We start from the raw sequence: 72089 nt of genomic DNA on the forward strand, positions 1-72089 counted from the left end.
TCTATTTGTTATATGCACACCCAAAACTTTTTGAGGAGAGGGGAATAAATGATGTGGAGAGTTCAAATTTAAGTGCAGGCTATTATAACTGAAAATACATCTGTCGGTTTTGGCTGCTTTGTGGCCAAAATTGTATCAAGCATGCGTATATACATATGCAGATGTGTACTAGTTAATACGAAAACTAAGCCCAGTGTGAACAAGTCATTAATACAGATCTCCACATACCAACATGCTATACTATATACAAGCTGGGTGTTCATAAAATGACAGTGCATAGTTGTTACAAGCCACAAACGATGTTAATCTCAAATGTCAAGAATTTTGTAGCTATCATATACATAGTGAATATCTGAAAACAAAGCTATGGAGATTATCACATCTTCATTGACATCTGTTCTGCTTTCTTTATCCTAGATAAGAAGAGCTATACCTCAAAATCAAACTTGTTTTGGGTCCATTTCCATTAGGGTCTATTAATGTAAAAACTATGTCTTTATATATGTGTACAATATATATGCATATATTCAGTTCCTGACAAGGAATAATTATTACATGTAGTTACAAGTACATGACCTCTGAATAACTAAACATAAAAACGATGCGAGCTGTTGTAGAATACTTGTCTTTCAATCAATGGAATAATTAACGTGTGACTTCAAACCCCACGTTGGGCATTGAATTTGTCGATTCCATAACTCTCATTGTTCGTGGATCGTTGGTGACAATTATTAAGCGGTCGACGACGCTCGTGCGTCCGTTTGCGAAGTCTGACGTTCGTTAAAGACCATTTAGTGGCACGTCGTGTTCGCCAATAACCAGTGGCACACTGTTAACCTTCGCCACGGCTAAATATACTATCTCCTTTTACCGACAAATGGAAAATGGATCATCCGGATCACCACCGTGCAAAGTTCAATGGACTAGGCCTTTTGTGTCTGGTGTCATTGCTAACCTTGTGCGCAGAGTTTCATCAAAATCCGTACATAACTTTCTTAACATCTGATAATGCTGAAGAATCGTTGCAGGACTCGCCCGAAATCCAGCGATAAACGCATGTCGGGCGATATATATATAGCGTTCAACGCTGCATTTCGGGCGAGCCGCTGTGAGTATGGTTGCCGGCAGTATAAGTGAAATATTTTTGAATACGGCGTAAAACACCAATCAACTATATAGATAAATAAATCATATTTGTTTCAAACATCTGTGTTGGTAGCACTGACTATATGCTTATACACTGAATTATATAGGTGTTCGTTTCAGTATGACTTAATGCTAGTATATGTCAATGGTGATAACGTAAAGTGTGTATGGAACCGACCCGGAGCCTGTCTGTCTGCAGGTAATGCAATAAACAGCGACAATATCTTGAGTTTCTAGTCTTTATTCTTTATTCATGTTAGCCATTTAAACAGCTTAAATACCGTTGCCCCTTACATAATAGAGACATACGCAATGCAGTGCTCGAGACTTTGGCTTTGCACCAAACCTCTAATACCATTTATCCTGTATTATTTCGTAAAGATTGACGCCGTTGTAAATTATCCAAAACCAGAATCTGCAGCACTGACCTTTGCAGTATACGACATTTAAAAAACATCTATGCCGCCTTGCTGCTTAATCTTTATATCCCCATCTTCGATTCTTCCGTCGCCTTCAACTTCGACCATTATCGTCATTTGATACAGGTGCTGTGGAGTGTCTACGCGGGAAGTGAAGTGTCGACCAGGAGTCAGTACTTCTGTAACCGTTGAAGGGGGGTAATTTAATCAGACTATCGGATGTCAGCATTGCGTGCTAAAACTATCCCTATACCAGCTTACCTGTCTCATTAGACTGCCAGTCTGAGCACTTTGTCGTGTCATACAATAAAACACTCCACCAAAAATATCGCCGACTATAATCGGTACAGGAAAACACTTATTCCAGCTCCACGTTTATTAACATAGGATCGTTCGTATAATTGGCCGACTTATGAACGATTTAATGGGGTCAGTGGGGTGGAAATGCTGCAGTCAATTCCACTCTGAAGGTGTCTGCCCAAATCTATCACCAATTTCACGTATTTTGTCACGGCGATGGATATTTCCTCAAGGATCGTAATTAGTGTCATAGTTAGTATATCTTGGTACTCGCGCGCAAATTAAGCGTATGTACTACACCGTAACGCCATCTTATATGAGCACTGACACTGCCACTTATCCTTTCCCACTACCTTAACTTTGCAGAAATCTAGCTGCCCACAGGTCAATAACACTCAATGTTTTAGTCATTTTTTTTTAATTTGATTGTTATTTAACGCCACGCTAAAATTTTTTTGCACTTATACGATGGCTGTTAGTTTTATGGGTGGAGGAAATCGGAGAGCCTGAAGTAAACCACCGGACAAGATACTGGCTAATTTTACCGATGTGTGACGTAAGATGAGTTCACCAAGAACTCATGAAGATTGAGAGTACGGCAATCCACAAATCCCTTGCCGCAGGCCGGATTTGAATCAACACCTGGTAAACTTTCCCACATGCAAGTGATACACAGATATGTATACTATATTGGTGGCGGTGTTCTGCAGTTAGCGTAAGATTGTGCAAACGCTCACAGTCCTTGTCTGTTGAAAGACAAGCGCCTCTATAGCCACTACATTACGACTCAACCACCCCTAGTTATTATCGTACCGGTACGCACTGTGATAGTTATATACATATTAATCGGGGCCCAGATGAAATACCCCCCCCCCACCACCACCCCCCCCCCCACCCCAATAATAATTGGCATGTGATTTTTTGTTCACATGTATTAATTTTAATAAATTTTCATTTTTGAGCATAGCCTAATTAGCATGGAAGTGATATGAATCGAAAATATGTGTTAATTTTTCATTTTTTATATCTAACGGTATTGGATCTGCAAGGCCGCGACATTGTTGAGGGCTAAGAAATAGTGTTTGCTAGAGATGTAAAAAGATATCCCTAAACACACACTCAGAGGAATAAACAAACAGAAACAACAGATGCTTTTAAAGGTCGTTTTAACGGACTAATAACACCAGTATGTATGTATGTACATGTAGTCTACGTGTTCTCAACTTAAGCTAAGCCTGTGATCAACCTCTATTTCTCTACGACTATGACTTGCAGAGTTTTTTCACATTTGCTTTCGATAGATTATCTAGATAGACTATATCAGCAAATTATTAAACAGTGCTGGAAGAAAATATACATGTATATCACTTGAATTCTTAGTGTTCATGCAACTACAAATGTCTCGATCGGCATGATGGCCTGTGAGAAGGCCTAGATTCCAGAAGTCCCGTTAAATATATAATGATGTACATGCAGTTTTGTTTGGCTAACTTCAAGTAGTAGGACATGCCATGAATATTTTCTACCATGGCGGCTCTGTTTATCACATATCCGTAGTCTACTACGTACAGCACAGGTACTTTAATCCTGATACTGAATCCAAGTTGATATGGCAGTTCATTTTCTGGGGCGAGTAAACCACGTGGGTTTGTTTACGGAAGCTCAGTGCACGCATTGCTGGTATCGCAGATTGAGCCTGGCTGGTATCTGATTGGTTCAAAATGAGCGAAGCCAACCCCAAAATGGCGGTCTTTAGTAAACCTCTAACGTTATCAAATAGTTGCTATGAAATTGGGCATACATGGACTCCGCACTGCACGACAGCAGCCAAGAGTGTTGCTGTGTCTTGCTACTATCAGGCGTTCAAAATATACGTCCTCGCTTTATGTGGTGAGTGGTAGCAATCGTGCATAACTTAGCGATGTAATCATGTTGCTGTTGTTGTTGCAAATGCTATCGCCGTATCGGTTGAATGCTGTACAGTGCAGCTGCACTGTTTACGAAGACATCACCTATCACCCCACTTACAAGATGATAGAAACAACAAGAAAGTAGTTTCAATGGACTTTTAATTTGCTGGCACACAATATGTTAACATCACACAATAATATGTAAGCTTACCCCAGAACAAAACTTCTACCCTCACACAGGCTCAGTCACTGTCAGACAACTGGGTACAGGGGTACGGGACGTTTTTAGTTCGGGACATTTTTACTTCAGGACATTTCACTCCAGCATATTTTCACCCCTGGCTATGTTCTCCCCCTTGCCTCCAATTTCCCCTCCTTGTCCGATTCTCCTGAACGGTCTCAATAGAAGCTCTTCAAGAATTAGCTCCAAAAAGACTCCAACTCCTTTTCTTATGCTGGCCAGGTGTCATAGTCTCGTCGCTTACAGTGTTAATTGCGTACTCAACAGATGTCCAATCCGATTGTCTTTGTTATCAAAGTCTCGTGCAAATGAAAGGACACCGAGCTAAAGGCCTGCTTTCTGCACTCACAACAGCACCACTATATGTCCCAACTTGCTTTAGAATAGATTTATTATAGCGATTTAGGCTCCCACAGCACACTTTTTTTTTTTTTCTCGGCCATTTTTGCCATCTTCCCCACTTCCTCTACTATGAAGTGGGACGTAGCCCGCTCAAGATGGCGGCAGTGGCTTTGCAAATGGCTGGTTGGTCAGATGTGCGCATAAAAGTGGTAAGTACTACACAGCGCTGAGGGTCATTCTGTCTGAGAGGGTCTTTAAAAGTCATGGAATTGTATCAAGTATTGTGGTGCATGGACACTGTTATGGCTGCATTATTAATAGTTTATTTACAAATACAAGTTTTGGAATAAGAGACAAAACTTACTAGAGTACAAAATACTGCTTGAAAGAATGTGAAGGTGCAATAGCAACTTTTGCCAAAAAAATCTTTGAGGTACTTAAGACTTCTAAAACCCATAAAAGGTTGCATAAAGAGAGGCTATCAGGAACCTTTACACATAAAAGTTGACTAACATCTGTTAGGAACACCTGCAATGACACTGGTGTACCGCTTCGGTGCAGTAATTGTTACAAACATCTGTCTGGAAGTTGGGGACATCTGGAAACAAACCCGGATCTAGGTAAAGACTTAAAAAGGCACTTGTTGTTCCCTCCCTAAACGCTCAGAATTGAGAGCTTAGGGCAAAGAAACATGGCTGGTTGGCCAGGTGTCAGTATAATGTGAATGGGTGAGGTGTCATGTGTGGTGTCTTTGACATGGACTCGCCCTACCAAAAGATGACACAGTATATATTTGCACACACCTAATGGCTTGTCCGTCATTTTACTGAAAAATTGTTAAGTATGACATAAAACCCAAACAGGATAAGCAGGATTAATGTTGGTTAAGTTGTGAAGATGTCTGGTGTACCCTTATTCCTTACATAGCAGTAGTTCATCATGGTGTGTTGATTGAATTCATTTTGTTTTATTCGTCACTAGCTGTAACAGTTCATTGATCTGAAATTGAAAAAATCAGTTGTTCTGGATCTGTGTATGTTGCTGTGTACAAGTATTTGAGTGTCAAGCCTAACACCTTGCTAAGTGCTTTTTACTTATATATCCGTGATGTCTCATTCCTTATAATCATGCATATTTTATAGGTCGCTGCCCTTCTTCGAAGGAAAGGATTAAAATACTGGAAGAACAAACTTTTATATGAAATTCTTCAGTCTACGCTTTTCCTCGGGACCAATGGCTGTCTCTTCATCTCATTCTTTTGTGTTTGGAGTATGTTTTTTAAAATTATTTTCTTAAGCTTTCTTTAAGCTGCTGCCAAGGAATGTTATAAATTTAAAAGCTCTGAATCGTCCTGCTGATAAAACTGCATTTCATTTTTGTCCTTCATTATTGAAGTAGTTTTTGAACATACAGTACATTAAATCTCTTGAATCCAGGCAAAAATGGCTTGATATTTTCTGTTTTAGTTATCCTGTTTCCTAAACCTTTTTGCCTATGAAGGAGCAAATGTCAGCACCATTTATGCACATTTTAATTCGATTTTTGGAGACAAAACTACACTGGTTGGGCTGTTCAATTTCAGGTCTTGACAAAAAGTATAAGTTTATTATTCTACACAGAATGTCCTCAGGATATGCATAAACAAACATCTTGCAAACAAACGAAAGGGTTAAAGAATTACAGCATGAGGTTTTTATTTATATTTATTTATGGATTTATTCTTAGGAGTCATCGGCCATCCAAGTAATGCTTTTAAAAATTCATTTCCCTTGTCTGTGTATATTATTTACCAATGCTTGCAAAGCTTTTTACTTTGTCATTTGAAAATACAAGTATGTCCTATGACTTTCGCTATTGCACACTATTGGTAGCATATTTAGTGGTACACCAATGCACATATTCACATTGCTTGTTACAGTTTTATCTGGTAGACTTTTTGATAACTGTTAAGCCAAGTTCTGCATGTACTTACATGTACATAGTTACGTTCAAGTATCATAGGCATTGGGGGTACAATACTGCTATAAGAGACTTGATTTACGAAAAAAAAAAAAGGCGACATTTTGAATTGCGTACACGCTCTACTACAGACTGTAATGCTTACAGATGTCTACAGGACCTGTATGCTGCGATGTTGCTGACTATGTGCATGTAACGATGTATGAGTTTTGTAAGACAAATGACTTGTAAGTTCTAACCCTTAATCTCTTTGATGTAAAACCTAACTGAAGTAGGTAATGAAATCTGAAACCTGGCTTCAGATGATAAAAGGTAGAAATGATTGTAAATGTGCAATCAGTTCATAAGAAAGAATTGCCATGAAGGTTCATTTGAAGGAGTGCAAAATGTGAAGGTAATCCACTGATGCAAAAGTAGTTATTTGCACATTTCTGTAACCCGGTTCAAGAAATTACTGGGTGTACATGTAAGTAATGTTAATGGCATTAACTCACATTGTATTTATCTGAATTGTATGTGGAATTCTATTCTCAACGTGGGAGTTAACTCGAGTATACAACAAATAGGTCACAATGAAAATATGTCCTGAATGTTGTAAAAAGTGCAATTTACCATCAAACAGTGTTATAAATGCCTTGGTTTGCCAGATTGGCTAAATTTTGTACATCCTTCTTTTGAAATTGTAATAAAGAACAGTGTTTGCATCTCTGCTACAAAGATGTGTACATGTGTAACCATTTTTGTGACACTATATCAGAACCCATCCACCTCCCCCTCCTCCCGCCCACACCCCATCCACCAAAACAACAGCGTTTTTCAAGAATCTCCTCTATTTCTATCAAAAGAAGTACGAAGGCAAGTTATGTTACATCTGAGAAGACTACACACTAAGCTTCACCTGGTTATTAGTACATATATGCTCAGGCTGTCCATGAATGGATCATCCCATGTTCATAATAACCACTGCGGATGCCAGAAATGCCGGTAAAGTATATCCTCAGTAAGCAGTCTTTGTAGATGAAAATAATTTTTACATGTCTGTGGTTGACAGCCTTGGCCCGTCGTAAGAAGTAGTCTCCATGGTAAATGCGTTTGATGTGCCGTTGCAACAGCTTTGTAAGACGGATGCTAAAAGTGAAACAAGTATGCGGTGACAGTACCTAAATTATGAACTCTTTCTTAATGCTATACTCCATGTGCTTATCAAGTAACATGATGCATTCAAGTGCCTGAAAGTCAACAAAACAGCAGGAACTCTGAATATTTCAGTCACCATTTTTGCGGGGTAATCTTCATACCAGTTTAAATATGTAGCAATGGTAATGTTCTTCTTCTTATCAAGATATAAACTTCCAGTAAAAGTTGACTTCAGTATTCAGAGTTTTTCCTCTTTGTTTGATCTGTAGTGATATTTCCTTTTCGGGTGATAAAGCTGTCCATCTCTCTTCTTGTCCTTGATAGTGTTTTTAATTTCAGGAGATTGACAGGATTTTTCTTTTTCTACAATGCCCTTGTATGTGGCATTCCAGCTTGTGCATTAGGTGTTCAGATTGAAAGGAAATCAAGGTATCAGTATATATAGTGCTGTAACTGTTCATTATCAGAGGTACATGGTGTTTTGGGTTTTATATATAACCACTGACCAAGTAACAACACTCTGGGACTAAACACACTGACTGGTGGCTTTTACCTGTAAGCATTTTTCAGATGTCAAAGTCTCCTTGATTCTGATTCATCAATTCACCTTATATGTCACTTAACAGTACTTTGTGAAATTTGATTACTTAAGAATTGGCATCAGAAGTGTCATATTAAGGCCTTTATGTGCCTCAGAAATTGCATTTTTACATACCGAACTTATGAATGGATTCAACAGAGGTTATGAGGGATTGAATAACTGCTCTTATGGTTTTTGTTAAAAGCTCATGAAATTGAGATGGCAAAGTGGTCCATGATAAATGCACCCCTATATATACACACAAATGCATTTTCTGCTAAATATTCTCAAATTTGAGAAGTTGATGACAGTCAGTATGGTTTGTCCCTATGCTCATCTGCTTGCTTACTGTCCTGTCTTTTTAACCTACTCCACAGATAAACCCAGGGGATTCTGAACACTGCTTTGAGCTGCTTACTTTCCTGAGCATTTCTGAATGATTTCCTGAGCATTTTGTGCATCTTTCCTACCTTGGCTTGTAGGTTATTGTGCCAATACCTGCTTACAGTACAAATGATCATATTTTCATTTTTAGTAGTGAAACCACCATACTCTTTATTTGCCTTGTATGTTCTCTGATTTATGACTCCTTAACCTTTCTCCTGTTTTTCCTAGGAAGTTAATTGGGAAACTGTACATGCTCAATTTGGCCTATCTGCCGGCTCTTTGTGCCTCATATGTGGCTATTCTCCTTGAGAGGAAATCCAGGTAGGCCACTGGCTGTTCCCTCAAAGTTTACCATCGTTCAGCTTTATTTCTGCTGTAAACTTTTCAGTATTACATTATATGTGTTTTACTTCCACCCTGGCCGAATGTGGGAAGGTCTGGCAGCAACCTACGGATGGTCGTGGGTTTCCCCCTGGCTCTGCCCGGTTTCCTCCCACCATAATGCTGGCCACCGTCGTATAAATGAAATATTCTTGAGTACGGCGTACAACACCAATCAGATAAATAAATAAATAAATATATGTGTTTTACCCACCCATCAGGTGTAGTCACTTGCGTAGTGTTCATGTATTGATAACCTCTAGAAACATCTTCTTTCATTTGACTTGTAAAGATCATAAATGTTGCCACAGTTAACAGTGATGTTGATAGGCTTTCATTCAAGGGAGTCCCCTCGACCCACTTAAATGGCCACATGTGGGTCCCGGGGAAATTCAGTGGGTCCCGAATAAAGCTTATTGTTTTTTTTTCTGTGGACAAACTGTAGAGCTAGATTCATGTTTTATGTTAATAATTATTTGGATAGATGATGATTAAAACTAGACCCACAAGATCTCTTATGCATCTGAGAAATGCACTTCCAGTAGCAAAATGGTGACCCCTCAGGGTCAAATCTAGAAATGAAATTAAGATGCTGTTCAAAAGCATAGAGACTGAATAAATGTTCTAATTGCTACTAGTTATTACCTATTAGATAATGATGATTGACCACTGCATGGGAAGTACAGAAAGTAAAAGTCACAGGCGCCTGCAAGATATTAACAGATGACTCTACAAACGTTGATAGGCTCACTTTTAAGTGACCAGTATACGATTTTTGCTGTTCAGAATATTTTGAGTAATCAATTTCTTAGATTATGGGTTACAAATAATGCACATAAAATTGCTTAGAGCAGGTTTATATATGAGTTATCACATTCAACAAAAATATGCATGAATTTGTGAGGGTCCCCTGGACGCATCGATAGTGTACTGCGTCCTTTGGGATTGTATCATGTCCGTCACAGGACATGTACCTGGCAACATCACTGAGTTGGGTGTAAATATTTGTGTGACCAACATTCTCATCTTCTGTAATAGTATTGTTTGTCTAGAATAATTTCCATTTGTTTGATGCCTTTAGTTTCTAACTTTGTTAGTGTGGACACAAAGGGAATACATGTATATTGTAACCAGCTTTTAAGATCATCAAAATATTCCTGTAACTAACCAGTTAAGTGTCAATAAAAGAAATTCTCATGTAGATATGATATGCTCCTTTAAATGGACTTGAAATAAGGTGGGAGAAGTCCAATTTTATTAGTTTTTAGAAGCATGCATTAATCTAACTAACATGCAAACGTCAAAAGTATTTATAAATTGGCCTTAGATTTCTTCATATGTAACATTTGTATAGCTACAAGTATCTGTCTTTTGTAGCCATTTTGGTATGCTGTGCAGGGATTTGAATGATGACTCTGAATGTGTGATTGTGTGATTTGGCTTGTATTGTGGAGAGTTTGGTGCTGCTTTACTTGCCTTTGATTGACAATTAACAGGACACATATTATCGTCTCTTGGATTAGAAATGACCTTGCTAAAGTGAGAGTTTATAATTATTAGCATTGCAGTCGTGTGTTTATGAATGTTAACATAGGTGGGAAACTACATGTTACTGATTAAAAGAAAGGAGATCAAAATTCAGTTTGATCATTTCGTGTTGTAGTCTTACAGACTAAAAGTTAGGAATACATGAACTCAGAGTCAAATGCAAGGACATTTTGATACCCTCTACAGGTGCCCAAATTAGAGCAAGCCCTAAAAAGGCCCAAATTATGGAAATACATGTAATGCCTAATAAATTTAACTTGTATGTTTGAAAAAAAGTCCTTTTATTCATGTGCACTACGAAGACGTACAAGTAATTTTGCCTCTAAAAGTTTGCCTTTAAAGGCTTTAAGTTCAGGTTTTGTAATATGTGAAAACGTTTTAGCCCAAATTAGGCTACTAACAGGGTGCTCAAATTAAAAAGCTGCATTTGACCCTGCTGAACGGTACTTCAGATATACTTAAGCGTGGACTTTTGTGGACGGTTTAGTTTGTTCTTTTGGGACGTCATATGATAAGTTTTAGACGTTTCAGTGGATAGTGGTGAAGTGAATTTTTGAAATGCATGCAAATGTACCTCTTGGGCAGTGAAGTTTAAAGGTTTGTGAAAAATAGAAAGTCTGCTTGAACAAGTAGCGTTATTCTTTTTGGAATATTTATTTCCCTTCTTTTTTAGAGAGACCTGTTGTGTTGGTTACGCCACTTTATGCGTGGATGACTTTATTGCTTGTTTACTATGTGGGTTTAGTGGTAACGGGAGAATGGCTGCGGATTTGTCCCATGAGCTGGTGGATTGAATTGTTCCTGTAATTTATGTTTTGTTATCAGTTAATGGTTGATCAAAATATACACATGTATGCTATTATGTTTGCTCTGTTCGAAGTGAATTATACATGAATATTTGAGGTGGTGGGTTTGCCCCGGGCTATACCATAATGCTGGCGGTCGTAGGATGAGTGAAATATTATTGAGTATGGCATAAAACAACAGTCAAATAAATAAATAAATGAATATTTGAAGAATTCTTGTAAGTGTGTCCATTGGTGGCCGAGGAAACTAAGGACTTCTGTTATTGACGAATTACTGAGGTTGCTGGTTCAAATCCAGCTCCTGCTAGTTTGGTTGTAGTTTAAACTCAGGGAGTTTTGAGGTACCAGCTGTACACTACTGTAATTTTCTCTGTCTACAAACTTGAAAACCATCGTACATTTTCACATGAGTGAAAAATTCTCCAGCTCAGCGTTTAACACTCCAAATTTAAGACATCCTCTGTAACTTATTTCATTTAAGGACTTTGTATAACTCTCATTTTATTATAAGTAATAACATTTACTTACATGTACATATTATATATATCAGCCAAGCTCATACTTGTACCATTGGCATTGCATTATAAGTAACCTAATCATTAACCATTTACCAGTGTATGTGTCTGTCCATTGTTTGTATTGTGCTTTCGTTTACTTGTTTAACTATGTTTGCCTGTTGCTTTTGTTTATTAACCAGAATGTGTAAATCTCACACATCATTTTTTACACTTCTAACAAATGCTGACATTAATGGAAAAGTTTGTAGATGGTTCATTTTACACAATGTTACGTGCATGTGTGTTTTCTGGCCTCACATTTTCTTGTGATAGTTACATTATGGTAAAATCCCTCAAGTTATTTAAATATTGCTCACTTGTTAAATACGCTACCACTACATTGTACTTGATCATGATGTTCACAGATTAATTTGGTTATGAAATAAACTTTCCTAAATGTACTGCGTGGCATATGTCTGCATATAATATGAATGTAAAACTGAATGTATGAATGAAATTTTAAATTCTTTGTCTTTGTGCATGGATCACTTGAAATGTTGTTTGTTTTGTGTTTCAGAAGGGGCATATTGGCTGCATACACTTCAAATGTGGTAAGTTATACTCTCTTAAATTTTATATTGTATATAAAATCCATGCTACATGCACGAAGTTGGTTCTAGGGTGCCATTTGAATTTGCATACAAATATATTTCAGTATCATTATTATTGAGCCCCAGTTACATATAATCAAGATGAATTACAGATGACCACTGTAAAATTTTTGATCAGCTTGCCCCATTGGCCTTGATGATGAACACCAGACTCACCAGGAAAGTTGGTCCAAATTTTTTGTGGTGTCCATACAGTGCTACCATGGTGAAACTGCCGATGGCAAAGCTGATGATGAATAAATAGCTGATGGTTGTTCTGAGGTACACTGTTGTAGGCTGAATAGTACATCTGGGAAACGTGTTGATGTTAACACAGGGCTCACATTGTTGCTAAAGACAGTAAGGGTTCATCGCAGGTGGGGATCTAGGGCCACCATATACTGATGCTCTACTATTACTGGGACAAACGGCCACCCTCTTCTGAAAACACTCCCAGTTCACCCAGGATTGCCTTGGTATCACGGCCGGTATGCCCAGGCTGTGAACCGATCGATGTTCTTGGATCATCATGAACTGAACTTTGGGGGTGGTCGCGAACATCTTCCATGGCTCTTGCCCTGGCGTCATTGGAGCTAACCTTAAAGTGGATTAATTTGCCATGAGTGTACATGTGACCAGCAAGGTATGAGTTGCACACATTGCCAAGCGAAACCATACCCATTTTCTCAGATTTCTGTGGAGGTTTGCCAAAGGGTTGGAGCCCAGAAACTCAAAACAAAAGACTACTGACATGCCAGCATGTCAGAAATTAAGACGACTAAAGTATGTGACACTTCCAGAAGAACTTTCTTTTAATGCTAAAATATTACGATTTCAAAGCGAAACTTTCATTATGTCACATGGACTGCTAATGTCCAGTATAACAGATTTTCTTTCGGCAAAAAGTCTGTATTTATAGTAATTCAAAAATTTAAAGATGTTCTATGCACAACAGTGAAAGTATCTGCTTCCTCTTACATTTTTATGCATTAATAAATCAACTCATTCTGTAAAATTTGACACTGAAGAAAGTAGTGAGATGTGAAAGGTTAGTCAAATGGGTGGTAATGAATCAGTGTGTTTTGGAGATTTTTGTTCTTCACAAAAGCAATGCCCAGGCTATAAGCTATTATTTAGTAATGTTTCTTTTGTTTATACCTTTATGTGGAAACCTCACTACCAACTTGGCTATGACACAGAAGTAGAAACTGGTGGTTCAACTGCTGATTATTTAATGTGCCCTTTTTTTTTGCATATTTAAAGGCATCTTATTGTCTAGTAGAATACAAACAGATCCAGTAAAAATATACAGCTACTAGCCGTTCTGCCTAGTAACTTTGGGGGGGGGGGGGGGAATCAAACCCTGGTGTGTGGGTCCACCTGGGTATGTATCTGTACGTCCCTCAGGCAAGAAAATTCTATGGTACATGCACTGTCAGTCTAATAGTGCATGTTCATGGAAATCTACCATTTGTATCCTTTTGCCTTTGAAGTTTATCCCGATCACCTGTTTTATTGAAATTCCCCACATTCTTTGATCATACCTGTATGCCAACATGGATTATCTTCATCAGGATCAGTGTAATCACAGTGTGTTACTCGCCTAGGTGACTCATTCTCTTTGATCACAGCTTATCTGGCTAAGATTTTCTCTTTTGGTTCAGAAGCCAGGATATAGATGATCAGAGATCAGTAGCTCTGATGTGGAGTGAAATATCCAGGTGTTCTCAACTCAGGTGCATCTACACTGTACAGGTGTATGCAAATTAGTTTCCTTGAGATTTGAACTGCTTATGTGTTTATAAATACGGACAAATTCACCTCTGTATGTCTGTGATATGTCTGTTCATATTCATAATTGTTCAGTGTTGTTTGAGGTGTAATGGGTGTTCAACATTTTCATCTAAAAAGTGGAATAGTCAGTTTAAGAACGAGCTAGAAATTACAAGCCATAAATAACTTATTAAAAATACAAAATGAGTTTTTACAAGTATCAAGAAGAAACGACGAAAGCTGTATGACTAGCTTTTACAAATCCATCACAGTGTATGTATTCACAGCTTGATAACACAAATATTTTATTTTAACAAAAGTTACTTTACATAAATATTATCAGATTTAGCGAAGTTTTGTATGGTTTGCAGTTTCCATTGGTTGACCTTACGGGACTCAGACTTGTTGCCAGTGTTAGGGATGACTCATTGTGTTGTTCATGCACTCGAAAACCACAAAGGGTTAGAGGTTATGATTTACTGTGATCACTTCCCAGGTGTTCAAGGTGTATCCAATCATGCTCTCATAAATTTAATTTTTTTTGTCTGTGATATGACTTGGAATTTTAATAGCAATTTGTCAACAACACACTGAGGGTATCGTTCTTCTTTTTTTGTATGCTGCATGTTACTTTCTTTTTTAAGTACATCGTTATGACCTAAAATCATTTTCTTTCTATTGAAAAAAAAAAAGAGGGAAGATAAAGTTGGCAAAAAACAATTTTTTTCTTGCAGTAGGCTACCTGTGTAGAGTTTTAAAAAGGGAGGAAATGTTTTTGAAAAGCATCAGTACAGATGACATCAGTTCAGTGAACTGTGTCGGCGTATCACCCCAAGGGCCACTGTTTAATAAGACTGTGTGTAGGGGGGGGTCGGCTAATCTCTGCAGATGTTGTATTCAGGGTACTGATTACGCTGACTGTAGAACCTGTATATCAGCACATCGCTAAACCAGACACTGGTATTATGCTAATTTCCTGCAACCCATGTGATGGGCCCCTGAGTAGCCCCTGAGGCATATATCTTCATCTTAACCCTGTTTTCAAATTGTAATTCAGTTAAAACAAAGACGTGGAGAAATTGCTGCAAGGCCCTGTGTATTAATACTCAGTTTTGACATTGGGATTTACTGATGCGAAAGTGATGAGATATTTTCCTTGACTTTGATGGCCAAAAAACATGAAGTTTGCTGTTTAATTTCAGATCTAGGGCAGAAGTTATTAAACTTTATGTGTTTTTGTAGACCAGATGTACGTTTTAGTCTGACAAATATATGGGTCGAATTCATTTAACTGTGAAGTAACTTTTAAAGAGAAGTTCATAGGGGGCTCACACCCTATAAACAGAGCTTGAAATTAAGACTGCATGGTCCACTTGTCTGAGGCCAGTGGAATTTTGGTTGTGCCAGTATGAATTGAACAAGCATTAGTCTGACATTAGAACAATTTGTTCCTTTTTTCTTTTATTTGACTGAAGGACCAGCTTGTGTTTGAAGATTGAGGTAAATCTTAAAAGACAAAGGTCTGTTGTACTTTAACTTCGAATTTGTACTTATAGCTTAATGCCGAGTCAAATAGCTTAATGTGGAAGGGATATGGAATCTTCAGTCTTCAAATGTGTCATACCCGGTAACATGAAAGATTGCATCTCTAGTGATAAGTGTTCATTCTTTCCTTGTATTTTGCATCTACATGTGTAGCCAAAAGTCCCAGGCTGTTTCATCAACCACAAGCAAGGCTGGAATATGTAAAATAGCAAAAAAAAATAGATAAGAAGTCAGCACATACTTTGTTTTCAGACGTTTTGAAAAATTGACCACAGAAATTATACCACAAACTAAAGATTATCCCAGTCATAACTGTGAAATTACCCAAATTTTTTCCATTTTCCTCATATTGTTAACGCATAAGGTTGACCTGGTATGTTTAGGGGTCTGTACTATCCAAGCAAGATACCTCTTAAATTCATCCACATTATTATTATTATTATTCTGAGTCAGCTCATAAAATTGAAATATCTCGAAAACCGGCAAAGGTAGACAACCCAAACTTTGGAATTGTAGTAACAAACATGTGAGGCAACTTTTCACGGTTTGTGCTGTTTGGCCAGTCACGTGATTTAGCGGCCATTTTGAATTTTATTGATAAGCTTAAAAAGTCCTCTTCTTCAGAAAGGTTGAAGCTATCAACACAATTCCATCTTGTTTGATTGGTCAGTTCAGTCGTCATGATTGAAGCGGACACACTACACCTACAAAGAGGACTCACCCAGTGTATGTTTTTCCCTAGTATCTGCAGTGTTTGATATTATAAGCGATTGTCGGAAAATCCTTCTAGCGTGTTCCCGGCTTAAGACAGCATTTGGGGGAAGTGATGGTTTGGGGAAACAAAATGGTCTGAGAGCAGAAGTGTCAGTCAAGAGTTTTATTGACTCAGTGAGGTTTTGTGTATTTTTGCCTGGTTTATACCTGGATAGCTTGTTGCAGAGGTTGTCAGAGCATATGCACATTGTTTATTGTACACAGTGGGTGCACCAAGTTAACCAAGTACTTTCTGTACTATCTAGGTGATATAGGTGAGAAGCTGAAACTTCTAGAAATTATAAAATTGACAATTTCCTCCAAGTTTAAGCATTAAGCTGCTCATATCTTGTTTAGCCTAATATTGCTTTGTAGCCCGGTTTCCTCCTTCCGTAATGCTGGCTGCTGTCATATAAGTAAAATATTCTTGAGCATGGCGTAAAACACCAATCAAATAAATAAATAAATAAATATGGCTTTGTAAACTAGAATCTTGTACTTTTGTGTGAAGTTCATTTTATTACCCAGTACAAATATACACATAATTTTTAGAGCTTTTCTTGGCAGGAGTGAAACAGTGTTACACGATAAAGAGAGACAATTTGTTGTGCACATAGAGGGCTCTGCTGCTGATGACACATGCCAGCTGCCCTCCAGTAGATGGTCAGATTACTACTTAGTGACATAAGCAATGTTAAACCGGATATTGTCAAGAATTAATATTCAAAAGACAATTTAAAACAAAGATGGTAATAATGATGCATTTTATCGGCCTTTTGTTAGTCACATTTTCCGTCTGGCATCGAAGATACGTTGCAATAAAGGAACATGTCAGATGAACGATTAAGAATTACTGTCGTCTTGTTCTGACAGGATTGGCAAGTTTGAGAGTGATTGATGACTAGCTTAATTTCTTTCGTACACGCCAACTTATCTGATGGCAGCAAAGATGACATTGGCTAGAGTAATATTCTTGTTAATATTTCTAAACTGGTCTGACAAGTTTTTGTATCTGTTTAATTACAACTTGATGACAGTTGGTATGGATTTATTGTTTCAGAGTTTTTGTTCCTCTTTTGAGATATCTTAGCTAACGACCAGATTTGGATGTAATCTCTTATTTTTAATCTTTAATCCTTCAAGGTGTGCAGATAATTAAACACCATCAGATTTATGACATCCTGGCGGCATTCACATATGCGCATGTTGTATTAGCTGCTTGTCACCTCTCAGATTTATTTAATGGAATTACATTATTTGTTTAAGTACCTTTGCAACGAACAATGGATGTTTTACATAATCATGTCATATACATGTAAATCCCTTGTAAATGAGGTGTCCATTTCAAAAATTATCAGAGACACCTGTAAGTGACGCACCTTTTTAAATGAATTTTTGCATTTTAAAACGAGACCATCTCCAGTGACACATACAGGTACATGTATGTTGATGAATATGTAACAGAATATGGTTTATTAGGTGTCATTCAAGTGGCAATATTTTTTCCTTCTCCTTTTCTTTTTTTTGCAGCTTATGATGGAGATTGTTGGCTGGCAAAAGTTTTTGGCTTGATATTTAAAAATCTGTTGAAAATTCAGCCTAATCTATTACAAACTGAAGCATTGCTGATGAGTTACGATTTACCTCAAAGTAAAATGGCTGAATTTATTATGTCATAATCATTTATCCTAATTTATGTACATGGGAATAAAAAGCTCCTGGTACACTTAATTTTGAAGATTTCTAACCATTGATTTAACTAAACGTTTGGATTTGTCTTCAATTTGTAGCTCAGTGCAATAGTTCTCTTTGAGATAGCATGTTCCAAGTTTCCTTGGGAAAAGTGGATCACTGTCCTTTAAATTCAGCATTTCAGCAGATTTGAGTACTTTAAGAGACCCTTATGTGTATTAGGTAAAGAGAGTCCTTGGCTCAAGCCTAGAACCATGCGCCTGACAGTCCAACCATATGAATGCTATCCCCTGACTACCTGTTTAAGTCTTTGAACGACCCCACCCTGACAGGGGGCCTGAGAGGTGTAATGAACACCTCATTGGTATTGTCCCCGGGGCTCTGTGGTCAGACCCCGACATAGCAAAGTCAGTTTACCCAGGGCTCAGCCGTTGAGCTCTTGGGTATCGGGGGATGCACAAGCATGTTATGTCAACAGTCTTGTGGATTACTTACTGACACTAGACTTACCCCTGGTGCGACGCCTTCAGGAGAGCGTCCAGAAAGCCCAGCGTGTACAGAGGCCATGTTGACAAGCAGAGGCGCTCGCGTTGCTGACTTAGTCTGTGGAAACTGGGATCAGGCTGGATTAAGGATAATTTGTCAGAAAATGCGCGGATGTGGCCATTCATAAATCAGCTCCCTCTAGGTGTGCCCTAGCCTGTAGTAGTGGCGCGGATTCGTGAGCAAGGTGTTTGGTTAACTGTAGGACAACGTGTACCTCATTAAGAACCAGCACCTGTGAAGTGAATTTCAATCTGATGAAATCTCTAGTCATGGTCAGTGATGTTCATGCATCCGTTGCTATTATTTTAGCGTAGCTTCATTTGCGGGGTAACAGGGTCTCCGTGGCTCAGGTGGTTAGCACGCTAGCGCAGCGTAATGACACAGGAGTCTCTCACCAATGTGGCCGTTGTGAGTTCAAGTCTAGCTCATGCTGGCTTTGTCTCCAGCCGTAAGTGGGAAGGTCTGCCAGCAACTTGCGGATGGTCGTTGGTTTCCCCCGGGCTCTGCGCGGTTTCCACCCACCAAAATGCTGGCCACTGTCGTATAAGTGAAATATTCTTGAGTATGGTGTAAAACACCAATCAAATAAATAAATTGCAGGGTAACTGTTGTTCCATGTGGTTTGGTAGTTTCAAGTTAGGTCCCCAGATTTCAGTCTGTTATTTGGTTCTGATTGTTTCTTTGACAACACATTCTCTAAGGAGAGCAGAAGATGTCACCACCGTACAGGAACATAGGTTTGGCTTAACAACAACAATCATCTAAAAAAATGCCTTATTTTAAATTTGCTCTCACCTATGTTCAAGTGAACACTCACCGGAAGTTTGTACATTACATATAATTCATCTGAAGTGTTAATCAGAGAAATTGACTCAGATTCACATGAATGTGATGTACCTTAAATGATTCCTTAAGCAGTTCCATACATATCAGTCATACTGGAATGTGAACATTTGTCTATAGACCATAACTCTTTAACTTGTCCACAACATTGCAGGATTCCATTGAAAGCAGTTTCCCCAAGGATTTAAGTGTTTTAGGAACTATTCTTTTTCTTCATAAAGGCTTAAGGCAACATGATTTGTCTCAATTTAATAGTCTCAGTGTTTCATCTGTAGTGAACATTTAAACAGCTACCATTTTTCAGTCTTCCCAGGTAAAATGACATCACTTTATTAAAGATGGGATTTGTTTTTTTGAGGAAAGAATAATGATTCTTTCTTGGGATTTGAGGAGTCCTTCAGATTTGAGAAGTTCCTTCAGTATTGTACAGTTTCTGGGCAGCTATTAAAGTGATCTATAAGAAGTAATGGATTTGTTACAATAAATTGGTTAAAATTGTTACCCTGTAGGACATCTTGAATCTGAAGCTGCTAGATCAGAATGAAAGTCACTGTCTGTGAATATTTTACGACACATCATATGTGTCGTAAAGAAAGTATATTGTCAAGATGTTCTCTGATTGGATAACATTGTTTGATTGACAGTTAAAATCTGGTCCCATGTCAATGTGTCAACCACAGAGGTTAATCTCTGAGACAGATTAAAAATGCATTTTACTTACCCAGTGACACAGACACAATTATTTTTATGCTTTTGTTAAATGTTGTAAATCTAGATACTTGTATCTGTGCTTGCAGTCATGAAATGAAAAGAAAGTAACAGTGCATAAATATCACACTCCATGTACAGTAAAGAAATATGAAAATATAATGCACATATGTATTTTAGTACTCATCTTCATGTAGTTCAAATCTCAGTCACAGAGGCACTCAAGCTCAAGTTTAAGTAGTCCAACAAAGAACTTCTTCCTGTTCTTTTTATAATTTATATTGTTTATTAGACAGGCATGCTTACACTGCTTATTTTCTAGCTGGTAGTGCATTTCGGTAAAATTTAAGAGTACCTTCACTGGTAACCATAGATCAGTACAGTAACACATAGGGTCATAATGGTGAGGATTTATTATTTTATGTCCCGCTCTTAACCTCTGCATTTATAGGCTACAATGAGGGTACTGTTAACTTTGTAGTGTTTTATGACAATCTATTTATTAGGGCAGGATTATAAATAATACATTTTCTGGACACTTTAATAGTATCAAAACAAACTCAAGATGAGGTACGTTTGAGAAAGGCCATAGGATTGACTTTCGTGTGACAAATCAGATTGTAAGATGTCAGATGACAGTTTTCGGTTTTTTCCGGGATCAGGTTGTGGGTGGGGGCTGTTTGTTGACCTACAAATCAAATCCAGCTACACATGCAAGATTTTATCTATTAAAGGTTAAACTGTGCAATATATGGCAGTGGAATGATTTGTTCCAATAGCATCATGTGGTAGCAAATTTTATAACTTGGTCTTGGATGTCTATCAGGTATGAATGGCACCTAAAAATCACATCCCATTTGTCAGACAAATTCATCAACTTACTAGTAAGCACACAGAAAATTTGTTTTTCAAGATGTACATGTAAATTTAACGTGCTGGAGTAAGACAATTATGCTGACATAATTTGGATATCCTTAAGGCAGACATAAAGGTGAAGGGATACATTGTCGGACTCGTGTTTGAAATCATATGGAACTGAATCAAAGGTTCTTAAAGTATTAGCATGATGTGATAAAAGTATAATTCAGCTTATAAAACCTATATTTACATGTATGGTTTTATGTCAGGAAGTTGTCAGGTGTCGGGAGAAGTGCAGTTAGTTTTTTGCCCGTTGCACCCATAATCATGACTCACTTTCAAGGGTGAAATAATCTTGAGTAGACTTCAAAACACAAATTAGATAAAAAAAAAAGAAGTAAATACATAAATAAACTGACTGTAAATCACCAATAATTTCATGGAATATTTCGCCAACTAATATTGCCCAGCTGTACCAACTGCAAAGTCTTACTTAGTAGATTCAAAACTTCATGGAGTATGAGGGATTTTCTGTATTTGGTAAGTAAGATACTTCTAACTGTATCTGCTACAGGTGAGTAGTGGACTAATATTAGACGTCCGATCAGTTGTAATGGTTAGCCTCATAGTACTGTTACACTCAAGCATTGGCCAGTTAAGATTCCTACACTATACACTATTGCACTACAGGCTGTATACCCACAATGAATGATCTTTTATAGTTGTAGGATTGCAGGAGTAACAACAGCTGCTCTCATTTTAGGGTCTCTAGGACACCAGCTAGAGGATAAGCATGTAGTGAAATGGCCCAAACTGCTTCTGCTCCTGGGTGTAAATTTATGTGACCTCCATGTTGGGGCACATTTTTCATGGCTCCCCACTCTACCACTTGACATTCCTGGGCCTGGGGTGCTGGGCTGAGCTGCAGGGTTCAAGCCCCTGACCTGTAGTAGGGGGAGTCAGGCTGGCCTCAGCTTTTGCTGTTTAGCTCTGCCAGTCAGACCATTTGTCATTGAGCTCTGGGAGCCAACATGCTTAGCTCTTACCCCCTCTCTCTGCCCAGCCCCTGTGTTGATGGTAGGACTGTTATTTCTCAATCTGCTCTAAACAATTTACATCTCTTGGTTCAGTTCGCCTCCTGTTGTCAGGCTACTGATGGAGAGGTTCTCCACCCCACCCCCCCCCTTTCTCTCCACCCCCCTAGGGAATTTGGGGAAATGGCTGCTTCACTGCCCCTCTAGAGAAAAAACAGAAGTCTGCAGAAAAAAAAAATTAAGAAAAGAAAGTCCATTGTCTTGAACAGTCTATCCTTTGTTTTCTGCTTGAAAAGTCCTTCAAGCCAGAATGACCTTGGAGCAATGGTATTATTTAGTAATTAATCAGTAGTGTTGTTTATCAAATATTAATAGCAAATCCTGACATGTTGTCAGAGTTATATTGTATTGTTCATGATGTACAGAGGTATTGAATTATGTCACTGTGTGGGGTGGATCATGCTATGCCAATAGATTCCTGTTGTTCCCCTACCCCCAAGCTACAACATCAACTCTGGAAAAAAGCGGTGCTGTCTCCACTTTTTGCCTTCTGACATTTTTGCATCAGACATTAATGCAGCGGATATATATATTTTGACCTAAAGTAAATTGACAGGTAGTTATGTTGTGACACATTGTATTCATTATTTCAAGAGGAAACTCAAAGTGGCCTCAATGCACATGCCTAAAGGATACATGAAAAGGAATTATAAAACGAAGAGTATTGTTTTAAGGAACATGAAGTAAGGTATACCAAACACAAAACAGGAAAAATTTCATTATCTGAGGCATATTTTCTTAATTTGTCTTTAATAATACCCGCTTCATTTTATGCATTTTTTTCCGGCAGTGGTTTGCAAATATTCGCAAATGACGTCATATTGAACATATATCGGGTCCAGCTGAATGCCCCCAATTTGGGCTGTCCCTCCATTCTGCTTGGTTTTGATAGGAATTAGTGTATGACTTTATAAGATTTTTGGGTTTGTTGATTCTCTTAAGAACAATTGCTTGTGTGGTGATTCAGAAAATGGTTATATATTGTGGATTGTAAGTATACCACTGTCTTTCACAGATGGCCAGACAGATAGATAACTTCACAGAAACAAACATCCAGTTATTATGTCAAGCCAGAGCCAGTTGTAGCAACACAGCTCGACCTTTCACCTGTTCTACCATAAGCTTCTCAGTCAGCACTGCATTATGACATAGGCATGGTGATGAAAATCTTAACAAATTCCTGCCCTTTGATCTCGCGTCAGTGGTGAGAGTTGCTGGGATGGCTGTAAATACTGTTGTAGGGCTGAATTCTTGCTGCCAGAGTTGATCAATAAACTGGAAGTTGAGTTACAAATGATTCAGAACACCTTAAAGCAAAAAAGTGCAGAGGCCATTTCCTACAGAGGGAAATCTGGTGCAAAGTCAAACTGTGTGAATTGTTTGTAATGGAATGTGGACCAAGAAACACATGTAGATGTTTTAAGGGTGGGTGGGTGAGTGAGTGAGTGAGTGAGTTTGGGTGAAACCCCTGTAATGTTAGCAGATAAATAGGATAGTTGACCATGCATTCTCTCTTTCGTCATTCTCTTTTGTTTATGTATGTATATATAAATGTAAAACCAGGTATTATTTAGTCTGCATTCTCAACATTTGATGGCAGTGATTGGGTCACTTGCTATGGATGAATCCTGAAAGTGGACTAACATCAGGATTTAATGGCCATGACTGGGTGGTGATTGGGTCGTGTTGTGACTCAATTATGAATGTGGACTAATGTCACGATTTAGTGGTAGTGATTGGGTCATGTGTTGTGACTGAACCATGAATGTGGACTGATGTCACAATTTAATGGTAGTGATTGGGTCATGTGGTGTGACTGAATCATGAGTGTGGACTGATGTCACAATATAATGGTGGTGATTGGGTAATGTGTTGTGACTGACTCATGAATGTGGACTGATGTCACAATTTAATGGTAGTGATTGGGTAATGTGTTGTGACTGAATCATGAATGTGGACTGATGTCACAATTTAATGGTAGTGATTGGGTAATGTGTTGTGACTGACTCATGAATGTGGACTGATGTCACGATTTAATGGTGATGATTGGGTCATGTGTTGTAACTGAATCATGAATGTGGACTGATGTCACGATTTAATGGTGATGATTGGGTCATGTGTTGTAACTGAATCATGAATGTGGACTGATGTCACGATTTAATGGTAGTGATTGGGTCATGTGGTGTGACTGAATCATGAATGTGGACTGATGTCACAATTTAATGGTGGTGATTGGGTCACGTGTTGTGACTGAATCATGAGTGTGGACTGATGTCACGATTTAATGGTAGGGATTGGGTCACGTGTTGTGACTGAATCATGAATGTGGACTGATGTCACGATTTAATGGTTGTGATTGGTTCACGTGTTGTGACTGAATCATGAGTGTGGACTGATGTCACGATTTAATGGTAGGGATTGGGTCACGTGTTGTGACTGAATCATGAATGTGGACTGATGTCACGATTTAATGGTAGTGATTGGGTTGTGTTGTGACTGAATCATGAATGTGGACTGATGTCACAATTTAATGGTGGTGATTGGTTCACGTGTTGTGACTGAATCATGAGTGTGGACTGATGTCATGATTTAATGGTAGTGATTGGGTCACATGTTGTGACTGAATCATGAATGTGGACTGATGTCACAATTTAATGGTAGTGATTGGGTCATGTGTTGTGACTGAATCATGAATGTGGACTGATGTCACGATTTAATGGTTGTGATTGGTTCACGTGTTGTGACTGAATCATGAGTGTGGACTGATGTCACGATTTAATGGTAGGGATTGGGTCACGTGTTGTGACTGAATCATGAATGTGGACTGATGTCACAATTTAATGGTGGTGATTGGGTCACATGTTGTGACTGAATCATGAATGTGGACTGATGTCACAATTTAATGGTAGTGATTGGGTCACGTGTTGTGACTGAATCATGAATGGGGACTGATGTCACGATTTGGTTGGTAGTATCATGATTTGAATGATGGTAATAAATGGGTCGCTTGAAATACCTGGATCATGAAGAAAGCATAAGGCCATGATTTAATGGAAATAATTCTTTTTTAAAATTATTTAATCATAAAGTTACTGCGCTCTTGAATACATGTAGTTTGGTAGTTGTGCGTAATTCTTGTTTTCTGTATTTGGGACCATTGCCAATTAAAATTCCTATTGCCATGATGACAAGGGTTTGAAATGGAAAGTTTTAAAGAGGTAGTGAAGACTATTTGTGGAATGACCCAATAGCTAGCAATCTTCCAGCCTTTTGACTGGCTTTGCAAACATTCTTGTTGACCTCAGTAAATGGCCTTGTATGGTGAAGTGCTCATCAAGTAGACCTCTGATTGAGGTTTCATTTTCTGTATTTCTTCCGGTGCTTTTTTTTTTTTTGGTTGACATGTAGGAGTCAAAGGTTTGACAGGTGTCTCCTAGTATAACACCCTCTTCTGTTGACACTAAAACCTCCCAAACACTTTCTGTCTGCGACTGACTTTTTACATCCCTCCAATATTTCCCTTCATTCTTCCCTATTGTTTACTCAAGTCTGTCTCCAAACCCTTTGATAAATGTGAAATGCTCCATGTTCCATATATATATCCATGGTCTGGGGCCTTCCTTATGAATTACCCTGGCGGTGTCCTATTCAATATTATACCTTAGTCTTCAGCTCGGTCCACACCCCTGATAATTTTTTTATTTGCTTGTCTTTCAGGCCTTGGAGACTGTATATCGTATGCTGGTGTCCCGTGGCCTTTTTCGACCAATCAAACATGGGGAGGTAAGTGGACTGTTTGGCACTCCATCAATCAGCTGCGGCACTTGTCGACTACAACATAATTTTTAAATTAGACCTTCCCCTGTGCCCTGCCCGATAAACATCCTGTAATACTAATGAGTAGCAGAGCCCAGGGGAAACCTTGGCAGAGGCAGGTCACATGGCTGTTTATACATCCCTCTCCAAACACATATGTTTATCAGCTACATATATAGATCTGGTGGTAAATGGCAGTCCCACAGGCAAAGTTTGGGCAACATCTCATCACCCTATTCAGTGTGTTAGTGGTCGCAACCCCTTCAGACGCCAACCTGTGGCTCGCCATTCCTGTCCCATCAGTTCATTTCCAGGATCTGTACTATGTATCCCTATACGATCAACAGAAAGTTTGGTTCTGGAAACAAGCTGGTTTATATCCAAAATACTTTCTCATCAAGGTATTCTGCAAGTTGGCTTGGTTTCCTGGTTTCCTCCACCGCATCATACATCGTAGAACTGAAGTATTCTAGAGCACAGCTTAAGACCAATCAAATAAATATATTGTAATTCTGGTGATCTGTCTTAATTTGGATAGGTAGAAATTAACTGTTCATCCAACTAGTTTTAGAACCTAAACAAGTGCAATTTTATTAGGCATTTCAACAAGTTTTTAATAATTGTTTATTAGGCATTTCAACAAATTTTTAATAATCTTCTTGTCTGAATTGCGAACATTAAACATTCCTTTCTAGAAATATGACAAGGAAGCTTTTTTTAAATTTTAGTTGAATGTGTAGTGTATTAGTGGTCATCTCAGATACTGATTGTGTAGCAGAACTAATAAGGTGAGCAGTACATGCAGATACAGCCGATACTGCAGATGTAACATCATCATTTTGGGCTGGATTATTTCCCTTGGCAGAAGTGATTTCCATGCCGTTCCATTTATGAAACGGATTGAGATTGATTGAGATTTTACAAGACATTCTTGTGTGGATTTATTTTTCTTTATTTATTCATTTATTTTTTTTGATTTGTATAGTAAGATTTTCTATCTGCAGTATTTTTTTTTTCTTGTTTTGTGTTAAGATTTTCTAACTGGAATAATCTTTAGATTACTAGTATGTTTGCACAGGTGCATGCAGGTTTTCATAGGTGTCAAAATGTTACATTCATTGAGGTTTTTAGATGTCTAACTACCCTAGACCAAAATTAAGATATTGTTTGCTTGATGTCAGAAGCCCTTTATAACAAAAGGGGGTAGGTTTTTGTTTTGTTTTTTTGCAGAAGGGAAGACAGTCGTAGAATCCTGTTCAAATGATCACAATTAAACTTTCTCAACATTGATCATGTATTCTTAGATCTGGACAATAAAACTAACAAGTAAATATTAGTTAAGCATTTTTATGAGGACAAATGAAGTCAACTATTTGTGTTAGCATTTGGAGGTCCTGTACAGAGAGAGCTAGCATGTGAAAATATAACCAAAATTCTGCCCAGGTGATACTTTTGATGGAGTGCAGTGGAACCTTATGACGTAGTAAAATAAAATTTATACTGAGAAATCTGTTCCCATTTTACGTGTGGAATGGGATTAACACAAAATATAATAGGGGCTCTGTTGGGGATTCTTTGATAACGTATAGGTTTAAAACAAAAATCGTCCGCTTTGATCATGAACTTCTCCTTTTAGGTATAGGCCTGTGTTCACGTTTCGTCAGTGTTTGTCAACATTTAATGCCAGTTATAACCAGAGCCACAATTCTCACCAATTCGCTTTTGCGATAAGAGGTGGGTTTTTTGGCCAAAAGAATTGGATTACAGAGAATTCCATATTTTGCCATCATAAGACGCTGACAGCGGCAATGTTTACAAGATTTCCTTGAACATGTTACAATGATTATGTCACAAAATGAGTAATGAATTTGAAATCTCGACTCTCTATGCAAACACAATGACACTGGTCATCTTTTCAGTAAGGTAATGATAAAAATGGCAACACTATTTTATGGGTATCCATGTGGATATGGGTGAAAACGCTTCACAGGTGGGCCTATTTCGATCTGTTTTATCAAATATAGTATATCCATCGAAGTGCTATAAGGCCGGCTTTGCTCAACAGTCGGAGACAAAATTATATATCTCGAAAGAACACCTGTCACCTGTAAACAGAGTGACATTTCAAATGATCGATGACAAAAAAAAACAAGTTATTAATTGAAATAAAATAAAGAAAATTGGCATCTGTAAAAACACAAAAAAGAATTTCGGTCGGGGTCTTCTTGAAGAGTCGGTTGTGTAACATCGAACATATAATATTTTTATTTAGGCCCCATAGAATTAATATGACAAAGTAATATTAATTTCTATGTCCCACCACATTAAACTTATGAATTATCAGCTGCCCGGGCAGCTCAGTTCTTAGAGTTTCTATGTCCCACCACATTAAACTTATGAATTATCAGCTGCCCGGGCAGCTCAGTTCTTAGAGTTTCTATGTCCCACCACATTAAACTTATGAATTATCAGCTGCCCGGGCAGCTCAGTTCTTAGAGTTTCTGCTTGGGAGCAGTGAGATCCAGGTTCAATCCAGTCAACTATTTATGTGAGTGACGTAATACATAAACAAAGAATATCAAATGTAATTTAATGTATAATATTTTAGTTAACACTATGTCAACAATCAAACAGTATTATTAAAAACAGTACATATACATGACAATTCTCTGTGTGAATTTTTCCTTCAAATGGGATAAAACCTGATACTTTTAAAACGGAGAAAACATGTAGTTTGTAAAATGTGAGAGCCTATCTGTACACAGATTGTGGATATATGTAACAGAGAAGTAAAATTGGCCGTAGGTAGATAGTTGTCGTCAGACGATGAAGTTAATGTATGGGGTTAGGGTTACGTAGAAGAAAGCAGTAGCTGATCTAGGACCTGCGGCCGAGATTGTCATGGGATGACTGTTCCATAGGCAGGAGTGCTTGGCGGGAACAGATAGACCTGATGCAGATATTCTGCACGCGACATATTTCACAAATTTCATACACAGAATAACTTAGCGTATATTATCAAGTAGCCATTAATAATAAGTATACACATGCTGTTATCAGGCATCATTGTACACTCATCCTGACTGGGCACTGCTTTTACTTCAGTTTACATGTGAAACTTGCCGAGTTGCCAAGGTCGGTGGTTCATCTCCTTCTACACTGGTTTCTGCCAACCATAATACTGACTCCCATTATATAAATGAACATTTCTTGAGTATGGCATTAAACAAGGATTGAAATAAGGTCAAATCATTTTACACATACATGTTCATGTACTAGTCTTCAGTCATGAGGACACAAGTTCAAATCCAGCTCCTGTTACATGTTTTCATATACGACAGGGAAACTTTATTTTGAATCTCTCTAGTTTTTCTGACCACAGGTACATGTATATACAAAAGTGAAGCAACCTTTAGGGTGTAATAAAACATGGATCAAGTAAGTACATACATTTGCCAAGTTAGTTGGACAAGTTACAGTAAAAAAAAAACATTTGGTGCATCCCAACACATTTGACCTTACTGGCACTTACTTCAATCTTCAGTGGACATGAACTCTAGTACTTCATTTGAATTTTCTCATTTCCCATTTTTCATTTGTCACTAACATAAAATAAACGTAAATTGTTAACACTAGGAGCTGGAGGCCTGTCAAGAGTGCGGTTGTGGCCAGTTACAAGTGAGTGATAGCCAGTCTCTGTTATATACCACTTGACAATTAATACTCACTGACAGGGGGAAGTCACAGGTTTAGTGCCGGTGAAATTGATGGGAAGAAAACGTGATGAGGGACCTATTAATAATACTTTAGCAGGACAGTCCGCTACTGAGCCAACTATCAATCTTCTATTTACCAGCCAAATCTCGGCAATTTTGAGATTTTTTCTCCCCGCCATTGCTAATAAGAAAAGAAAGATGTTTCATAGGCTTTGCAATCAGGTCTTTACATTGGGACTGGAGAATAATCAGCTACACTTGGGACTCATAGAACAAGACCAGTGTCATTTTCCCCTCATGTCTCACTCCATACAAACTAGCCTTCTTTTTTACTGTTTGAAATCAGGCTAGTTCAACTGTTCAATAAGACCTTTGACAGATAGTTCCACTATAGATCTATTCCCCTTTACAGTATTGTATGGAGCAATTTGAAATCTGTCTATAAATCATGTAGTAGACGTTTAACAGGTGGGCATGGTAGAGAGGGTTAGAATGGGTGGTTGAGAGAGAGAGAAAAGGGTGTTCTCTCTGCAGGTGTAGAGATGTAGGGGGACTAGGGTGGTGGTGGGGGGGGGACTGTCTCTGATACAGATCTTCTGGGCAAACAGTGTGGCACAATGCAGGTTCAGGGGGATCAGTTTGGTTAGGGTAATAGACTGGAGCGCAGGACAAACAGTGTGAAACCAGTTCAGACTGTCATACACCAGATGCCAGATACAAACTTATACTAAAGGCTTAATGGTAGGTAAATGAAATGGAAGCCAGAGCAAATAGCAACTGAGTCAAGAGATCAACATTTAGGAATATTGTGAATTTGTTCTGCCTATTGTGGGGAGGACAGGACATAAATTGAGATGGTCTGGGAACAATTATTGACTTGACAAGGCCCATCCTATGAGTGGGGCTTTGCCTTCCACACTCACCTATCAGTCTCAGTCAATAACCGCCTATCCCCTCCACCACTGCTCACCATTGGAAATTGGACAATAGTGGTTACAATGTACACTTACTGTAAAAAAAGGCTGTCGGAACATGTTGTCGTAGGATTGTTTGCTACAAAACAACATATCTTGAAGGCTTGCTTGAAATATTTTTCAGAGACTATTGAATTCACCTTGAAATAAAATTGTAGAGTAAATATTTAATTCAGAGTTTCAACTTTCAATTCTGTAGTTAATCATTCCTGCTATTTATATTTAATTTTCCCATGTATGACACATTTACATCAGTGTTGTAAATGGTTACCTGTGATAAATAACATCACAAATCAAATGTCAAAAGCAAACAAAACATTTATATGATTACCTGCAAAATAAAGCTTTTGTTTATTGTGGAAGAATGAGAAAAGAAAATATCAGCAATGAGACCTCTTAAAACTATATCAGGAACTGCCATGACTTTATACTTGTTTTCCAGTGGCCTGTATGAACCACTGTAGATGTCAATCTTCAACCTAAACAAGTCCTGTCATTTAGTGTTGGATTTCATAAGCCCGAAGAAAAATTACAAGAGTTTCTTTCAAAATAAAACTTAAAATTTATAGAAAATCTTGATGTCATATCACTGAAATGCTTTTTCAAAACTGTTTGAATCATGTATTGCAAGTGTGCCTTCTTGTCGCTAGGCAAGTTTATAGAGTTGTGATCTTTGTGGTGCTACCTTACTGAAACATCATGGAGAAGACACCAACGATAACATCCCATCCAGAAGCGACAGCTGACTAATCAGTTTAAATTAAAATTTGTTTAGTGAGATACAGTTTGTCTTGAGAAAGGGTTTAAACCAAGCTTTCTTGGTGAAGGTTTTTCATACCTACTCCAATGCCATGGACAGCATAGCAGTCTCTATGAATGAATTTTGAGCTTTTGATCATTTCTACTTAATGAACTCATAAGTATCTTCAGTTTTTTGGACATTTTTATTTGGATGAAAGTCTTGTGTTCCTGGTGTGAAATTTGAGGCATCTCAATCGTTTTTTCTTTTGTCTTTGCTGGTGTTATACCCAGCAAGAGAGAAGGCATCTCCTCTTGGCAGGGGATGATGTTGTTGTTCACACCAGTGGTGAGATGGGCTATTGTCTTGCCTTGATGAAATCTGGTGGTAGTTTGGAGGGGAATGTTGCCCCTGGGGTGAAGGCACCCAGGCTGTTTGTAGGGCAATCATCCCCAGGCCTTGTTTACATAAGCTGTATTGTTTGTAGAAGTGTTCCACACTTCTCTCTACAGTGTCTCAAGAGTTATGGGCTGTGCTTCTAGAACACCTTCAGGTTGAGGTAAATGCAGGAGGGGAAGGCTTAGAAAAGAATTTTTTTTTTTAGCATGCACGTATATCTCTCAATCAACTATTTTACTGTCTCTTGTAAGACGTTTATATGTAAGTTTGGAATTATATTAATTTCTAACATTTGCTCTGTTACAAACTCTCCTGTAATTTAGCTATTGTAAGAAATGAAGCAATTGCAGGACCTATAAGAACTTTAATTTATTTATATGAAATTATGTATTATACACAACATATTTCATAGAAATCATTTCTAAACCACTAAACTAAAAAGAAATTGTATGAAAGGGTAAAACAAACAGGATTTATATCCTTCTGAAATCCTCCTCCAATGAACTACATGTAGATGTGATTCAGGGGCCTTACTGTTGCAAGACCCTTCTTCATAAACTCATGGAAAACTTAAAATGTTCTCATTAATTGCTTGTTAATCATCATTCAAAAGGATAATAAAATTATGCATGTTGATGTATTACAATAAAGCAATATGGCATTTAGGTGAGATTATGTGCTTTTTTCCGATCTTCTTTTAATTACCAGCATTCTGAATCCCTTATGCCAATGAGCTTTCAAAGATGTGGAAAGTATTAGAGAAATTCACCCCAGTTAGCTTGTCATCCTCTATTCAACAGTTCGCCTGCTTGCCACTTGGAGATAACATATTGCTCTACGTCAACTGTGGAATTGTTCAGCGGGAGTCAGTAGAGCTTATGATAGGGGATTGGATGACAGCGAATATCAAAGAAATCCTAACAGTTCTTGGAGCTGTTTTCCCAACATTTGATATTGAGTGGAAAGAGTTGATTTCTTGCTGTCAGCTATGCTTTGATGGACACTGATGGTGCATTCAGTGGGAAACTCCTGAGCCTTGTTAAATATTAGGTGCTGACAGCGTTTCCCATTCAGCTTCCCTTCCCTCTTCACAAAAAAAAAAAAAAGAATTTTCCTGTCTGCTTCTAGCATCAATTCGTCACCACCTGCTAGTGATATAAATATTGTTTAATTGGGGAAAATCCAACAGTGGAGATGACTGGAAGCCAGTGGAGCAGAAGTCATCTGGTGGCCATTCTACAAAGATTACCAGTTGATCCTCTTGTCTGCTTCGCAAATCTCCTTCTAACACCCAGCCAGGACAAAGACCAAATACTTCAAATAACTTTGTCGTTGGAATCAGAATAATTATGTTTCTTTATAATGCCCAAAACTGAGCGATTACAGTGCAATAGACCGCCTTGTTGTCGCTCCCCAACACACCCCTGTTTGACTGGAGCTAATTTGTTGGGAGGTATAGCTGAAGGGGTACACTTGATGCGATTCGGCTGTGCAGGCCGTCAGCGTACTTAACAGATTAGATGTCTTGTGAACAGAGCTGGAGCCTGGTTAGCCCCCCAATCAGTCCCACATGGTAGAAGGAAATTTACCAGCCATTGGAGCAGATTCTGATGGCAACCCACTATTCTCATGGGAGCTGGGAATGGAGACCTTCAACAACCAGGAAAGCTAAAACAGAAAAGCAGAACACTTGTTCAGCAGCTTAAAACCTAAAGCCGTCCCCATTAAGTTTAGTCAATGCATCAGGGCATTGTATTCTTTGTTTTCCACTTCAGGAACCACTTAATCTTACATTTGTTATGACTGCCCTTTTGCATTCCACACTTCCTGTGCATGGTGAAATCAAAACACCTGAGGAATGGAACATTTAATGCTGTGTCATTAGGCGCATACAGCTGTGCCTTTTGGAAAATGCTTGGCCATTAAACGAAATAATGGGATTGCTGGGAGCATTCACACATCCAATGAGAAATTAACATGTACATCTGCATCATCCCATGAACAGTTACATGAAATTTTAATTTTTGTTTTAATGTCTCAAAATATCAGTAGATGTTTTTTAAATTGTTAAAAATTGTATTGAAGGGATTTGGATCTGTCATTGGATAATCAAAGGTTTTTCCCGGGCTCTGACCGCTTCCACCATAATGATGGGTTACTGTTATAGGAGTCATATATTCTTAAGTACAGCTTATAACTCTAATCAAATATAATAAATAAATCAAAATTTTTATGCTGGCTGGAGATTAATGTCATTTGCTTGAAGAACATTAATAACCATTGAACATTGTAAGAAATACACACGTCATATCCTGAAAAATCATTTGTTTCTTCTTCTTTTTTATTCGTTTGGTGCACTGTTTCTTCCAACAGCTTGGGCACATAAGTGCTATTTGGAACAGAGTATCAGGTTCAAGTAGAAACATTTCTCGTAGCAGCTTACTCACAGTATAATGCAATCCATCAGGTTGTTTGTGTGTTTACTAGCAGGTGTCAAAACCACAGTTGGGTTTGTTGTAGTGCTTGTAGGGTGGGAAACTCCCAGTTCAGCTGTTGGGGAAGCTTTGTTTTCATTGAGGTTCATCCCGGTTTGTCTTGTTTATGTCCCTTAAACATTTGTAAGAGCATCACTTAAGCTTTTTTCACACAGTTACCAACATATAAAGACAGCAGAGAACAACTTTTATGAAATGTTGATAGGATGGTTTTGTGTGCTTCCTGCATTGCCTTCACTAGATTATCTGGTTTATGGAACTCTGAGGCATCATTAATATTTACCTAATTACATGTATACATGTACATGTGTGAAATTCATTTGCGAGTGTATATGGCATGGACATTGGCCACATGTACTGCTGACATCCAATACACCTGCCATTACGTGGACTCTCAGTTTGGTACATGAGAACTGATCGTCCACTCTTTCACAAAACAACGACATAATAATCCTTACTCGCATGCATGTAGCTTTACACAAAGAAATAAAGTATATGTGAAACTTAATTTTTCTTACAATTCAGATGAAGAGAAACTTGAACTTTTCACCGTTCTGTACAAGAATATTCTTTGGCTACATGATGTTGCCTTCAGCAGTAGTCATCCCTTTCGGTCACTGAGCCGACCTATCTTGATGGCTTCAAAATGGAGCATGACATATGTGTTGGAACACCCTTCTGGAATATTCAGGTTTCGTGGAAAAAAATTGCTGTTATATTATTGGAATTTGATACACGATTCTGAACAAGACTTGAATAAGAAAAACTTTTGCATAGATATTTCTTATTGGTTTGGAATCACTAAACTGTTTTACGTGACTGGCACTTTCAAAACACCTGAGGGGTTTTTGACAATGGATAATTTCTATTAGACAAAGCAGTCTTTTAAGCACTGTCAAAACACCAGAGGGGTTTCTGAGTGAATATCTGATTTCTATTAGACAAAGTATCCTTTGACAGTGACTGACTTTTGAAGTCACGCAGAGCTTCTCCTTTAAACTTCAGCTTTTCGTAGACATCACGCCATGACTCTTAAACTTCAAAGACAAATTCAACTAGTTCCATGTAACTTTGGCTTTCTGTCAGCACCTTTGATTCCATTGTGAAAGGTTTTTGCTAAAAGATTTCCTCGAGGTTGATTGCAGGATGACAGACAGAGATTCCTGCCACATCCCCTTAACTATGTTGATGAAGAGGCCTTAATGAGTGAACAGAAATGGCCGGCAGCGAGTTTGTTTTCTCAGAAGATTGGTGATGAGAGAGCTAAGCGGAATTGATCAGATTGTGTGTTCAGCTAAGCAGACTGTAGTTCTCTGTTCAAACAGTGCGGGCAAGACACTTGGAGCATAAACTGAAGAGCTCCAGTATGCCCATGCTCCAAGCATCAAAAGAGCCAACCAAGCAAGAACCATAACATTCATAAGAACCATATCCCACTCTGCAATGGCTCTATTTAATTTACTGTAAATCTGTTATGCGGGATATCTTTAGGGAAGCAGCTAATTGAAATAAACGAAGTAGATTGTCACAGATTAGGTATTTTGCACTTCTGAAGAAGATTCCAAAGTGACATGCAGATGTGTCATGGATTCTTGGTGCTTAGATCATTAACAACTGATATTTTCACAATTTTGACAAAAATTTTGCTTCATTACATGTGATTGCCTAAATACCATTTTGAATGGCCATGTCTGGTATTGATTAGATATGATTCTTTGTAGTTGACCTTGTTGAAAATTTGTCATGTGTTGAACACAGGAAAGAAATTCTTTTTTGAGGAGATCTTTTGCTCTGTACTATTTTCAGCAGTGGTCATTCTTGCATATTCTTTGGCAATCACACCAGTTCAGCATGCAGACAAAACGCAGTTAACCATGAGTGAGTGAGAGCTTGGGGGTGTGACGTCATACTTAACAATTTTTCAGTCATACGACAGTGAAGGAGTCCTTAGAGTGCATGTAATGTGCCTCCTTGTTGCAGGATGGATTTCTACCGCTATTTTATCTAGTGTTGCTGCTTCACTGGGATGACTTACTGAAGGTAAGTAAGCCGCCTCCGCCTGAGCCATTGTACAGATACGAGTCAACCACTCGTTGCACTATCCACTTAATGCTGAACGCCAAACGAGGAAGCTACAATTTCCTCTTTTTAAGGTCTTAAGCGTGACCCTACCCAGGATTGACCCTGGATCTACTGAAGAGGACGCTCTACCAGCGGAGCTATCGGGGCCGGTCAGTTGACTATGAAAAATATGTATATATTAAAGTTATTCATAGCTGTAACAACTATGTTATATCCTCCAGAAAGGTTCAAGACCAAGTTTTAAGAACTTTTTAAGAACTTTTTCATTGTGGAAGTTTCCCTGAAAACTTGGTAACTCTTCATAAAGTCTAGGTATAACGCTCTTTTTATGTCCATGTAACTGAACTGTTAACTTTGAAAAGCAGTATTTCATACTGATAATAACAGCACTGGTATATTCAGCCTTCAGAAACTTTGATTTCTATCCAGACAGGCATTACAGGTATTTTGCAGTTTTATTCGTATGTGCCTATCATTTGCAATCAGCACTTTTTGCTTGTTCTAAAATCCTTTAGTATCCCTTTTGCTCATTAGTAGATCATATCTTTGTATTATTTTATCTCAGCTGTCTGAAACCTCATTCATTGGTTGTAATACTGATGTGTGGATCTTCATGTAGCATCATCTTTTACTGCTCTGAATGCGTATGAAGAAAATGTTATTGGGGAAACTCTTGTCAGATTACCACTTTTAGAAAAAAAAATAGATACTCCTTGGCAGCAGTTGATATATTATTGGGAATTTGAACATGTTCAACATGTCTACGATTAGATGATCAATCAGGCTTCATTATAACGTGAAGAAAAACTTCCGACTGCTTGCATTTAATCTGATGACTTGTCACTGTTTCCTGCTCTTTTATTCCCATTGGTGAAATTTATATTCCGAGATTAGGGCCTGGTGAAGAGGATATTGTGCCAAACGGGTAGGGATGATGTTTACCTGTCGACAGGCCAGTGGTCTGTCTTTTATGTCATACTCATTAAAAAGAATCTGGATGGAATATCCGCTCACTCCTGCCCTGGTTTTTCTTGTTTAAAGAGATCTTGAAACTGTGTCATACAAATACAGGGTATTTTAGGGGATTCGACTCAGACTTGGGACAGATCTCTTCATGTTTACAAGTCTGTCACCTGCCCAGTGTTTGTATGTATATCTACTCTAGACACACAGCTCTTCCTGCTTTTGTCTGCTCTGGTACATAAACCACATCACAAGTAAAACATAAAATTTTGAATGCTATCAATCCACTCAGCTGATGTCATTTTGGACAAGGAAGTACATTAGCCCTTACAACAGTTTCAGTCTGGTAAGCCTATACATTATAATGCTTTGAATATACATTCAGGCCTTGCAATTAAGAGCCAAATCCCCAATCACCTAAAATGTCGCCAGGGAGAGCTCTTGCTCTAATACCAATTACTCCCCTGAAACCTTTTTGAACAACTATCAATCGCTTGGGGGAGGCACTCCATTAAGATTGAGGTATTGGAAAATAAATGATTTCTGAAGAAGTTGCGTCTACATGATTTTCACTGTAATGATCAACAATCACAGGCCCATTTGATATCACTTCTTTGGCAGCAGCCCCGGCTGTATTAACATCAGCTGAGTTGTTTAAAGTGCAAAACTTTATGTAGAGAACATTTACAAAGTGAACAGATAAAAGAAAGAAAAAGAATGTTTGAGTGACAGTAATTGGTTATTTTATTCACAATTTGAGTGCTTGATTAATTGGCCTCTTTCTCGTCATTGCAATTTTAAGGACTGGTATATGACCTATCAGTTTACACCTTTTTAACTTACGTACATTGTAAAGAATTGTTGAACTATAAATTGTAGATTTTGAAATTCCTAGCATTTTGACCCATTCCAGCCTTTGTATTTTTGTCAATTAAATCAACTCATTCAGCAAGAGGCCAATATTCAGTGACGAGCTTAAATTGAAATGACTGGTACCTTAGATATACATGTAACATCTAGGAAATACCCAGCATGCTTTTAAGCAAGATGACCGATTCTTGGAAGAGTTGTCTGATTTGAATGTGATCTCCTGTTTTTCATTGAAGAGTAACCCCAGATGGTTACATAATATATATATAAATACATGCATGTGCTGATTCAAGTGGTGGAGAAAGAGCTTGTTGTCTTCTTTGTATAAATCGTAACTTGTGACAGTCGATAAGTTTACAAAGAGCCTTTCTTAGTTGTGAGAAAATGGTGGAGTGGATTTGATTTCCAGTCTCCAGTGCTGATAACCTTCCCTTCTGCACTATGGGTGGTCCAGATTAGTTGAAAACACAACCACATAACATGAGTACTCTCTACATCATGAAGTCTTGAGAAAGAGAAAGAGCGAAAGTGTCAGTGAAAATAACCCGTAATGTGTGCGTATGTTTCCAAAATTTAAGTTTGTTACCATTACTTACTAATTTATTATTTTCATGTATGAAACCTACTGGACTGTACTAGGTACACATGTACCCTTATTCTTCTAATTTTTCGGACAGATGTTAGCAGTGTTGAAAGTAGAATATTACATTTCTTTACCATCATTTTTGAAAAGTAAAGATATGACTATGTTGTCCATGAGATGGTCTAACCATGTGAGAAAAATGGCACAATTACATATGGCTAAATGCCCTAAAAATGAGAAGAAATAGGGTAGAGTATTAAGGAAAAAGTGTTCATGGTGTCATAAACTTTTTATTATGTTACATTGCTGTTTTATTATACACTCTATAAGTGTGAACATGTGTAGTAAACATTTTGATGAAGTGGGACAGATTTTTGTCACCTGACTGTCACAATGTTTTGGAAAACTTTGAGGCTGGAAAACATCAGGATTTCTTGTTTTCTTACGAGAGTCCGTGGTTTCACCCTTAGCATTTTGGCACATTTCGATTTATGATTTTCATGTATGTATAGTTTGTAACATCAAGGGAGTTCCTAAATTACATCATTATTTGTTAAATTTGACTGCAGTTCACAAATGGAATTCCCAGATCACATTAATCAGAGACTAATCCGTAACAACTGTCATATATGATTTAAACTAAAAGGAAAGTTATTACTGGTCGTAGCATTTAACTGTTGTATCATTAAGCTAGCCATGTTATACAAGGAGGTGCATGCCTAGACTTCAATTCATTATGTTATCATGTATGCAAATTATGTAATTTTGGATAATCTTTTTGATGTAATCCTAGCTATGAAATAATTTGCTGCATTTATTTGTCATTATGTAACATATGATGTTGATGTAATTATATTAAAGCTTCCATCATTATGGTATAATATGATGGTGTTATTATGATCATTTTGCTGATAAGAATCCCATCATTAATCATGACATCATGAGACAACATGTCATTTGTGTTTTGACATGATTTAGCAATTGTTTATAGCATTGTTAAATCAGATAGTTTAGTGTATTGATGTAGGCATGGCCCTGTAAAAGTGTGCTCAGTGTGCAAATGATAATAATTTTGTGACCTACATTTAGGCTGCCACTGCCATGCATGTATTTTGTAGAATATGAAAGGTACCTACAGGCTCAATCTGCTAAAACATTATTCTTGCTGTATTTGATATGTTTCTTGCTGACCATTGAGGTTGCAGGTAGTACTATAGCTGCCTGTTCTTCGGCTGTGCCGGGGATTATCGGATACGTGGTTATATGTGGTGATTTTCTCTTGGCACTCTTGTTTCCTCCTGGCACTCTTGTCTCCTGAAACTTTGCCTACCACCAGAGCTAAAAGAGTAATTCTTGAGTACTGGTACAGCGTGAAAATCAGTCAAATAAAGAAATCAAATATGGATATTTTTGTAGCGTTGGTAGAAAAATGGGGAGAAACTAGAGACGACAGAAATTTTGAGAAATGAATAATGCATGTGTTGAAGATGGTATGTCATGACAGTTGGTATGATTTGAGTGAATCTGTGTATTAGATTAAATCCCTGATTTATGGTGTTTGCATGCTTATACGTATGCCATAAACTTTTGAGCCAGTATAAAAATATATGCGTAGATTCAGACTCTTATACAGTCAGCATATGCCTTTCATGTTGGAAAAATGTGTGTTAAAGTTGGGTCATCCATCTGTGTGCCATATTGGGATTCATTTTGAGGAAAGGACTACACGTAGCTCAAAACATGGAGTCATCTTTTGTATCAGCAAGCCATGTACATGTGCATGTACTTTGCGAAGTTTTAGTTAGTACATCAGTTATGTGTGGATAGAGGAAACTCATGCTCAGCAGAAACCACTGCACCTTGCCATGCAATTGACACACCTCCTTACTATAAGCAGCAGCCACATGTACTTAAATCCATAAAGGGTTACCTTTTCTGCTGGGACCAGAGAGGTTTATAGAAGCTCACCACCCAGTCCCACTGCAGGAAAATTAGTACTGGCACCATGTCAGTTAGAGTTTCCCTGGTATTTGTCAAGTTTGCTACGCTCTTCCTGTCCATTGACTGCATAGTTCCACGCATATGGACACGGCATGCCCTGCATGTCAACCAAAAAATCTCATATTAAAACAACCTGTGATTTCAGCTGGCAAATAAACTACGTGTTTGTCCTTAAGTGAAAAATGTCATGAGCATATCCTAAAACGTGCCCAGCTCTCTCTCTCTAATACAAAACAGCCTTTTCTTTTTGTGTCATGTATTTGTAGTTGTTGTTGGCATTTCTTCACTGCTAAATGGATACATTTTTGGATTAAAGATGTTGACCATATGCTATTAGTTTTGACTGACATCTGCTGATGTCTGCTAAGTTGATTCCTTTGTTTTGGAGATTAAATGCTCCTGGTGTACTCCTGTAAATGATTCTAAACAGACTAGTTTGTTGTAGTTTTTATTTATAGGTTTTGGCTTTAGATGTTTAAATTCTTAACAGTATCTATGAATTAAGGTGCTGCAGCTTCTGTCCACTTCTGTGTCTTGTGAGAAAGTTGTCCTGCTTTATGAGATTTCCATGAACCCAAAAGATTTAATTGATCTTGGTTATATTTTTTTCTCCAAGAGCTTAAGTGGAGTCGTAGTGAAAGATTTATTTTCTGTCTACATGTATTTGTGAACAAAAAAACTTAACAAAAAAAAAAAATGGTTGGTTATCTCAAGAAAAGAGTGCAGAAATGTTTTATGTACAGCATGAGATTTGTATCAAATGTCCTCAAAGAGAGGAAGACATCTTTAAACACCTGTGTTCTCCAAGAGAGCAGGGCATCTAAAACCTGTGTCGTGAAATAGAGCAAGGCATCATAACTTTTGCCAGAAGAATTCTATCCATTGGTGTCCCCACTAAATTTTAAACATCATATTCATCCGTTCTCACAGTATGATGTGTATTAAGAGTTGAAACTCTTAATTCCATAGTGACCAATTATGTATGAGCAGCATTTGTATGGGTAATTTTGAAGAAATGCTTTCACTGGTTATACCATAAACATGTTGACTGCAAAGTCACATAGAATAAAAAAAAAAAAAAATAGCCAGTGATTGTTTAGAAAGTCTTTGCATGAGTGTATGCAAGTAAATGTAGTGCAGGTAGGGTGTTATCAGTCACACCCCTTGGTTGTAGTGCTTGGGTTAAGAGTCCAGAGTGTCGACTATAGCCACTGATAAGATAAGGACAGTGGTTGTTTTCAGCTGTTGTGCTGTTTTATAAATTACCGCCTTATCTGGGCTGTGTTTGTATTCATGTCAGGTGTCTGCCACTTCACCTGTAGCCTTCAGGTCAGCAGAATAAGTCTACTACACACTTGTAATTAGTAAGAGGGTGGGGTGGGGGAGCTTTTATCTACCTGTCTGACCTTTCGGTATTCACAGTCACTCAGACTCCCAAGGCTAAATTCTCCCCTGCTTCTAGGTGATCCTTATGAATGTTGATCAGCCAGTGCAAGATTTCTAGCCTTTTGTTGCATATATATATATATATAGTTTGGAATGAAGTGAAGTCTACAATGTTATATTTTGCTGCTTATATTATATGAATGACTTTCTGCAGACCTTTTTAGTTGATCTGGTTAAATGAAATGTAAAAGCAACAGTTCACCTGCCCTGTGGTTTTATTTTTCAAGATAATTCTCTAACACTAATCCACAGAACATTTTGTCGGCTAAAGTATGTTGATCATTAGTATTGGTAGAAAACTTGTACAGGTATTTGTAGCATGCGTGTGTGTATGATGACACATCATATGTTTTTACTTCATAACCCATGTGAGATGGGATCTAGGGACAACTGGACCTTGTTCCTGGTTAGCTATCCTTGTCAGCAATGTCAGGCATGTGGACGGTGTTTACCCGCAAAGACAACACAACTCCTCTGTACAGGGGTAAAAGGCAAATACCAGTGCAGCATGGCCCTTGAACTTTTTCCTCCTAACAGCTTGAAATTTCACTGCTTTTCAGTGTTTATAGTTCAGCTTTGTTGTAGTTGAACTGTTAAACGAAAGGGGCAAGAGAAATGACACACAATGACAGACTTATTTTACTTGAAAAATTTGTGGCCTTAGTTGTAGACTTTTGCTAAAACTTCTTAGTTCAATGGCAAATGGATTTGTATCATTTTCTTCAGCACAATTCATTGAGCAGTTGGGAGCATGCATCTTACTTAAAAGCAAAAGTTTCATTGGGTGGAGACTGCTGGAGCCTGTTGTACAAAGCTGTCGCAGCACTACGCCAAGCGCAATTACCATGGTGATGTATCTCTTCACTGTATGTTGCCATGGAAAGTATGCCAAGCGCAATTTGCGACTGCTTCGTAAAACAGGACCCAGGTTAAAATCTTGTGTATTGTTTACAGCAAAATGCTTATGTTGTTCAAATGTTTAATCTGTAAATTTTTTGAATACATATACAAATTTTTCAAGATAAATGCATTTACCTTAATAATTTTGATTTTAGTTGAAAGGTTATTATAAATTTTCTTATAGTAGCATTGTGTTATCAAGCAGACTGTCTCAGTGGGAATGTATTGTCATTCTTCAACCTTTTCTCACGTTTGCAAGGTGTGTATTCAAGCATATTCTGAAGGAAATATTCTGTGTTGACTGATGAAATTGTACTTTTTGTGAAACCTCGAAACTGGTCAATCTAACCAATGTAGTTGTGTCTCAAAAATCAAATTAAATATGTGCTTAAATTGCACTGAGAGTTGCACTTTTATATGCGAAAAGGTTGGGGAATTAGGGTAGCATGTAAATTTATATGTTTGTAAGTTTAAAAAAACATTTTGGGACTAATTTGATCGTAAAGGGTTCAAAAGTTCTCAGTGCAACAACAACGCACATTGCATATACATGTATGTATGCTGTGTTGTTGTTTTTGGTCCCCTTGCGTTTCACGTATGTTTGGTAACATAGAGAGACATGTACAGAGCATTAGTGTGCTACTCGTACCATGACGCACGAATTTGTCCAGGCATGGCCCTGTCTATATTTACTGCTGTCTTGTCTATTTTAGTTGAGGATTTAAGGCTGGACTGGCTTGTGTTTGTTTACAAAACTTTAGGATTTCAGTGCCAGTTCCATGGTGTTGCATAAATGTTGTAATTGGGGAGACTGCATGGACAAAGTAGAGCAAGACGCTGCATGTTTAAGCATACGGGAGACGTATAGCGCATATGGGAGACCTATCTGTCACTCTTTAACCTGGGAGGTAGGGTCGACAGGTAGTCGTTAGTTTTGTCAAGATGGAGTTAAGCCCAAAACAAACTCTGGACCAAGTTTACAGATAGTTGGTCTAACACAACCTGGAGATAGAGATGCTCATTCACTGGTTTATACTTGCCCTGTTCAAAGGGATGTAACTGTCGTGAGCTTCAGAATGAGAACAGCAATTTGCTGATTCAGCATTTTGTTTTGAGCCGTAGTGCTACTGTATTATCAACTACAACTGTTTCTCTCAAATGGTTCAGGGTAGGATTTTGTTATTGTTCATGTAGCTAGTGGACATGCAGATATGACGTGGGTACGTTTTAATTGTTACATGATGTATGTAATGCTCATTGAAGATTCATGACAGAAGTGGACTGTGCTAGGAATTCATGGTAGAATCCAGCTAATAAAATAAAATGTTCTTCTGAAACCATCATAAATTTTCTTTTTGTGTGTTTGAATTCATTACGAAGTGTGAAGCAAATCTGAAATCAAATCTGCATGTTCATGTATATTTCATAATTGAAATGAATGTTGAGTACAGCCTGGGATTAGTTATTTGTTTATGTGTTTGCAAAAATATGTAAACTTAAAAATATTCTTCAGTGACACCAGTTTGTGACTTTCTGTGCTTGAACTCAGACTTCAGTGTTAGGGATGAACCGAGTGTTTACATCTTCTTCATATCACAGTTATTTGGTTTTAAATGAAGACAAACGTTAGACTTTGGTGAGCTGATTGGTGAAGGTCAGACAATCACCAGTCTGTTAGACTGCTTAATTTCATCCCTCTCACTCTGAGACTTCCAACAGTCCAAATGTTATCATGTTAACCAAGATCTTGTTAGCTTCCAGAAGCCCAGCTGGAACAAAATCTGTCTATGCCGGTCTCCAAGGCTAATACATCATGCTCTGTATCAGAGCATCCACATTGCCAGGCTTTTGTTTTGTAATGGAGCAGAAAATTAGATCTTTAAGTGTACCGGGCCATCAAGGCTTTCTACTATGGTGGGCTGATAGATAACACTAAATATACATAGATTTTGCCCTCAGTAAACCCAAATCAGTGATAAGCAGTTTTAGAGGGACGCTGCTCACCAGGTCCAAACTTGTGGTCTTTGACACCAGTCACCCTGGGTCATCACTTCTACCAATGCCCATGGAATCAATCCATGGGAAGATTTTAACCTAACTGAAACTTTTGGTGCGTTTTGAGAGAGGTCCACCATTATCCTTTTGTAGCCTCATGGATTGCTGATCATCTGTTAAGATAGAATTACACCTGAAAACCTTATTGTGGTGATTTTTGTTTCTCTACTACTTCTCAAGTTACTTTTAGTATTAAGGTCAAAGCTTATTTCAGATGATCACGGTGACTGGTTAAGAAAGTTGTGAGTTAATATTCCAGCCATGGAACAATATTGAGAAAATACTTTTTTTATGAATGATTCTAAGATGAAGGGTTGATTTTCTAAGCCATGAGCCATTGTAGGAAAATATATGACAAATTTTAAACAAGGTTATTTATCTAGTGTTAAGTGACTTTAATAGTACTGAACTTCTATAAATTGCCATTTAACTGCATGGTTCTAATAATCTAATAATATCTAGATGCTCATTTATCATTTTAGTACAGTCAAAGGGGCCAGCTTGGTGGCAGGGATTCACCATTATAAAGCTTTGTAGTTTAACCATAACAAACAGTAGATAGGTAGTCCTTTACCATCAGCTGTAAGTATTTAGTCCCATTGTTGAGAAGGTTCTGAGTTATAAGCCTCTGTGTATATCAGTGTCTACCTAAAGCTGTCAACATATCATGATAAAAATGCAGGGTGGCAGACAGGAAAGCAAACAAAAGAAATAACAGTCTGCCTTTATATATCATAACTGTCATGATAATAGCTCCCCACACCCTTTCCCATTCCCATCCTACGCGCACGCTGCTCCCCAAAAAGCAGCAGTGGGCCACTAATTGTTATCTGCCTTACCCCTGCCGACTGAAACAGATCCAGAACAGGTGTGAACTTCAGGGCATCTGCATTTCCGGCCGGGGGAAAACAGACTGTTGTTTTTATGTTCATATTTTGACAATCGTCATTGTCAATGGTAGTAAATGCAGTAAAAGGCCCATTCCTTATTGATGTTGTTCTGTATGGGAAGGTGGGCCCCTTCAGAAAGTGCTGTCAGCTTTTGAGACATTAGCACCCACTATGGACCTCCTCTTATTGATGTTGTGAGTTCAAATCCTGTGCATTTCAATTGTACAGAAGTATTTTTCTTTTTGTTATATGCATATATACATGAAAAACCTTGACATTTATGTACAAGGACCCCTGGCAACATGAAAATACTTTACACTATTTGTTGAAGTTAAGCCTTAGTGAACCCATTGCTTTCCAGAATCAGACATAGCATTAGAATAAGCAAATTTCATTTAAGTTGACAGTCATTTCCAAAAAGTGAAGACATATATTTGATATCTACATTATGTATCTATGGCTGCAATATTTGTAATGTTAAGCCATAAATCTTTCATCCACTTTAATTGTATCAAAAATGTTGTGAAAGAAATCAGATTAGGTTCACTTTGATGATATACCTGGTGATGATCCTAACAGGCTGTTAGGATTGAAGTTTAAATAAGGTTAAAGCTTGCTGAACGTTTGGTAATAAAAGAAATTGTTGTTGTCCTCTTTCTGAAAGTACCTGGTCGAGTCACACCCATGGCCTTAAAAAAGTGGAAGTTGTAACTTCCTTTCTTGGCATTCAGCGTTAAGGGGATAGTGATGATAGTAGTATGGGGATAGTGAAATGACTGGTTGAGCCGTATTAGTATAATGGCTTGGGCAAGGCAACTTACGTGCCTTCAGCTTCAGTGAAACAGCACTAGATTAAAGAGCAATGGAAATCTGTCCTACAACAGGGAGGCACATTACATGCACTCTAAGGATTCCTTCATACTATTAAAAATTGTTAAGTTCTGATATTAAAACCCAAGCACGCACTCACTCACCCAGTCACTCACTCACTCACTTACTTTTGTTGTATGTCTTGCAAAATGTTTAAGAAACTTAGGTTTATCTGGCCCTGTACAGTGTCAGTAGTATGCTGAATAAAGAGGTTTCATAAAGGTGAAATTCAATATATTTTGTCAGGGCCCTTAAGAAAGTGTTTTGGGATTATTGTCTGTGAATTTGTGTGTCATGTTACCAAGCTGTTTTGTTAAGATAAAAACCTTACAGGAGTGAAGAGCATCCAGAAATGTCAGAAGCCCAATTGTCAACAGTACATGAAACACGATCTGGTGTTTGTACTGAACTTAAACTGTGAACAGTGTTTGACAGGGAGGATCAAATAGTCAGTGAGGGTCACTTCCACTTGTCAAGATTGGCACCTGGTACATGTACATGCAATAAGAGTTGGCCATTGTAAAAACAACATTGAATTGTGCACTAAGGTATTAATATATTCACTATGTGCACTATGGTATTAACATATTTGCTATGTGCACTATGGTATTAACATATTTGTTATGTGCACTATGGTATTAACATATTTGCTATGTGCACTATGGTATTAACATATTCGCTATGTGCACTATGGTATTAACATTCGCTATGTGCACTATGGTATTGACATATTTGCTGCGTGCACTATGGTATTTACATATTCGCTATGTGCAGTATGGTATTAACATATTCGTTATGTGCACTGTGGTATTAACATATTAACTATGTGCACTATGGGATTAACATATTCGCTATGTGCACTATGGTATTAACATTTGTTATGTGCACTATGGTATTAACATATTCGTTATGTGCACTGTGGTATTAACATATTAGCTATGTGCACTATGGGATTAACATATTCGCTATGTGCAGTATGGTATTAACATTTGCTATGTGCACTATGGTATTAATATTCACTATGTGCACTACGGTATTAACATTTTAGCTATTTGCACTATGGTATTAACATAATTGTTATGTGCACTGTGGTATTAACATATTAGCTATGTGCACTATGGGATTAACATATTCGGTTTGCACACTGTGGTACTAACATTCGCTATGTGCACTGTGGTACTAACATTCGCTATGTGCACTGTGGTATTAACATATTCGCTATGTGCACTGTGGTATTAACATATTCGCTGTGTGCACTACAGTATTAACATTTTAGTTATGTGCACTATAGTATTAACATATTAGCTATGTGCACTGTGGTATTAACATATTCGCTATGTTCACTGTCGTATTAACATATTCGCTGTGTGCACTGTGGTATTAACAGATTCGCTACGTGCACTACTTTATTAACAGATTAACTACGTGCACTACGGTATTAACATATTAACTATGTGCATTATGGTATTTCACAATGTCTTTGCAGTCATATTTAATTCTGTTCTGATTAAATTTTATTTTTTAACTTAAATTTTTTTTCACTTTTATAATGGTGGTTTTAAGGTTGAAGGAAAACTGGAATACCTATCAGTAAATTATTTACAAAATTTCCCACTTGTGACGTACATCAGTGCATACCATATTGGTGGAAGACAGACTTACAAGGACTGTTGACCATTTATTGTCACCAGGACCGTGCCAACAGTACTAGCATAAAAATTCAGAAATTCTTCATCTGTGTTCACTGGATTGAATGTGTAATATGTTGTGTCATTTGGAGTTTAAAATTGGTAATTAGAGATATAGAGATATCATCTCATTATCATGTATACATTGTATGTGTAGGTAAATGCACTTTTGTCTTTTGACTGGTGTTCAAAACCCAATGCCACACTTCCTGAAAGACAATGTCAAAAAGGCACATGCATACATGTGTGATAAGCAAAAAGTTTTCAACTGAACAAATATATCTAAAACAACGCTGTGTGAACATGTAAAATGAGGAGGTTTCTGGTTAAAGTGGCCTTTCTCTTGCTGGCAGGAGTTTCTGTTGGAGTCCACCTTGGCCCCCTTTTGTGAACCTGCCCAGAGAGGGGATGGTGGGGAGAACCTTCTCCCTGCCCTCTTATCTAAACACAGGCTGTCTTAGACTTGGATTGGCAGATCTTAAGTTCCTCACACGATCCAGATGATATTGTTTGGCTTTCTCCTTGCACAAGAGGTCTTCTCAGTAGTTGGCCTGAGCAGTAAGGTTTACTCAACCACAAACAGACTGTATCAGGTTGGCCTACTCCAAACTTTGCTGCTTTCGCCATGGTAATGCTAGAGCTCTAATCTACCCTCCCCTGTTGATGGGTGAAATTTCCTATTTACTGATGGATGTACAGATTCAAACCATTGCCTCCTGAAAACCCTTATCCACTATCTCAGCACCATATGTTTGACTTGTGGTCCTAATTCCTGATTTGGGCGTGAAGTTTGTGAGGGCTATATCAACCAACCTTAGACATAATATGACCAAACATCAGATTTGTTAAGTAAACTTTTTCCGCATTCTTTGCCTCCCTGTAGTGTTATCTTATTCTCTTCCTGTCACAAAATGTTGAAGGAATTCACCCTTTGCAGAGTAAACAGTCCAGGAGACAGATTACATCTCGCTACTGTTATTTCTACCCCTAATTTGTGACCGTGTTTTCCGTTTTTTTGGCTGTTCTGTGAAGCAGTGCATTGCTTCTTGTCTGCAATTTCGACATAAATTTTAAAGATTTTGTTTCTCTATATGGTCTGTATGGTTGTTAATATCGTTTCAGTATTACTAGGCAGTGTGTAATGGTCTTTTGTCTGATATATACTTTATTTCAGTGTTCTCTTTGTCTTTAAGGACATTACAAGAATTGATCCTAGGGTCCCATTCATTAGGCAATCTGTCTAAATCCCTCAAACACCTCCATCTGGTGTACATCTTACAGCTTAAAGAAGAAAATCTAAACTGTACTGAATGCAAAACATGCCTTTTTGTCTTTAATATAAAGTTCAAAATTTGCAGGGCAGAATTATTCATTTGATGGTTGTTTAATTCCATAATTCTCAAGAATACGTCATTTACCTGTAAAAGGTGGCTGTCAGTGTAATGGGTGGAGTGAACCTTTTGCCAAGTACTAGTAACTGACAAACTTTTCCAAGTGATAGTAGGAAAAAACGGTTGACGTGACCAAATTCCTGGACCCATATACATGTAGACACCAGATACTTCTTCACAGACAGAAGAAAGCTGATAGGCTGTCAGCAGTGTCAAAATGAAAAGAGGAAGAATCTGTACTGGTGCAGTGGATGCTGTGATATTTTGATGTGTAATTCATAGTGCTATATTTACCGTTAGATGGTAAAAAATTAGAATGCACTTACATATATGCACTTTTTAATGTTTTAAATTTTAATAGAAGGTGAAAGTGTTCAGAAATAATGATGTTATAGGCATTTTTTTTTTCTTAAAGATTTACTGAAGGGTTGTCTATGTTTCTGTATGTGTGTTTTATTGGCAGCTATACGGTACTAGGCACATATGTGCATGACAGCTTCCCTATATGTGTAGGTGCAGTTGATAAACCAGGCCTTGAACACATATACCTTCTCCCATGAACCTTTGCCTAAACATGTCAGCTTGAAAGAATGTCATAACTCTTAACATCTTATTACGTTGTCAGAATGCCACAAGAAAAATAGCCGCGGAGTTAAAATAGCAAAAGTCTTGACAAATTATGAGAAATTCTTAACAGTCTCAAATAGCCCTGGATTTTCTTATGCGCATTCCTAGTGGAGTCGAATGACTGGTGAAGACTTTAGGCCAAAAGGTTGACTAACTTATGTGCGCAGATGTTTTCGAATCCCAATTCACATTTAGTGTAGATTTGAATAGTTTTTAGATTGCAAATTTTGTGTATTCAGAATACTCATTGTCTGTCAAATATTCGCATCAGACATTTCAAATACGTACCTTCTGAAAAAAGATTTTAATAGCAAATATACGTAAGCTCCCATTGGCTTAGTGGTACAAGGTCTACATGATAAGAGTTGTGGAACCCATGGGCATTCATTAAGCAAGGCGTACGTAGACCTTTGCTCATAAGCAACTGGTCCAGCTATACAAAGCTCACCTGCACATAATGCGCACGCAAAACAATTTGACTAAACACTGTGATGGTGAGAAACTGTATATCATCAACAAGAAGCAAACGCATCTGTCACCAGCAATACGCAAACACCTCTGTCACCAGCAAGACGCAAACACCTCTGTCACCAGCAAGAAGCAAGCACATGTAGATTGATAGAACTGTATGCTACTAGACGTTTTGAGTTGAAGGGAAGGAGAACAGGTTAAACTGTGAGGAGTCACCTCACGGTTTGTGACATGATTGTTATCACCTCTTGCAAAATTATAGCCAATCATTTTTGATAGGATGTATAAATACATCGATCAAAATGTAAGGATATCTAGTAAAGCAAAGGTTACAAGAAGCTACCCCCATTTCGTGCTAAAGAAAAACTATTGCTTCTATCTTCAAATATTAGTTCACTGATGAAATAGAAAACAGAACAGTCAAGGTTCCTGAGACTTTGTTGTTAAGAAATGGTACTGTGGTAATGTTGTACATGTATCAGTGTACTGGTACCTTACTGTATTCATAGAGTTTCGGCTGTAATGCAGAACCTGTATCATTCACAGACTCAGTATATGTCTGTTTGCATATTCTTTCATTTGTACATGGAACAGTACTTTCTGTGTTGCTCTTCAGAAATATGCTTTACAGATTTATTGTGACAGGTTGATTCTGATGTACATCTCACTTTATACTGTGTTACACCGCTCAGACTTTCCGGGTTAATATGTTTCCCCAATTCCAGTCTGAGAATATATGTTAGTTTATAACAGGCCTGGACATGATACTACACAGGAGTTCTTGGATCATATTCCTTAGAGTAGCCTGTTAAGCCGGATGATTGATGTTCATTAATAACAAATATAGATGTAGTAGAGAGAGAGGCCGAGGAGTTCGCCAGGCTTCTGGTAATGTCATCTGCCTTTCTGCCTGCACCTCCATCTAATTATCCCAAGGCCTACTCCAGTGATGCTGTTTTGACTTTACCAACACCCAAGCCTAAACACATCTGTAAGGCTCAATCATATACCCCCTCCCCCTTCCAACACCTGGCATCTGTCAATCAAGCCTTGATTGATTTGTTGTGTCTGTTGGTGATGAAGGGCAGTGGACAATGCCCCATCATTGCACCCCAGATATTGACTTCAGTCATTTGATAGCCAGCAGTATTACATCTGGAAACAGCGGGCAAATGGCATTGGATCTACCACTCATCAGTGAAACTCATCTACCCAGCCTAATTCGCTTTTCCTTTTTCTCCAGCTAAACTGATCACCCCAGAGGGAGTTGCTTGCTAACTTGACAGTGCCTGTGTGCCTCTCTCCCAGTCCATGGGCCTATGTCAGTTGGTTCGCTACAAGGGAAATCAACCCGCTGTGGGTAAACAAGAAACCCTGGCAGTGTGTAGAAGTATAATTACAAAACTTATATTCTTTACAACTGATACTATCAATCTCTATTTAGTATTATTGAACAAGGACTTAATTAACACCATGCCAGTGAAAACAAGTATCGTTTTTCTGGCAAAATATTACACATCTCATTTTGGGGAAGGCTATTTTGATTTTTTGCCAGAGGAACGAGGAAATTGCTGCCACTGTGTGTCTTAGACTTGAATTGGCCGTGGGTGAAATGGTTCATTTGATCAAGAAATACAGAGACATGCCACTTTATTTTACTGACGAGGCACTCCTCTTAAATGACTACTTCGGCATGCCAGTTAAACACTGTTGCAGGCCAGCTGACTTCATGTATGTGAACAATTGTTCTTGTAATGGCCTGACATACAGGAAATACAATCACAGAAATCTTGGAATGTGATAGGTCGGCTGCTTACAGCAGTAGTTTCCTATCATCTTCATGTCATGATTAGAAAAGAAGGCCTAGTTGCCACTGATTAAGCCGGTGTTGGCAGGAGCTGACAGCCACTGACATCGTTAGTAATATTTAGATCAGCCATAAGTGCTTCCAGTGGCAAACCTCCCCTCCTCCTCGCTGACTGGCTGACCCTTCAAGAATGCTGATCTCTCTAAGAATCAAGTCATACGCCTTTTCCCTCCATGCGCTCAAACAGACAAACCAGGAGCCCAGTTACCTCATCCCCACACATGTAACACTTCGCTTTGTTTATTAATTTCTCGCTGATGTCTGCATGCCTTGAGAGACGGTATCCTGGACTCAAGTGGCATAAGATGTCACCAACATATGGTTTGAATGTGTCAGTGTTTGGCACAAACAATAGAAAACGATACACTCGTTTTTGCACCCGCTGATCTGGCAGGGTGTTCTTGAGGTGTCAGCCATGTCAGAGCACAACCACCAGGTTTTTTCTACCCATGTTTACATTTAGTGTGGGTGTTACGTCTCATCTCACAATGCAATCATGTCATTTTTAGTGTTTTGTGTCAAAACATATTTTAAGGATATCAAAATAACTCCTGATTTCATCATGCTAGGCTGTGATACTCACAAATATGGAGCTACTGTAATTCTTCAACCTATTCGCATGTTCGCAAGGTGTTTGTTTAAGTATATTCTGAGGGCATTATTCTGTGTAGGCTGATAAAATTATACTTTTTTGTGAAGCCCTTAAATCATCCAACACAACCAGTGTAGTTTGTCTCCAAAATCAGATGAAAGATGTGTTTATGTTGCACTGAACGCTGCTCCTTCATAAACAGAAAGGTTGAGGAAGTAGGTAGATAGTTCAGCCTATGTGAAAAAAACACTGATTACCCAGTATACATGTACTTAACATCACCATGTAGGTGTGTCATAATACATATCCATAGATCGTGGCGTTAAAATTTCACGATCTTTGTATGCCATTGTCATGGTGGATATAATTTACATTTTATCATGATTTCGTATTTTATAACCACTCATTAATTTAGGGATGATTGTTTTACTCTTTCAGCTCAACAAGATTGTATTTGATATTTTTCATAGAGTGATTTATTGTTTGCATAATTGGTGACACCAAAGAATTCCAGTTTATAAATGTGCATATATATCACACTGTGGCTGAAGGTAGACTTCATTGCATGTATCATTGCTAAGACTTAAAGAATACTATATACTGTGCTTCTAACATGTGGATGGTGGCAGAATATTGAAAAATCTCATTGTCAGGGTAGGAAATTTTTTAGTTTTAATTTGACGTAAAATTGAGCGCTATGGTTACAGTTTTGCTAAGGTTAATAGTTTTTGTTCCAAGGTTGCTCAGACATCTTGCTGGGAACATGTATGTTGATAGCCATGCTTACTGAATAATTTACATAAATGTGAGATAAGATTGCATATGAGGTTTTATCACGATCGTAATTATCTCTTCTCCTTGTTCACAGCCACATGTTATAGCACACTGTTGACTGCATAAAGCATCACTATCATGATTAGAACACACCTCATTATGAAAAATACACAAGGGATGATTCCCCCCCCCCCCCCCCCCGGTCAGATTTACCGTAAATCAACTAAAAATTTTGCCCACCACTTGTTTGCACATTTTGCCCATCACTTGTTTGCACATTTTTCCCATCACTTGTTTGCACATTTTGCCGTATTCTGAGGGGAAATGTAAGTGTCAGCACCACAAAAAATATTTTTACGATGGTATTTATTTGCCTATGAAGCTGCACTCTTTTGGCCAAATTTTAGGTCATTTTCGCGTTAGAATGAGCCATGTGTGGTCTCAAAATGGAAACAGGCTTAAAACAACCACAGACATTTCCTCTGGCGTCTTTGTTCACATGTAATCGGCCATTCTTGTGAGGCTGTGGTGATGCACCATCCATCTGATCCATTTGTCCTGTTCCCAGCTCTAATTGTTAAATTTGATTGTTCCGTATTGTATTGTGCAGGATTGAAGTGGTCTGCTCAGGTAGAGGGCAAACCTTTTATTCCGTGGGAGACAATATGGCCTACCTTAATTCTTTAATATTTTCAACTGCCTCTGCGACCAATAATTTGAAACATTCCGAGAGAACTATGGGGTGTACAGAATTGATTTGCACAGTTTTACTTTGAAGCTATTATGAAAAGGTTGAAGATCACAGTATTCTAGAACACTAAATAATGAAAGACCTCTAGGTTTTTAAAGGTAGAATTTGCGAAAGTAAGACAGTTTAACTAATAGTCATGTCATTGTAACAGTGTATTAAGATTTGTTTAAGGCATAGACGTAATATGAGCTATATATTAAATGTGCTAGACAAAATCACGCTTGTGCTGATTTAGATATTAATGATAAGTGGCCATTATATGAATAGATTTTGATGTAGGTTTTTTATACCCAGAGGATTCAGTTATGTACCACAGAGTGATTGAAACCAAATTCCCCCTATGGTCAACTAAGGTTTGCTAATGCTGTTTGTTCTTGTGTGACATATTAACTTGCCTTACAATTGCACTTCCCTGAAATCATCACAAGTTATAGTGTATTAGTATTTGCCTGTAACCCGGACTCCACCAAAACCCTTGGGCTCCATTCTCTGTCTGAAGAGATGCTTTTCAAATCTATATTTCTATGTACAGCTGTTTATGCGTATTTCAAAATGATGTTATCATTGTCTCTCTATATGCGTAGTTGTATGTGTAACTTTAAGTGTTACTACAGACTAAATAGCCAGATGCTTTCTTCTTTGCTTTTCCATCCCTCCACCCCCTCACCCCCCCCCATTTTTTTTTCTTAGTAAAGGTACAAATTTGGATGACTTACAAAAGTTCTGAACACACATAAAAACCCTTAAGTTTTATTCCAAATGATAGACAACTGAGACTAGTGCTTTAAATCTGGCACTTGTGTTGTTGTTACTCAGCTGTCAGTGACGACAACATCCATTCCCTTCTGCGGGGAGTTAGCTGTCGAGGCTTAGGTAATCAACACTAAGCTTTTTCTCACTGTTGCTGAACTCCACTTCCCTCCAAGGCTAAACACAGGCCACATTTCATTGAGCTGGTAATGTCTTCTGACAAGCAATTCAAGTAGACATAATAAGCAAATAACTGCATTTTGGGACACAATTAATATTCCTGAAAATCCATTGGCCTTGTAAACATCGCTGCAGGGTAACTGGAAGCTATATGATGTGAAATCCAGCTCTTGATTTCTCATTAACGGTGTCAAATTACTGCCGCCTATGTGTTTGCTAGTGTACATCTATATCTTAAGTTTTTTTTTTTTCTTTTAAATCTGCATGCACTCTAAATGATGCTAGAGTATAGAGTATTGAATGTACATGTAGTCTGTTTGGATCATGATGCCCCCAGGGGGGATAACTTTATCATTGTTCATTTTTGTCTGTATTATATTTTTATAGCTCTTAAACCAGTGGACAAAAGTTAATTTGTTCGTTGTGGTAAATTTTAGGCGTATCAACTTCCCAAAGTTCACAATAAGAGAGATATGCCAGTACATGTTGCTACATTTTGACATGCACATGTATTTTATTATAAGACATGCATTCTTAAGAATTTCTTAAGAAAGATATAATCACACTAGCTTATCTGAAGATCTCTCTCTAAAAGCTCATAAATCATCAGTTAGACAGATTATGGGATTCGTATTTCACACTAGTGCTATAAACATTGACCATAACCCTGTGAGATATGTGAGTAAATATAAAATGGCAGAAAAACTAGCTGAAGATCAAGTTGGCATGATTTATGTTTTCTGCCAGGTGTCAGTTTACTGAAATCAATACCTGCCAGGATGATAAGCCATAATTTATAAGTGTGTCGATTACCACCCGATGACGGCATGCTAGTAACGTAATGCACCTGTTTGTGCTGTGTTTCCATGGTAACTCCTCCGCATATTTCAGACCTTTATGTTCGCTGCGGACTTCTTGTTGTTGATGAATGATGAAACTGTGATGCAACCGAGCAAAAACTTCCACAATCTCTGGTTGTTATGTATTCTCACACAAATTGCCTCATCATATGGTGGCACTTTTATTGCCACGTTAAATCATACTTATTGCTGATTTATGGTGACACCAGCATGTAGGCCATAAAAATGCAAGCAAACAAAGCAGCACTTAGTCCAAAAATCTGTCGTTTGTGGCCTTCCATAGATTAATGTTATACCAACAGTTTGTCATTGAATGTCAGAAACTATGTGGCCCTCGTTAAAAAGAACTTACATTGAAAAAAATTAAACTTCGTTGTACATGGACAAATTCTGGGTTAAACATTTACTAACATCTTAGTTACAAGAGAAGTTTGGCGCGGTTATTCAAGTACTGGTGCCACTATATGTACATGTATTAGCTACAGGTGCCACTATATGTACATGTATTAGCTACTGGTGCCACTATATGTACATGTATTAGCTACTGGTGCCACTATATGTACATGTATTAACTACTGGTGCCACTATATGTACATGTATTAACTACTGGTACCACTATATGTACATGTATTAGCTATTGGTACCACTCTGTGTACATGTATTAGCTACAGGTGCCACTATATGTACATGTATTAGCTACTGGTACCACTATATATACATTTATTAGCTACTGGTGCCACTATATGTACATGTTTTAGCTACTGGTACCACCATATGTACATGTATTAACTACTGGTGCCACTATATGTACATGTATTAGCTACTGGTACCACTCTATGTACATGTATTAACTACTGGTGCCACTATATGTACAGGTATTAGCTACTGGTACCACTATGTGTACATGTATTAACTACTTGTGCCACTGTACATGTATTAGCTACTGGCACCACTAAATGTACATGTATTAGCTACAAAGAGTAACTACTACACTGCATATACATGTATGTAGCACAAAATGGTATGCTTTTTAGTTCATTTGATACCAGTACTATATTGTACTGAAAAAAGGATAGTTTACAGCACAAGTGACAGAAGGCTAATTGGTGTATTTACCTGTAATTAATATAAGTGGCAATACATTGCACCTGTCTAAGAGTATTAATGCCTAAAGGCTAAGGAATTTGCACTGTTAAATTGCCCTGTCACACAGATTTAGTATGGTGTGAGTGACACACATTGTACTGGTAGTTTGTCTGCTTGCCTGACTCGTCGGAATGCTGCCATAGTATGAAAGAATAACTCGAGCCAAATTGATTTTGTAATTACAGCGATACATGCTGAATGATGAGAACCATTTCAGAAAAAGTGATTTTAAAATTAGAGGGATATGTGGCAGAAAGTTTTTCTGAAGTATGCTTGCATTTGCTAAGGTCTCTCAATCACATGACACTTTGGCTCTAAGAGTGATACTGGGGGCCTCAGTTGGTTAGCGCTCTAGGGCAGCGTAAAGACTCAAGAGCCTCTCACCAATGCAGTCACTGTGAGTTCAAGTCCAACTCAGGCTGGCTTCCTCTCCGGCCGTAATGCTGCCCGTCGTCGTATAAGTGAGATATTCTTGGGTATGGCGTAAAACACCAATCAAATAAACAAATACTAAGTGATACTTAAGACTCCCTTGTGGATAAAGGTGTGTTACATGCTGAATTCTCTTTTTCTATTTTTCACCAGTGTGCTAATACTATATATACTCAGATTTTACTATTTTATAACAGTTAGGTTTTTCTTTCCTGTACCGGTATTAATCTTTTAAACAAACAAGGTCAGAGTAATTTGATATCACGTTATTGATAAAACATATTGGTTTAAGTGATTCATACATGTACAAATGGAATTCCGGGTGCATTTTTGATGAGATTGTGTTGCTAATACTCAGGTACAGTGAAAAACATCACAGATATTAAATCACTATTTATGAAAGGTTTAGGATAAATATTGCCAAGATTTACCTAATTTAACACATTTCCTCCATAAACTGAAAATTTTTAATCAGGAATTTTGCCTGCTAGTTTTCAGTGTAATTATGCCGTGCAGATGATTTATTGTCAAAGCTGAACATGAAATATTCATACTGGCCTTTGCAGAGAATGAATATATCGCCGTGTTGGAGAAAAATAACAATGTGAAACACAAAACGTTCAGTATCTGTATACAAATCCAGGTGTTCAAAGCTTTCAAGGCAGTACAAAACTGTAACTGGCTTCAAAACGAGAGTTGAAGTGGCGTGTGCTAGTGGTTTGGCACAAGACGTTTATAATGTTTGGCTGGGATTGTGCCTTCTGTCCCCTCCTCCCTTGTAACTGTGAATCAACTGGAGTTCCCGCTCCATTCAGTGCCCTAACTGTCATTTTTCATCTTGAAAGCTGGCGACGAACGTCGGAAGTCTTTGATCTTTGGATCTACAGTAGCTGTTCATCATTTACCTGGGCAGTGAATAAAAAGTAGATAGAAAAGAGGACAGGACATATTAGGGGGACATTTCCTCCACAGAATGGCGGGTTCATGGGGGCAATAAGCAGGTGAAGGGCTAGACACAATCATGGTGAATGGTCGGGATTTAGGTGTACACCTGACTTTTGTACTGATACTGGGCACGTCTCATAGAGCATCGCTGTTCTTCTGTAAATTGATCCACCCCCTGATCTATGATGTATATTTCACTTCCTTCACCAGAAGTGAGGTGTCTAAGTAAGGTTAAATGATGAAGCCACCTTGCCCTGCAGGTATTCCCAGGTTAATCCAAGCAGGGGGGTCATTTATCACTCATCTACCCCACGACAAGTCCCTATTCAAAAGGTCTAATCCTTACACCTATAGGGCCAGGGGCAAAATCTGATGGGTTGATAGAGCTTTGTGACCCCCACTGTTTACAAACCCCTGGGCGCGGGGATCAAAGCTCCCCTAAGCACCATCCTTCACGGGCCTGTCATCGGATTCCTTCCACTCGTACAATACATGTATACAGATGAACTGATAGTAGTAATTATTTATTTGCTAAATCTTGTTAAAACTAATTAAATCATTTTTTTTTTCTTCACACAGTTTTGTAAGGATTCCCTTTTAATGTAGAAAGGAATTATAGCACTGCCCTGTGTCGTGGCTCATTTTGCTGTTCCCCGGGTGCAAATACTGACAGGAATTTTACAACATACACGATGACATGCTTCATAGACCATGACTTATGCGCCAAAATTCTGTCCCTTCTCGTTTTTTCTGGCTGCCAGCATTAGTCCATAATCTTTGGTTTTCTGAAACATTTGTGAAATAATCCAGGCTTTTAAAAGGCAGAACCTCCGTTTGCGTATACTAGCATTTATTCCACAATGCATGTATTTGATGGCAAATCTAAATTCAGGAGAGCTAAACAAAGCAAAATATATTGTACAGTTATTACTTCTTCGCTTCATTCATTTTCAAAACGACCTCAGCTCAAATGCTCAAGTATTAAGCTCTAAAAATTCTGTTTGCTTTAACCGTAATATGATTTTGGGCAATATTATGTAGTGAGTGTTTGTGTTAAATTATAGTTCATGTATTTATTGGATTGTTCTTTTATGGCAAATCCAAGAATATATATGTAAGCTATCTGATTGCAATCAGGTTTATGGGTGAAGGAAAGTTGGAAAAGCCCAGAAAGAACCACCAAACTTTGGCAGGCTTATGACCTGAATTATAGCTGAGCTAGCATTAAATCAGAGCCTATGTTTATTTACATGTAACTTCATAACACTGAAGTCTTTTGTGACCTTTAATCTCTAGCTCTTTGGATATTTGAGAACCATTATGCCTTTGTTTGCACATGCCTTCAGGCTTTGTTAGCCAATTTTTTTTTTTTTTTTTTTTTTTAGCAATCAATGTCATCCATCTTCTCATTTAAGAAAAATCATGTAATCTAAATACAGCATTGGAAAGTAGATTTGCATCATGCCTTCATTCGCTTTATATACCAGGTTTCTGCCTGTATTACTTGTTAGTGCATGTAATTAACAAGTGATTTTCATCTAATTGCATTGATTGCGTGCCATCGCGGGGAGCTTTAAGTCAGTGTCACTGAGGGAATGCGATTTAAAAATCGTTCTGGATTTTCTCATGAATTTATGTACATGTATATTTTTTAACCAACCCATCCTCTTATTAGGTGTAAGAAACTTAGATGTACGGATTAAGAGAGATTATTAGACATATGCCTGTGATTAACTCTTTAATATATTGAGCAGATTGGTGTTAAGTTGTGTGCCTGACTTAATCTCCTGCGCCTGGAGAGATTATGGGTCTAACAGCTGCATATATTCTTAACATGTTATTTTGTGGAATTCAGAATCCCTGTACTTAGGCTAATGAACAGAGATTACTCATCAGATATTGCATTCTTAATCCCGTATGAAGTATTTGACATGCTTATTCGAAGGCCTTAATCTTATTAAATATGTTAATGAGGTATACTGGAGACAAGGCTTGACTGAACACCTGTATAGGTGTTTAATTATGATACACATGTTTAGTAACAACTGGTATGTTACAAATGGAATGTGAGTTCTCCTTATAATAATGTATATGATAAATGTACTTGATGCAGTATTACCAGTATTAAACATTCTTGTTGCAGAACAATGGTATCAATGGAGGTTAACTAGTTTTTCTAGAGCTCAATTAATAACACTTGTATAGCAAACAATGGTTTCCTGTCCTTGTTATAGTTTTCAATGACATCAAGCTATAATCTTGAGTATGTAGGCAATGACTATCCATGAAACTGTCAGCCTGGTGTAAAAACGTTAGGAATTTCTGGAGTAAGAATATATATATATATATATATATATTTATTTATTTATTTATTTATTTATTTGGTTGATGTTTAACACTGCAATCATTAATATTTATCTTATATGAATTGGTCAGATTTACGTTTTGTGGGAACAGCACTAACCTTGGGGTATTACATTCTGCCCCTTTCTAGGTATAACTATATCTGACAAACCCTCTGACTGAGAGTCACAGCAAAACTCTGCCCTCTTGAGCAAGAGTGCAGTACTTCTGTTGTAATCAGTCAATGACTTCTCATCATCCATTTAACCATGAAGTATGTTTCACAAAAGTTGATTCTTCAACATTGTATGTGACTTTTGCAATGCAATGTATTTATATATATCATTGGACCATTGTTTACTGTCCAGATTTCTGTTCTGCAAAGGCAGTACAGATGCGTTGTAGTTAACGGCACTCTAGTTGTTATTCCACCATTGTGGGTCTGGGTTTTTTCAGGTTATATGTCATTTGTTAAATAGGCCCAGTACAAACCTTAATACATGCACTATTACACGTTTGCTGCAAATAGTCTTAATCGGGTAAGAAGATGGAAATTGATCACTCTGGATGAGTATGTTAAATATTTACTGACACAGTTTTTAACATCAAAAAGAATTCATCACAAATATTTATTCATTGTACTGATAAGATGAGATTGAGTTTGGCATTTGTGTATGAGGTAGAGGTTGAGGCTCATACGTGTAATTTCTCCTGACAACTTGTATTATGAGAGTTTCTGGAGACACCATCAAAGAAATGCGGTAACATATACATGATACATCATCAACTAGACTAAAGGTTGTCATTGGTGTACCCAAAGGTCACTACTGTTGTAATTAACTTTCCACTACCATCCATGTAAGCCTTCGATGTTCAAGATATGAACCTAATATCCTTTTTTAAAGTTCAGTAAATTCTTTTAGAAAACACGATCAAAGAAATACTGCAGCATACACATTGTATATCATCAACCAGGTTGTCGGTGATACGCCAAAATTTTACCACTGTAGCAGGATTCTAGCATTCTACTTCCATCCATGTAAGACTTCATTGTTTTAGTTACAGACCTAAAACCTTCAAACTCCGGTACAGTACATGGGTAGAACGTTTCTAGATTAAACGTTCATAGAACGTCAGGTGATGAACTGAGAGCAAAAAGCTTTTGCTATTATTTATTTATTTATGTATTTGATTGGTGTTTTATGCTGCATTCAAGAATATTTCACTTATACGACAGCAGCCAGCATTATGGTGGGAGGAAACAGGGCAGGGTCTGGGGTAAAACCCACAACTATCCACAGGTTGCTCTTTTGTTAATAAGCCAAAAGACTTGAAAGTTGTGTGAAAGCATTCCATGGTGAGCAGCTACATGTATATGTAACTAAGATGGCCGCCGATAGTTTGCTACATTCATTGCACAGACATATCATAAGCATGTAAAACCAGCAGACTGTTGCTTCACAGAGAACTTTTAGTGAAGCAGATGAGAATATTTACAATGGTTTGCTGGACGGAGAGTACAACATGCATACATGTTTGTTTTCAAGACACATGTTTATTCACATGCGGATTTTGGGAAATATTCAACTATACTGAATTAATTGCCTTGGTGTTATGATGCAACAGGTATACTATGTGTACATTTGGTTTACAGAATGTGTTTCATTAACTGAATTATTATATTCAGGTTTAATTTCTTACATATTTTTTAGACTTGTTTTGATTATGAATTATTGTTTTTTGGGTTTTTTTCATGTTTCCCAAAATGTTCATGTTTGAGTTCGAACGTTTGACTTTTTCTTCCACAGGTGTGGCTCTTCAGCGCTGTCTTAGCGATCTACCTCTATTTATTCAGGTAAGTCAACTGTTACATAATAATTCTGCGTGTTTATTTCCCTTCGGAAACTTTTTTCATGACTTTGACCTCAGCATTTATATGTAGTTTAAATGCTTAGATTGGCTGGCCTAATCAACCCAGCAGTTTATTCTCAGTGGCAACGTTTCTGGAAGAAGTTGAATTAAATCAAATTGGCCCTGGAAGCGGAAGCCTTAATGAGAGTTGATTAAGCAGAATCAGCTGGGACATGACAGAACTAATGTCACCCTACAGGCTAGCAGATGGGGCCTAGCTTAGGTGATGCTCTTCAGAGGCTGTCTTTATCCCACTGATACCCCTCCCACATTCTCTCTTACTGCTTAGCCATGGTTTCTGAAGGTCAGAAATTTGGCCCCATTTGGCCTAGTGTTTTTCCAGTCGCCAATTCAGTTAGGAAAAATAAGGAAATGCCATCTCTGTTTTTGACTGACTGCCACCAGACCTAATTGACTGTCCCAAACCATCAGAGTGCCTCTTCTGATGACCATGCCAGTTGTGGTAATAAAAGAACAGCTTGCAATGTTGACAAACTCCTTGCTGTGACATCAAGTGGGACTTCCTTTTGAACACTGCTACCCTTAGCCTGTGTTGGAATTCCACTTCTCTTAAAATCAAATTATCGATTAAATCTTAGCCATGTTTTTAACAAGTTTGTCTCTGTCTAGAGGAGAACACGAAAGAGATCATTTGTCTGAAAAACAAGTTCTTAGTGAAACTGGTAGTTTTCAGGTGCCTGTTTGGCTATAAGCTTTGGTTAACGGCTGAAGTTTGGCAAGTACACTTTGGGAAGTGAATGAAAGTTAGTGAATCATAAGATGGCAAAGAGCCTTGTTGATACAGGAAGAATGGGATTTGTTTCGGCCAACTTTAGCCGTGTACCAATTTATTACTACGGTAGCCCTCTCCAAGTAATTTCCTCCCCACCCAACCTAGCTGATAGAAACTTCTCAGAACCGGAGTCTAGCAAAGGTGATGAATGGAAGTTAATCTTTAGTAGGTTAATCTGTTCCCTGGAAATACACCAGTACAGACTAGACCATAGGCAGCTGGGGAGGGGAGAGGAGATGAAAACCTAGGAAGGAAATTAACTGTTTTCCAGTGAAAAGGTTCAATAGAAAGTGAAGGACAGATTAACCCTGGGTTCTGTTGTGCTCCCTAATGAAACCCTCCTTCGCAGTTCTCAATCAATCCCAGTCTAATCTCCGTCCTATTTTGTACAGCTAATGTGTCCTGGTTGGAGAATAAATTGCGCAATGTACGACAGCTTCGTAACGGGAGCCCAGAAAGTATTGACTTTAATTCCGCCAGAGATTCCTCGGCAGTTAAGAAAGTAGTGGAATATTTATTTCTTCTCTGCCCAAAGAGACTGTCACAACTCGTACCCTTGTCACACCTGACCTTAATCCTCCAGTCACATAAAATAAGAGAAAACTGACTCGGATAATCGCTCCTTCAACAAACTGGATCTGATAAACTGCTGCCTAGGAGGGGCATGGCTTGAGGCCTGGCTCCATTATATAATATGAGCCTAGTTAACATGTGGTTTATTAGAGCCGACTGATGCGTATATTGGATACATAAATCTAGACCACTCTTAACAACCCAGGAGTTTGGTAGTGAAGTTTTCTAACTCTATTGTAAATCTGTGGCGTTAGTGTTTATAATATCACTCAATAAATCCTAAGTAGCAGCCACCTGGACTGATTTATTACTTCATTAATTGAAGAATGTATGTATTTGAAGGTTTAATTTCAGAATGACCTGTGGTCATATTATATGCATCGTCAATAGTCACTTAAGTTACATACACAGCAGTACGTATTTCTCTAATCTGGACATTGAATCGTCTTTCACACAGTTTTACATCGTTGACCACTTATTATGACTAAGGCCCCGAAGTCGTTGAGAGTGGAAAAGTCTACCAATTCACTGCACAGTGACATGATTGATTGATTGATTTATTTGATTGGTGTTTTACGCCCTACTGAAGAATAGTGACATGATTGAACACACACTTGCAGTGGTTCTGGTGTTCAGGTGTCGCTTGACCCTCCTCACTGAGCTACATCATACTCCCAGAAATCAGGAAATAAATTCTTTAAATTGCAGAGGCATTTGAATTAAGGACAGTACTGGGCAACACTAAATCTGCCTGTTGTTGTTTTTTATGAGCATCTGTCGTTATTTTTAGATACATTCCAACTGTATATGGTAAGTGGTGTAAGATTAGCACTCGTCTTAATGATTTGACAGCTGAGGAATAAGGTGCAGCACCTAAGGTTATTAACCCAAATAAATTGTTTGTGTTAATGAGTGTGTATTTACCTGGGTATTTCTGCCTTAGGTGATTTGCATGCTGATTACGAACACAGGTGGTAATTAAAGGTGTTTGGTATAGGTAAATGCCTAGTTAGTTGTTGACCCCATATTACAGATTACTGTGGTCAATCACTTGTCTGAACTATCTTACATGTAGCACTGATTTCAACAGGTCTGTAGTATACAGAACGAAAAAGATGTGAACAATCGCTAACTGTTTTAAGCCATGAGTTTTTATCAGCAGGCTGTCGAGCCGTCAGTATTGAATGACATCAAACAGGAAAACTTTGACTGGAGTAATTTGTTTTCACTGTCGATTGTCAAAGCTTCTCACGGACTGTCAGAACTGTTCTTATACGTCAAAATAGTAGGTCGATAAAATCTTACTATCATTTATGTAAGCTCACTTGTCAAATATATATATTCATAAAATATGTGACTGTATTTAGGCTGGCAGACTGAATGAAAATAGCTATCGACTAGATTAAAAGAAGAGAGGAATTGTGTTTTAATCATTACTCTTGCATCTGAAGAGATTCAGGACAAAAGTGTGTTGAAGTAAAGCCTCAAAAGGTGCTCAGAATGTGTGTACCAGCATCTGTTATTTTAACATTTTTTCTAACAAATTTTATTTTAACAATTTTTTTCCTTCTTGAGTGATTTGTACGTGGTAAGAAACGAGCTATTGTTAATTAAGTGAAAATTTGGCGTCAGCTGATAAAATACATAGAAATTTTGATATATATTTTTTTACAGACGTGATTATCAGCTTTACTCGGAACTGTTTTACTTGCAGCCTATATAACACATTCTCTTTTCATTCATATGTCCATGTATAGAGCGAACAGTCTTTTAGAAGAACTTTTAAAAAGTTTCAAGTGAAATATTCTTGAGTACGGCGTAAAACACCAAGAAAATAAATAAAAAAGTTTCACACAACACTACCTTGTTTCAATGAATTGGCATCGATAAATTCTTATTGGAATTGTGTGTAAGCTGTAAAAAACAAAAATATGTGGAGGAGGCAAATGAAAATTCCTTACTATCATCGTTTCTGATGATTGCATTATTGCTGCACCAAACACTCTGCTGGTTACCCAGTTACAGGAAATTACAAGATTGCAACAGACTATAGTCTCAGTTGATTATTGTTTGCCGTTACATCTCCCTGGACATACCTTAGTAGTTATTTTAGTTTATATACATGTAGCTGTCTCAGCTAGGTTTCCTGTGACTCTGGTTAAGTCGTTGTTACTCCCCTTTAGGCACCACCAGAGGGCTCTGTCATAGTCATGTGGTTGACACATTTTGCTGTCTCCACAAATCTTTAAAGATAGAGGGCCAGTCAGTACAAACCGAAGGCCCCATCCAATACATATATATCCCTTAGGCTACACTAAGGGAATTCTAGGCCAGAAGAAAAACAAATCCGTGAAGATCAGAATTAAGATTAGAGATTAGCGAATTAGGTGTATCATAGCGATAAAATGCTGGCACTTATTAAAACAACAAAAAAAAAACATGAAGAGGGAAATTCAGTAAATCTCTACAGAAGGCTAAACATCAAATTGCCCAGTTCACCAGGTTCAAGCAGAACTCAGGTTATCGGCCTGGTGACATGCAGCAGAAATTACTGTTATTATTAGATGAACGTTGCTATAATTGCATTAGCATTAAAACATTTAATGGCATACGGAATGTCATCCCAAAACTCATCTGGAATGTACTTAATGCAGCTCTAAACCTCATATGCATTATATACGTGTACATGTGTTTAGATTACCCTCTCCCCCCTCCCCCCTCCCCCCCATACCCCCCCCCCCCCCCCCCGAGTTTTTAAGAGCAGGGTTATCCAGTTTCAAGTAAGTAAGAATATTACCTTGACAGAAGTTAGTCTCTTATTCTGCAATATTATGTCGTTATTCAATTTTTTGCCTCGGGCATGATGTTTTAAGCCCTGTTGTCTGAAGATGAAGTGCTGCGTTAAAGCTCAAATTCATATAAAGCCCCACATCAAGTCAATGTGGATGTCAGGATGTGTTTGTCATCTACAACACAAAGTCAATCATGACTTGATGCTGAATAAATTACTTGGTAAAAACTTGTATATTAATTATCTGTCTTTTATTTATTTTTTTTTATTTTTTTTTTTTTGTCATCACTATTTGGTATTCTGAGCTCTCACTTTTAAAGAGATAAAGCGAGAATCATTGGGGTTGTTATCAGTGTTGTGACAAGCTGACTGGAATTCCATTAAGGGGACAAGAAACGTGGTAAAGTGTCGCATTTTCGTGGCACCTGTAATGGCTGCGTTTATTGCCTGTCAATCAATGGTTGCTCCCTAGACAAAATTCCGATAAAACACCCATAAATGCCTCTGAAAACCGCCACCACAAGTGTTAAGCCCTTGAGTGGATGGCCTCAGGCATTGGACTTTGCCGACCCTCACATAGTTTTAGCTAGCAGAACCACATATAATAGTTCATTGTGAAACACATTTACATGTATTTAGGAGGAGGTCTGTCACCGTTGTTTTGAATTTTTAAGGGTATTTATATACCTTTTATTGGAAAAGCATGCAACGAGTAAAACAAGGTATCCTTTTTGGTGATTGATTTACAATGCGCTGGTGCCAGTAAATCATTTTTGTGGTAACAGAGGCATATTTCCGATGTTTTCATTTCAGTTTTTGGAGTTTTGCTGTTATTTTTATTCAAGTTTTGTATATTTACTGCAAAAGGCATGCATGTTATTGTTTCTCCTAAATTATATATAGTAGGCAAAGCACTAAATAGAGTTGTAAAAATATGATTTTACCTGAAAGAAATCTCTTTTACAAACTTTCTTTACCATGTACCATCATTTGTACTGACTGACCTATGATCCTTAGCGAAGCAAAAGACCTCATGTATTCGGCTGGATGCGTTTAACGCAGTGAATACAAGATGTGCTAATATTAATAGCTTAAACCCTGAAGCTAACAAATGTATTTGTACATGTATGACCTGAAGTTTATAGACATTTCATAAACTTGGTCTTCTGAAATACAAGCGCTTTTTAGCAATGGCTGTAATATCCTGTATGAAGACATTGTCTGCTCCAAGTTGAAAGAATGGCCCATATTAACAGATTTTGATTCTAAAAATTTAACCGACCAACCAACAGGCAAGATAGACAGATAGAAGTCTACATTTGCAGCTGACTCTCTGTGCATAGTGTTTAGAGATTAGAAAGGTGGCATTGCATTGCACATGAAGTTTGTTGATCATTACAACTTTCAGCTGATTATATTATAATTGACTCACACCGGAAAGTGCCATTTGTAACAAAAAGTTGGTGCCAGAAATTGGATTTCCAAAGTTGTGCGAAGGTGTCTCCAGTGATGTTCATATGAAAATGTCATTATTTAACTGATGTTTTAAAGAGCGGTGAAATAAATTCAAGATTTATCAATAGTGTAACTTCTTTATCATTTAATTTATGTTCACCCTTAAAAATACAACCTGATTTATGCAAGGAATGACTGAGGTTTATGTAATCACACAAGTACATTATTGGCTACATGTGCATGTATCTTAACACCAGTCACTTCCTACATAGATTTTTGTCTTCTAAAACTAGAATCATTTCCGATGAAGATTAGACAAGGGATTTTTTTTTTCCGGTGGAGCCTGCCATTTATGCCTTAAGTATACAGGAAAGTTGAAGTTCCTGTGGGATTTTATTGGATACTTGGTTGAAATAAAGCAGAGTGGTACAAGTTTGCTTATTAAAGGTATCCCATATTCATGAGCTTTGGAGAAAATGTTTTGCCCATGATGCGTTAATTATGAAATTGCTTACATATGGGAAATGTATGTATTTGTATAACAAAGACCCATGTCAGTGATTTTGGTATTATTATTATTAAAAGCAGATATTTATATAATATAAAGCTGACCTTGACATGACCTGGGAGATATGGCATTTATTTGTCACCACAAACATGGATATATTTCCAGTCTCCCAAATTCCCCATCCCTGATTGCATCAGGGGATTACTAGTGGTGCCGGCTGTGGCTAGACAGACACCGGCTTCGCTGTAAAAACACAGAGACCTTTCCCCTGACTCCTATGTAATTCTGGAGACTGAAAAGTTCTACATTTCCCAAAAGAGCCCTCCAACCAATTCAAATTACCTTGCGGAGAAAAACAGAATTTGATGCATTACGATAATTGTTTAATGTAGAAAAATGATTAATTCCAATCATCGAAATCAAAAGCTGGTCTTCGTTAGAGAGAGGGTATTGAGGGACGTCACGCACCGTGTTCCTGTTCAGAGATATGAGGCGGTGCTGATGATGGGATGTGGACGTCTGACCTTGGCAAAGGTGACCACCCAAACCCCCAGTTACACCACTAGCCCATTCGGGACCATGGCAATAGATGTTGTCCAGGCATGCATCAACTTTCATGGCAGTGAAAATTAAAAGACAGTTGAAATGAGTCATTTGCTCAGGAAGACATTTCTTGCTAGCTCACATTGTTAATGGCCATGATAATGAGCATGTGCACACTGCTCTGCTTTATTTCAAATTGGATTTTCATCTGTGCTGTGCAGTTCCTCTGGTAGCATGCATCAGGTTTTGTAAATCAACTTATTTGTGATTCTCAAATTAACAGCCACGGTGTCAGGAAGTCCAAATACATTCAAGATTCAGGTTCCTGTCCCTTAACTCTCAGGCTGTTTAATATGCATACGTGTTGCTAGCGAATTACCTGAGATAACATCAAACTCCTCAACCCTCTTGTATGTACAGAAGATGTTTACTTTGTCCTATTTTGAAGGTATTATTCTTTCTATTTTAACAAAATAATTCTGACCTGTGAGAGATGGGAGCAAGTAGCGTTTAGACAGTGAAATTTTAAGCTAGGGAGATACCATTTTGAATACTATTTTTCTTTGATAAACTGCCAACCTGGGAGCCTCTGACTGAGTGGCTACAATGCATTGCAATGACTAAGGAGCCTCTCAACAATTCTGTCAATGTGAGTTCAAGTCCAGCTCGTGGTGGTTTTCTCCTAGTCTGCCGGCAGACTGAGAATGGTCATGGGGTCCCCTTTACTCTACCCAGTTACATGTACCTTCCACCATAATGCTAGCCAAGTGATATGAGTGAAAGATTCCTGAATATAAAACAACAATCAAATAAACAACTAAACTGCCTACTGGCTGTATGAATGAACATGTAAGCCAGTTTCAGGACAGTTTTGATCTAGAATCTTTGTCCATACACCGGTGTGCTATATTGTTTTGTTACTCTTGGCCATAATGAAATTATTTATGATTTAACTGCCAGTTTGTCCGTTGTCCTGAGTTTTCCCAGCTCTTAAAAACTAATGAAGAACATCTGCAGATTTCCAGAAGCTCTTCCTGGCTCAGTTTTTCTGGAAGTTGTAGTGCCGGACCTGTCTGATCAGGAGGTTAGCTGTCACGGCTTACAAGCCAATAAAAGACAGAATCGTGTGCAGATAAATCAATGATTCAGTAGACTAGTAAAACATTAATTACCACAAGCATTTAATTAGTATTCATAGGCACTCCTGTCCACTGGCTAGCTAACAAGGCCATGGTTATTATAAAGCCTTGTATGATCCTTTTGCAGTCTAAAACAAATGCCATATTGATGTACTGATCCAGTCATACTTCCCAGTGGTATTAGTTCCAAAAAAAAACTATATGAGTTTTTGACGAAAGTTTCAGAGTAATTGATTAGTTTTGATCAAGCCTGAGGACTTTGAGTAAACATTGAAGGGCTGTTGAATGGTTTGTTGGAGAAATTGCTCAGATTGGTCAAGCCAGTCACACAATGCTGATGCTCGAACCTCAGCTTAAGAGGAACTTGTGGGTCTCGCAGGAATCGCAGGAGCTAATTCTTCAGATAAAAACAACTGCCACATATTCCACAAATGCCCGTTACTGCAAATAGATAGCGGGCTATGAAATTGGAAAACGTGACGCAAAGTCCTCCGGTGGTCCATACACTCTGTCTAATTGATGAGGAAAAGAACCACACCGGAAAAGGCAGAATGTTTACTTCATTCTGTCAAACAAAATTTCCGTATTCCCTGACCAATTAGTTGAGCATGCACAAGCCACAATCTCGTTATCTCCAGTAATAAA

At 37.9% G+C, this 72089-nt stretch overlaps 2 protein-coding genes across 3 annotated transcripts in view; both read left to right on the forward strand.

The window, feature by feature from the left end:
- Positions 1–3620: 3620 nt before the first annotated feature.
- Positions 3621–26010, forward strand: LOC135461242 (transmembrane protein 135-like). Of its 2 annotated transcripts, none has more exons than XM_064738245.1 (5): positions 3621–3755; positions 5501–5626; positions 8648–8742; positions 12231–12264; positions 25833–26010. In XM_064738245.1, exons 1-5 carry the CDS (start codon positions 3651–3653, stop codon positions 25962–25964), a joined length of 492 nt encoding a protein of 163 aa, XP_064594315.1. In that variant the 5' UTR covers positions 3621–3650; the 3' UTR covers positions 25965–26010. The 2 variants fall into 2 exon arrangements, with proteins under 2 accessions (XP_064594315.1, XP_064594316.1); XM_064738246.1 differs by lacking the exon at positions 25833–26010 and adding an exon at positions 17905–18010.
- A 37533-nt stretch (positions 26011–63543) lies between these two features.
- The window catches only part of LOC135461241 (transmembrane protein 135-like), a 40472-nt gene continuing 31926 nt past the window's right edge, over positions 63544–72089 (forward strand). Inside the window, exon 1 of the mRNA XM_064738244.1 lies at positions 63544–63586. The gene's annotated coding sequence lies outside the window, so the exon portion shown is untranslated. The remainder of the gene's footprint in view (positions 63587–72089) is intronic.

This window comes from Liolophura sinensis, chromosome 1 (assembly GCF_032854445.1).
Source record: "Liolophura sinensis isolate JHLJ2023 chromosome 1, CUHK_Ljap_v2, whole genome shotgun sequence".
Classification (NCBI taxonomy): Eukaryota; Metazoa; Mollusca; class Polyplacophora; order Chitonida; family Chitonidae; genus Liolophura; species Liolophura sinensis.

Bases quoted from the DNA above. Each gene is read 5' to 3' on its own strand.
- LOC135461242 (XM_064738245.1), top strand. From the start codon at position 3,651: ATGAAATTGGGCATACATGGACTCCGCACTGCACGACAGCAGCCAAGA. The intron at 8,743-12,230 runs GTAGGCCACTGG...TTTGTGTTTCAG, and splicing joins CTCCTTGAGAGGAAATCCAG to AAGGGGCATATTGGCTGCAT. The intron at 12,265-25,832 runs GTAAGTTATACT...CTTGTCTTTCAG, and splicing joins CTGCATACACTTCAAATGTG to GCCTTGGAGACTGTATATCG.